The sequence below is a fragment of the Drosophila virilis genome, chromosome 5 (genome assembly GCF_030788295.1).
Source record: "Drosophila virilis strain 15010-1051.87 chromosome 5, Dvir_AGI_RSII-ME, whole genome shotgun sequence".
Classification (NCBI taxonomy): Eukaryota; Metazoa; Arthropoda; class Insecta; order Diptera; family Drosophilidae; genus Drosophila; species Drosophila virilis.
Window position 1 is genome coordinate 24135973 of NC_091547.1, and position 68750 is coordinate 24204722.

The following is a 68750-nucleotide window of genomic DNA, read 5'->3' on the forward strand; positions in this document are numbered from 1 at the left end:
TAAGACATTATAAGATATGTGCGTATCGTGAATACTTTAATACTTACATTTAGAGTATTAAAAGGAGTTTGAAATTTAACATACAAGATCTCTATAACATTAATTTTAACATTTTAAGTAAAATAAATCAAAATTAAATTTATAGTATTTTTTTTTTAGTAGTTCATTTATTTATTTATACATTTTAGCTTATATATTTATTTTAATTTAGGTTATGTATTTTTAACATAAACTTAACCTTATCAACTTTGCGCTACCAAGGCGCTCATATACCAAGTTGCGATCCACACACGATAAGCCACAGGCCACACAACTAAGAGCTGCCACTTGACACACACCACACACACACACTGGCAACTGCGATAAGCGATCTCCACAGCCCCACAACTTGCCACTTGAAAGTGATGATGGATTATTAGTACGTGTTGCAAGCCCATGTTCGAGGATGTGCAAGGGACAAAGAGTGAGGCGGGGCAGGCAACTGATTTACCTAAAACACACGAGACTCATTAATCCTGTGCGGCAAACGGAGGCAGGACCTTTAGCTGTTTTGCCACGACTCATTTGTGCTAAAAACTTTTGCGGCTTGATAAATTGCCCCAGCAACAAACACACACACACACAGTACCCACCTCGCTTACCGCCTCTATCTGCCACTTGCTGCGGGCAAAATAACAGCAAACCATGCCTAGACAAACATGTGAGGTGATTGTGAAGCCTGCTTTCGGCTGGAGTTTGCGTTTTGGTTTCGCTATTACATTTTTTGTATGCTCTTGGATATAGTATTGTGAAAATTTCATGAATCCAACAAAATAGAATCGATAGCATTTTTATTTATTTCGTATAGTCGTGCATCCAGGATCGAATCACTATATCTAACAGTAGACATATTAACAATTGAATAAATGTTGAGCACCAGGAACTACGAGCTTCTCCATGCCAACAGCTACTAGTTAAATCCTACCAAGATCAGGCTGCCATTCGATATGGCTTCTACAGAAATATGCTGCACATCGTCTACATTTCTGAAAGGGTATTCAATTCTCGTTACTTTGGAGACGGGTTATTTCATGTTTTTTATTTATGTCTCAACTTTTGCGATAGGTAAGCACTTAACACGTTTCTGCCAGTGATTTAAATGCTTCCCAGTCCTTCTGCACCCTCTTTCTACCACTTATTCTCTCTATTTGTCAGTCATTCAATCAACCGAGAGTTGCAGAGAGAGTTGGAAGGAAGCTGCGAGTCTGGCAAAGGTTTTGTTCCGCATTTTGATATGCAAATACTTTGCGTGGAGTTTTTAATGCCTTGTGCTTTGCACTGTGACGTCCTGTTTGTCGCACTGTCACGTTATTTTGAAATTTATTTCGTTTGTTTTGAGCGATTGTCACGTTTTTGTGATTTTGATTATTCAATGCGAGCTGGTGGGAAACAATGATAAAGCTTTAAATAGGGAAAGTTGTCGATATGCTGATCTTAAATAAATTTGGAATTAGAATTAAATAAGAACAAATTTAATATGTTCTCGAGTAAATAATATAATCCAACCAGACATGCTAACATGGTTCAACTAAAACAAAATGCAATTTAATTAGTCGGATTCAGAATCAGTACCAGTGCTGTACTCCCCCTGCTCATGCTGAGATTCCTGTTCTTCATCCTCGCTCTCATCGGTTTCGTAAGTATCCGAATCGGCCGAGTACATTGAACCATTGTGTGAGGATGGAGCCGAGGACTCAGCCGATGAGCCTGCAGAGTGCTCATCCTCCCCATCATCCCCATCCTCCTCATTCTCCATCCCATCGCTGTCATGTTCGTAGCATAACTTCGCCTCATCGCTGTCTGTTTCGATTTGCTCGCCATACTCATCCTGACTATTCATTGAGCTATTAGACTCATCCTCCTCAGCACTCTGATAGGTATTCATCTAAATAAATCATTTTTAGGGTGAATGTCAGACTCACCAGTGCACACATTTGATCTCTGTTCTTGAGATCGTAGATTTCCTTGATCAGCGCATTGCGCTCCATCGCGTGATATTCGCGCTGTAGATTGCACTCATTTTGGAGTTCCTGATTGCGTTTGCGGAGCTGCAACACTTCAGCTAACATCTTATGCTGCTTATTCATAATGGTAGTCATCAAATGCTCCAGATTCTGAATGGTCACCTCATGTTCCTCCAGCTTCTTCTTGAGCAGCCAGTTCTCGGAGCGAAAATCGGCTAGCTCCGAGACGCAGACAGCTATCTTGGTATCGTCTGAGACAGGCTCCATGGAGCTGAGGGATCTCATTCAGCTATTAGACCTGGCCGAGTATCTCTCTTAGACTTACGCATCGCAGGGTCCTTCTTGGCCTATTGCAGCCGCTGAATTGTCATTCGCGTTGGACAGTGGAAATGCAATGGGTTCGCCACCGCCATTTGTCGAGGATGAAGAACTAATTATGTACTGGCAAATGCACGACATTCTTAAAGATTTTTATTCCAGAGCTTATATCAAGTTGAAAGCACAACAACATTGCCTTACTGAGGTAACTTGACGCAGCTTGTAATCAAACTCAGTTAGATGTTTCGATTGTTTTCACAATGCCAACAAGATGCAACCGTAAGATGTAACTCCCTGGAAAGCAGCTCCATATCGTTGTAACTGCATTTTTGCCGGCCATCCGAGCTCGAGTCCCATTCCGAACCCATGCCGGCTCCAATGTGCCCCATGAACACTTTACGACTTGACATTTTCACACTTTGTTGGCAACGTTCTGCTGTGGCAGAGACGAGCCCTGCGGTGCTCTCGCCTGGCGCGACTTCGGGCCAAGTCAAGCGACCTCTCGGATTGTCCTTGTTGTTGGCCTCAATGCCAATGCAGAAGCCTCCTGCATGTCCCGCTCTGTCTAGCTCTCAGTTCTTGGGATGTGCAAATGGGTGTGTGTAGGACTGGAGGTTTTTTGTGTGCGTCAGTGGATTGAAGTGCAAAATTGGTTTAAGTGTTTGCTAAATTGGCAGCAAAATGGCTTTTTCAATTTTATACTTAACGTTTATATTCAAAGTGACGCCCCCCAAACAACCAGAATCCCAGACATGCAGCCCACAACTTGCACCATAAAAACTAACAATTTTTATACTCTTGCACAAATGGGGAAAATAAAAGGGTATATTGAAGTTGTGCAACGGATGCAATGGGCAAAGGCAACTTAGTCAGATACAAACACGTCTCGATATTATTTGTTTATTTTGTTTTCATGGTGAGGGAAATAGAAGTAACTACGAATGTAAGTTACGGCAACTCAAGTCGGGCATAGGGTATCTACTAGTCGGGCAGTTGCGACAAGAGCACTTTTACTTGTTTATTTAACTTTTTTGGCAACAAGTGGCGCCTGCAGCGCAATTGATATACATTCTCTGTACATGTTTTTATATTGCAACTTTACAGTTTGTTGACTTTGGCTCCGTCAATATTTTAGATCGTCTCCGAAAGCTTTTCCGCCTGCTACTTGTAATTACAAAACCATAAATAAATGCGATTCCAGCCTAGAACTTGACCGCTGGCCACGCCCATTGCGCATTTCACACGCTCATGTCGGACACTAAACGGGGCAACAAACAACGAAATGTGGCCTGAACTGGGCTCAGTTTCTCGACTTGGTTAGACCAGCTCACACATATCATTTATAGCCGCGATAATCATGGCTTACACCCATGCATCCGCTTTTAGACACACATATATTTTATGGCCCCCACTCTCGCATTGAGGTCTAAGCAAGGACTGGGGACTGAGTCTTGGCCGTGGCCAGGGCGAAAACTTTAATCGTGATGCCTAAACAACGCCAAATTACACACCAGAGGGCGCTACGCAGTGCATGTTAACATAAATTTGTTGCGCCTCTTCTGTGCGGACTGCCCCCAACAATACGAATGAAGAAGAAGAGAGTACCAGGAGGTTACAGGGACAGAGGGGGCACTGTGGTGGCATCGGGCAACCTATAAACGTTCAACTTTAAACTAGAGGCAACACATGCAAGCGCACATTTAAAAAGGCATAAGTCATACATGGCTAATAAATTGATTTACCAAAGTGGATTAGAGGTCATTGCTATGCCACAAACAGGGTGCTCCTCTGAGTGCTCTGTTCCCAAACCCGATCTATTTGCTGAGATTAAATTATAAAAGGGATTCGAATTTATTTTTTTAAGAAATACTATTAAATATAAGTATTCTAAGAAACTTCCCATAAACAGGGTGTTTAGCTTTCAAATCTTAAGTAAGATTTTAAGAATCTATCCTATATATAGGATTTTTAGCTTATATATCTTAAGTTCATACATGTATTGGTTGTTTTAGAAAACTTTACTATATGATGTACAGTTCGTAAAACTGGGTTAAATAGAACTTCTATGTATTATATGGAGGGTTCACTTTTTGTTCTAGTCGCGAACTTTGGAAAATTTGAAAGAAAAGGGTTGCCTGGATCTTCCCATATACACTTTGGACTTAGCTAATTTAACTTCAACCCCCTTACTATTCTACTTCTTAACACATACAAAAATAACATCCTGTATTATGCGATTGCTTGCCACAACTCAAACTCAACTATTTTTGGTATTACTATGTGTGCATTTGAAAGAAAAATTTTAGCACACGGAAACATGAGATACCTATAACCAAACCCCACCACAAACCCATATAGAAGGAGTGGGAGAGAAGTAGAGGGAGGGGTGAAGAGTGAGAGAGAGCGAATGAGTAGAAACGCTTAAAATGCCAGTTTGAAGTCTATTATTTGCTGGACACGAGCATATATTGATTGCATCGCCAATCGCAGAGGTAACAGCAGATGGGCCAGGAGGCAGCTGGGGAGGATCTGGTGGGGAGTAAAGCAAATTGCTTTAGCAAATACAACAAAATACTCGCAAAATGGGCAAAGCGGCACTTGGATGCGAGCTGGAACCGAGCAAATCACATGGTAATGGATGCACACTATGAAACAGAAACCGCAAGCGGCCAACTTGAAGTCGGGAGTTGGGAGTTTTATAGTTGGAATAACTGAAACTTGTTTCTTGACTGGGTTGGCGGCTTCGTGTAGCTCAGCATTTAGCGTCTTGATCGGTTTATCACCGATTAATTAGAGTTTGATAAATACGCGCACGCCGTGAGTAAATAAATCATGACAGCCAAGCAGCAGGCAGGCAGGCAGCCAGCCAGCCAGGGCGGCCGGCCGGCCGGCGGGCAGGCGAGAGACGTACAAGTTCCAGTTTCAGTTAGAGCCGGCGACCTCCACATACGAAGAAAGTGTGGCTGTCTGTCATTGGGGGGCAGTCCTTAGGATGCCGCTAACTCAACTCGTTCGCATATGCCACAAAAAAAAGAACAGAAGAGAAATCAAAAAATTCACAGTCAAAAATAAAGGTAAACAATTTTGCACTTTTGCGCGCTTTTGCATTTTATTTTTGATTGTTTTGGCTGTCGCTGCTTTTGACATTCGCACAAAAAGCATTTAGCAGGGAGAAAGGGCAGCCAGACCAGGGTTGGGCGCAATATCTTTGAACATTTACTCTGTGTGAGCATTAATTATGAACAAAAAAGTCCTTTGAGATGCGTCAGACGAAGCAAATGTTGATGAGACCCAAGCTACGAGATGAGGTTTAGCTGCGGATAGCTGTAGCTAATTTTGGCTGTGTTTTCAGCGGGTTTGGGGGTCAAAGGTGCTTTGAATTATGCGCCTGCTGCATATGAAAGCAAATGCAATTTTTGTTGTTCAATTTTGTACACTTGAGTTTTGTTCATTTTTATTTTTGGCTAAAATTTTGTAAAGAATTTGGGGTTTGCGTGGATTACAGAAAATCATTTGGGAATATTTATGTAGGGGAGTTGGAACAAGCTGTAAATTTAAGAAATTCGTTCTGGAACAAGTTGGAACAAGCTGTAAATTTAAGAAAATTTAAATTTAAAGCTCTATAGATAATTATCACTTTCAGGATCAGGATTTTCCGATTATATAAATTTTCTAAATCTTTCTCTGAGTTTGTTAGTTAGTGAAACTTTAACCTTAAGAGTTGTTTAACTATATGATCTCATAGTTTGATTTTCTTTAGCTTTCCACAAACATGCACTTTGTTATTTGAGCTATTGAAAAATATTTCATTTAATTTGATGCTGGGCTGCTCTTTTAATTTGCCTTTTTGCATAGCCGCATTTACGAGTTTACGAGCTCAAATGAAATGTCTTTGGTTTATTACCGCAAGAGCAGAAGCTGAGAAGCAGCTACAAAAGTTAGGAGGAGGTTATTATTACTTTTCACTGGTAGCTGCTAGTAGTTATAATAGTAGTATTTGTTGTCGTTGCTGATGTTGTTGTTGTTGCTATTGCTGGTGTTGTTGTCGACTCTATGGCACTATGATTGCTACCTTTGCTGCATTGCATTTGGCGTCTTTTATTCTTGCCCATAGCACTGGCAAAAATGTTGACCACTTTCTGCTTGGCAGCGTTCTACCTAACCACCCCAACCCAGCCCAGCTACCCCACCCCGGTCGCTGCGCTACACTCGGCTCCACTTTGGCTCAGTTGTTGACCATTTTGCCTGGTTCTTGGAATCCTGCGAGCACTGCTTGCTGCCCTTATTGTGTCGCACTAAAATTGTGCTCAAGATATCTTCGCCTTCGGTTTGAATGAAACTGCTGCTTGGGCGTTGCTGGGGTCCAAAGTATTTGCGGTTTTTCACATCCTTTTGCACAATTATCCAGATTTCAATATTACTGCGTCATAAACAAAAACCCGAGTGCGACGTTGCTTGAGGTTCCATTGAAGGGATGGGCACTAGGCATGCCTGCACTATGAGTATTGTGCACAATGCTTTTATTATTTCTATTATTGTTGACTAAGGAATTTTAAGTTAGAGCCTCCACTTCAGGGGTTGTGGGCTGCTGGCTTGACGGGTTCTATGCATGCCTGCAACTGGGGTTCGTTTTCAACTGCATAAATGAGCAGCTCGTTATATAGCTAGCCACAGGCACAGTAAATCAAGTAAAAGGAAATTATATTTCGTTTCTATTTGGTTTTGAAAAACAAAGAATTACTCTAGCTCATTTTGCTTATGTGTCTAATAATTCACTTGGCCCGATTTAATCAAGCCCATTAAACACATGCCCGAATCATGCACTTAAGTACTCAACCAGCTAACCCACCCACGCTTAGCTTAATTTTCCCGCATGCAAATTTTTTCCAAATTGGCTTAATTTGCGACAAGAGCCGCCCTCAAGTCATATGGAAAAGCCGCTCGGGCACTTTCTTTCACTCTAGCTGGCAGTTTTCCAAGTAATCAAATCATTACGACTGTCACACACCCATCCACAACCAAACACTTACACCCCACCCCATCCACAACTCCTACTCACACTTCTTTCATGCCACACGCGTTGACATTTATCAAAAATTTCAACTGTCATTTATTGCATTCACCGTCTGGCTGTTTAAATTCTTGTACTTGGCCACAAAACAACACGCAATTGAACATTCATAAGCCTCAACTCCAACACCCGCCAGAAGGTACAAATACAAAGGAAAAACCTAATAACCCAAAATTCGCAAAATTGGCAACGTTGCGAGGGGGCGGGGTCTGGTTTCCCAACCCTCGACAGACAAATGCCACTTGCCACTTGCCATTTGCCAATTTTCCGATGCGCAAGTGAAAATCTTTGATATGCTCTGCCAACAATTTTCCAGGCTGAAAACAACAACGCGCAAAAGGGCGGCGACGACACGTGACAATTGTTCTGTTTTTTACACACCAACTAAACCCACCCCCACGCTCACAAGCATTGCGAAAAGTTTGCAATTTCCCATTTTCCACAATGCCCGATTTGGCGTACGTTGCGCGCCGCAGTCAAGTGCGGAATTTGCGGTTGGGTTTGAAGAGGGTTGGTGGGGGGTGTGAGCCGACGGCTTTTCCATAGATTACTTAATATTGTCAGGTGCGGAATAAGGTATGGGCATGTGTGTAAACAGCAATTCGATTAGGAAATTAAGAGATGCACAGTAAGATAATTTTTTTACATAATTAACTCGAGAAAGTTAAGGGGAAATCGTATTAAATAAAACACCCTAATGTGTAAGCTATTATTGACACAAACTGAACATATGAATTTATATTTTTAAATGTCTTACAGGCAAAATTATAAACTAGATTTAAGCCGCACCAAACCTTTTAAAATGTTTCAAAGAGCTGAACAAACAGTGCGGATCTTCTGCGAAATTAAAAACTCATTTCCAAGCAACTAAATATATTTATTTATATCTGTGGTTGGGGGCGTTAGACATTTCAATTTATTGCACAATTAAAAAGTATTTCTCATATCCTGTGAGTGCAGCTCATAAATTCTTCACCTACGTTAAAACTCTCACCACCTGACGGAAATTACTATGCGCCTAGCGCGCCTCTAAGACAAATCTGGCCCCAAAAAATCAGAGGAAAAAAAGGAGAGCCCCAAAAAGTCTAGAAGGCAAAAAGAGAAGACGACATTCGCTCAGCCGCATTCGCAGGCAGTTGGCATTCAAATTATGAAATAAGTAAAAGCGCACTCCATGCATTAAAAACCTTTTAATTTGCTAAATCGCCTTGCCAGACGACGCCAGAGCCAGAGCACCTCATGGATACGGATACGGCGCACAGCTTGCGGCTTACGGCTGTCGGCTTACGACCCGTGTGTAGCCACGGCGCAACGGAAGCGGATGAAGCGGAGTCTGTGTGCATTTTTGAGATTTGCAGACGCCTAAAGGAGCGCCGCCTACGCCCGATTTCCCCCTCTCGCTCAAATTGTACTTGGACCTAGGCAAAAGTTGTGCACAGGCAATGCAAACACTTCAAATCCAACGACCCTCAGCCGAGAGTGTACCCATTCTGCAGTCCGTCTCTCTATTCTATGTACGTGTGGGGCGATAATTTCCAGTTTGTGCTGCGGCTGCTGCTACTGACTACAAATTCCTATGGGCATGCTGAGCAAAATCAAGAAAAAGCAGCTCAGACACAGCGTCTAACCTCGTACTCCTTTCAGGCGAAAAATATCTGTGTTTTTACCAAAATTCGGCATTCCTTACAAAATAGAGAAAAGAAAATAAGAAAACTGACTGAAAGTCTTTGAAAGGACGCAGTGAAGCACTCGAAATAATTTCACAAAAATCATAATGCATTTTAATTTGATGTGTGTCACAGTAAACGGGTACAGCGACTATGTTGTAAAGCTTGCGACTTACGTTTTTTTAAGTCGAATCTTTGCAATTGGCCGTTTAGTCGAAGCAATATTAAGAAATAATGCAACCAAGGCTTTGTATATTTTTATTTAAATCTATAGAAACTAGTCAAATAAGGCACTTACCATTGTCTACAGTCCAATTCGGATAGCAAAAGTTCTGAAAAAATACAAATTATTAAATCCATCTATTAATATTAATTAATATATTAAAACATAAAGTGCTCTGATTAATTTAGGGTAGTCAGACTTCTTTGCAATAGAATATTCTCTCACATAAATTCATTCATGTTCGTATTTGTGTGTCCCATTTATGATGATGACATTTAAATAGATTTTCGTCTATGGCACATTATCAGTAGAACGTTCTATAAATGTTTAAAGATTCAATAGCCAAGAACTTAAAGAGACGCCTTAAAGCATGCTATACACGGGGATAAACAAATTAGTGAAACGCACAAAAACACGCTGCATGTAAGAAAATAATTAAAGTTGATTTCCAACGCAAATGCAATGCCGATTTGATGAGCCTGAGAAGCACGCATTTCTCTCCCAGCTCCTGGCGTGTCCATGGCAATAAAGTATTGTCATTGCATGACTCCACACAAATCGAGGGTGGTTGGGGGCGGGGTAGGGCTGGGGTAGGACACGCAATCGAAATTAAGAAAAGTCTCGCATTTAATTTAATTGACAGCTCGCGGACGCTGCCACAGACAACACCGACCGTGCCCCCCCCCCCCCCTCCCTTCCCGCGCGGGCATACTCACACCTGCCCGAAAAGCTCATTAAAAGCGTATTATATAGAGAGGAAAATGTCTGCGCTTATCTATCGATGTCTGTCTTGTTGTTGTTCTTGTTGTTGTTGCTGTTGCCAATGATTTTTGTAAATTCATTACAATTTATTTGCATTGGGAAAATTGGAGATTGTATTTGCAAATAAAATTGCAAACTCATTTACCGCGCGAAAATCAAAAAGTTTTCGAGGGCTTTATTTAAATGCGAAATCTGTAAATTCAGTCAGGCAAAAGCATTCGAAGCGTTTTTATCCAAATGCAGCTAAAGTTTGTTTTAACCATTTTTATAGACAATTTTTTTTTGTCCCAGACGCGCCTAGACATCGTCTGTGGTTAGTCCTGTTCTGTGTTCTGTGTCCTGTACTCAATTTAAATTGTCTCCATGGAGATTTGTGCGGCCTGTGATGATTTTGCTATTCATTCGAGTCCTTTGGGTTGTTGTCTGACTGAAATTTTATGGCAACTTAAATCGATAGTAATCAATATATTATTAAGCACAATTTACGGTTTATTGAGTTACGGTCTATTGTCAGTTTAAGCGTGATTAAATTTAAGCTCGGGCAGAATCCCTGCTTGATTTGTGCTTTAAATACTTTTTCATGCACTGCAATTAAATGTAGATATTTCATTATTCTGAAAATGCACTCAAACAGAAAAAGGGACCGAATTGAAGCTAATTTCGGCAGCAAATGCTCTTAATAAATGGCCAAAAATGAGCTGAAAAAATACAACACGAGCAATTCAATTACCCAAAGAGGAATCGCAAGAAGCAGGCGACACGCGACCGCATAAAAATAAAAACGCGACCGAAACGCGCAACGCACTTCAGGCACATAAATTATGAACAACAAACACAGCATTTTGGCCCAAAAATGCAAAGCAACAGCAACATGTGAATTAAATGTTTAACACGACTTTTCACTCATTAACGAGAGACGCGCAAAAAAACCGCAAGACCCAGCAGAGGGTTGACTGTGTTTTTGGCATAATTTATGCAAGTGTGTGGCAGAGGGGTGTGTATGTGTGTGCGCGCTCGTAGGTGTGCATCTAGCCAAGTGTTAATTTCGTGGCATAAAAAACATTATAAACAGCAAAAATTATAAACATAATACCAAAAGCAGCAAAGCGCACTGTTTGGTGAAGCGTTTCGTGTGCGTTTTAAAACGCGGCTGTACGAATTTAAAGGCTACATTAGCCACGCTCTGTGTTTGGCAGGTTGGGTATAGTCTATATGGTTTTAGAACGCATTATACGCAGTAAACAATATTAAGATTAAAAAAAATGTGAAAAAAGCAACCAAACAGCTCGGCTCACTCACGCGTTTTGAGCTCGCTTTTGAACGCTCGCGTGAACTTACTTTAAAGGCAGCTTTTCCCATGGTCCACTAACCGACAATCGGCAAATGGCAAACGCAAACGCAATCGCAGTGGCAATCGCAAATCCCAATCGATGGGCAAAGCCAAAGTGCAGACCCAAGGAATGTGCCTCGACAGCACAAACTAAAACTAAAGCTAAAACTAAAACTGGGACCATAATTCATATGCGCCACAAAGTCTGCGGCAATCAAAATGCCAAAAACCGCAGCGACTTTTGGACGACTTCACGTTGCAAGTTGCAAGTTTCGTAGCTGTAGCTGTAGCTAAGGCTGAAGCGCTGTCAGCAACGTCGCAACGTCGCTACGTTGCCCCATGTTGCAGAACCGAACGACATAATTGTAGCCTGTCTGCGGTGCCTAATGCAAACAAACATGGGATTATGAGAGAGGCAGCCAGCGAATTGATGATGCCACTCGGTCCCTGCCCCTCCCCCCACCACCATCCCTCTACTGTCTGACCCGTAACAAGTAGCTGGCGAAATGCTTTAAAAATTGGGCTCTACGTGTTGCGAGCCCCGCCACGCACAGAGTCGCCGCAACCAGCCCCGTGCCCCGCACACGGATGGAGAGTTCGCTGAGATCGTGCGATTGCTTTTCATTAGCTGCGCCACAAATTTTTGTTTGTGGCCTGAACCCGGGAACTGAACTTGTTGCCCAGTTAATAGCCCAACAATGGCAGAAACATCTTAAAACTAGTGCACAGCCATGTGGCATGTGCATTGCGTTTGGCGAATCGATTGGCAACGCCCGCGTGCCAGCTCCTCAGTTGGGCTAGTTGTTGCAACATGTGACTTGCCCCTGCTATTCGATTTCGATAGTTTTGTGCCACAGACAGTTGCACGAAATTATAATTTCACCTACAACAATTTGGCTCCCGTTTCCCTGGCAATCGCCCGCTTACCCTCTCGCTACCTCTCTCTATCTCTCTCAATATATATAAATTTTTCATGGGAATTACATACGTGATAGATTGTTTTAGCCTCAACTCCAGATGAGCAGCTGGCTGATTGGTTTTCCTGGCTGCTTCTGGTGCTGCTGCTGCGATTGCCATCGTTTCATATGCGACGTGACTGACGCTCAGATTGGGAATCGATTGATTTTCAAATATGGCTAAGAATATGCAACAACATGCATACGACTATGCATGGAAATTATTTAAGATTAAATTATGGAACTATCTCTGACTCAAATCGTTTTTTATGTAGATAGTTCTTTACTGTGATCTGATATAGATCCCAACACTAGAACATATTAGCCAATCAATTGGATACTCATTTTTATTTTTATAGTTTTATTTTGTAGTTTTGTCTTGACTCTTGACTTGATTATTCATATAATTCAAATTTAAACATGTAAGAGGTTCTAGTCAGGAGCTCGCGACTTGGGGATACTCTGAACCCTCTTCTTCCAACATCAAATGCATATATATATTCTATTTTAGAAGCTATGTGTCAACTTTGGTGACTCTAGCTCTTATTATTTACCAAAATTGCCCAAAAAACAGGATATCTATATCGATTTTTATCGATTGCTTGGAAACGAAGTAAGTTATCGATTATCGAAATAAACTCGATCTGCGCGGGAACTAGGAGCACCTATATCTAAAATTTCAAGTCTCTAGCTCTTATAGGTTCTGAGATCCTTGCGTTCATACATACGGACGGACGGACGGACGGACGGACATGGCTAGATCGACTCGGCTATTGATGCTGATCAAGAATATATATACTTTATGGGGTCGGAGATGCGTCCTTCTGCCTGTTACATACATTTGGATTTCGCACAAATACAATATACCCTTATACCCATTTTAAATGGGTTCAGGGTATAAAAAATATATGTTAACTTCTGTCTTCAAAGACGTGTTCAAAAGTTAGCCGCTGACATAAAACAACATTAAATAACTAAAGCAGATGAACGAGCCGGGCAGATAATCAAGGAACTCCATTAGTATCTTGGCAAATTATTATATAAATAATATATTTTTCAGTATTTTCCCAATTGACTAGCAACCCGTTCAATTTTTATCATTTCTGTTGATGTTTTACAAGTATATGTATACTGAAATTTGGCACCCAGAAGAATTCCAAATTTCTCCACCAACGTTTTTTCTGAAATGGATAAATTCAAGTATCTGAAGCCCGCCTGGTGGACTGCATCGTTGATACTTTTAATGCTGTTGTCCATGACGAAGGGTGCCTCAAAATATATCAACTTTGCAGCTTTTCCGAAAATTATTGATAATGTGTTGGGCACAATATCCACAACCATAACAATTAGACCGGATTAAGTGTTGCCAACAACAAATGCAAAACAGGGCGAGCAAGCAACAACAAGAGCAGCAACAAGACAGCAATTCGAAGCAAAAAGTCTGAAAACTGGTATCAGGTAATACTTGGCAAAGAAAAATGTATTCATATTAAGCGGCAATCATTGAGGCGCAGCAGCAACAAGGCGCCCAGTGTGGACATGACCCCGGCCATGCGGCGCAACAGGTGGTGCCAGGGCAGCTACACAAACAATCTCAGATCGTGTGGGCTGGTCCACATGTAGGCAATAATCTGAACATGTCAGCTGCTGATATTGGTACAAGTTGCCGGGCTCAAAGAGTCGGCGCCACAAAGATTGAAAATAAAAGAAAATAGTGCAAAAAAAACGTTGGCAAATGATTTTGCAATGCGCCGGACACTCGTCAATGTCGCGACAAGGTTCAATAATTGACCAATGGAGCGGGGCAAGGGACAGGCTCTCGCTCTCTCTCTCTCCCCTTCTCTTTCTCTCTCGGTAGATCAGGGCCAGGAGCAGGGTGCACTCTGTTAATAGAGTCGTGATCAACGGCCACGAAGCAACCTGCGCATATGCGCAAGGCATTGGGGCAACGACCACCTACAACTGTGTATTTGTTTTGGCCATCCTTTGCGACCCTCCCCCCCTCCGAAATCCCCCGCACTACCTCTTCGATTGCTGTTCTTGTTGTTGTTGTTGTTGTTGTTCAATTAAACTTTATGCCAATAAATTGTAAGCAGTAAGTCGTTTAATCTAAATTAAGCGCCAGCTAGACGCAAGGAGTCGAAGCTGGCAACGTTTGAACGGCAATTTCCATCAGCTGCATCATGTGTCATAAACAAGTTGCAAGGCGCCGACAATGCCACAATACGCGCTACATGGCCCCAAACGCGCACATTTCCATAAACGACACCAGAGCCCATGGGGCAAGTGCGCTTCCTGGTCGAAGTCGAAGTCGGAATCGGAATCGAAGTCGTTGTCTCGCTTTGACTCTGGCTCTGGTTCTTGTCTAGGCATTTGCCTATGAAGCGTAAGCAATTTTTATGCTCATGTTGCACGTAATCACCGCGAGCCGCAGGTGGTAAAAGGCGCTTTTGGTCGGCGGGCTGCCGAGTCGGGGACTGAGGACTCGCGCGTGTTGCGTCTCAGCTCATCTGCCCCCAAGAGCAGCGCTGATTGAATTGCACTAATTGCGTATTAAAGCTCAGCATTTCGAGGCAACAAATTGCATGCGGCCAAATTGAATTAGACGAGCAGCAGCCAAACGCCCGCTGCCTACCTTCCTCTCTCTTACTTTAGCTCAGCCCCACCCCTCCTGCTGATGCTGCTGCTAATGAAGCAATGCTTTGGTAGCTAACGTTGTTGCCTTTTATTTTGCTTAATTAATTGGCAGCGGCATAAAAAAAGGCCATAACAGTTGCCAGGCTGCCCCTGATCCCACCTAACCCCATCCCAACCTCCACCCAAAACCCCTTCGAAAAGTGCAACAAGAAAGCTGTCAACACAGTCAAAAAGAGGGCCAGCTCAAGACCCGCATAACTCGCCCTTGTTCCGCCTTTCCACCACGCTCGCCATGCTCCAAAAGCAAGGCGCACTGAAAGTCAAGTGTCCTTGGAGAATATGTGGCATGTTGCATGTTGCAATTCTTTCATTTGTTTTTCGGCAAAGCCCAAAAAAGAAAATAGAAGAAACTAATTGTTCCTGAAGCTATATATTTTTGGGGTTTATGCATTGAAGTGGCCGGCTTTTTGGGTTGGATGCACTCTTGAGGCATGTTGCTGTTGCATGAAGGGTTAATTATAACACACAAACGTTTGATACTGAGAGCTTTTGAAGGCAGCTGTGTTGGGCAGAGTAAGATATATGCAGGATAGAATCCAGGAAAGATAATTCTCTAGGATCGTTACAAAAAGTCGCTTAAGAACTAATTAAGAAATTTTATAAAATACTTAAATTAAAGTTCTTATAATCATATAACAATAAAAACATTCAACTAATTGCGATTAAAATATATTTTAAATTTGGTAGCTCTGTCTGTTAACATAACATCAAGTCTGGTACATTGATATTCAGGCATGGGAACTACGCAAAATAATATGCCAACAAAACTCGACTCGTTTATAGTATATCCCAGTGGAGAGGCTCTCTCTTCAGTTCCTACGTTTGTAATAACAACATTTTTGCTTAATTAACACAACAAAGCAATGCCACAAAAAAAAAATTTAGGAAAACATGCTCCATAAAAAGCAACCAAAAATTATCCTCTATGCACTGAAATTCCCCGAACACGGGACAGGGCAGCTGGCATCTTGCATTACCACCTGCACAAGAGCGAGGGGGAGGGGGGGGGGGGATTGCCGTACGTGAGGTGTGTGGAAAAATATCATGAAGAAAAAAACTAAAGAAAAAGCCACTCACAATGCTGGCAGCCACCCCCTCTTAACGCCAGCCGCCTCTGAAAATGTTGGCAGACAAAAAGATTTATGTTTTCTTTTCATTTTGTATTTTATATTTCACATTTTACATTTGGCATTTCATTTGAGGCGGGCTACGTAAAACAAATGAACAACAAAATTGTATAAAAATTTTCTATAGTCTACTCGTTGCATACTTAAAGGCACATAAAAAGGCAAGGTAAAAGAAAATCCTCAAGCACGGAAAAAGGCAAAGACAACGCGATGCCAAGTGCATGAAAATAGAATAAAACACAAAATGCATTTCCCCAAAAGTAAAGAACTGTTTGCCGGCAAGAAAAAAGGGTGCTTTGAATTAATACTTTTTCGATTTGTTTTGTTTCGGTCTAGCTGAAAGCTGAGTGCACGCCAGGAGCTGTGGGGAGTGGAGCAGTGGTAGAGAAGGAGTCTTTAGCTGGCACCTAGAAAATCAAGAGCGTTATTTAGGATGGTGCAGTGAAATTTAAAGCCTTCAAATGAATTTAATGAGCAACTCAAAGGAGAATAATAAAAAATTTAACAGTTGCTTAACATAACATCGGAGTGTTAGAATTCATAGAAAACTTATGTTATTCAATTAATATGTTTACTTGAATATTCTTATGTTCTAATCATCATCAACTGGGGAACAGCAAGAGAAAACATACATATTAGTAACATCAATCTTTAAATAAATGCTGTAAACAAAATGCCTCACAGGAAAATAAATGTTAATGTTGTTACTTTTTCCTAACAGCTGTTTAACATTCCATTAACATTACTACTCTGTTCAAATATAAATAAACAAATATTCAAATTTAAATGTATAGCATAAAATTGCGCTACGCTCTTTTGTTATGTGGCATATTATAAACTCAAGACAATGTACAGCTGTTGCTAGCCCAGCTAATCCTGAGTAATTGCCAAACTTTCTAAGCGTACGATCATTGATCTGTCTCACATGCATAATAATTATAGAAAATTTGAAACACTCAGACAACTGGCGCCATGAAAAGGCCACAAATCATGTTCGAATCCCAAATCCCAGGCGCGCGCGCATACCCACACACACACATGCTGATTATTTTTGGAGCATGCATGCAACAATAACTCCATCTAAGCTGACCAGCAGCAGCAACTGCAACAGCAACAACTTGCTTAAACAATTTTCCAATTTTCACATGCGAATTATGGTCAGCAGCCTCCACACAACGAGGAGTTTGAGGCTCGAACCCACCGCAGATACAAATTTCGGAGTGATTGATAGCATGTTATGAGTTAACATGCTATTATTAGACCGCAAGATGCTACCAACAACTGACAACAACAACACGGCTGAGAGCCTGTCGAGGATCGGTCTAACCAAATGTTTACTCACGACTTTTCACTCTGGTCCCTGGTCTCTGGTCTCTGGGCTTTGGTTTTTCGTCATATTTGCCAAAAGTGGAAAATTGTGCAAGAGAAATTGATTTCACATGATTTACGTGCAAGTTTTTCGCAACAACAAGCAACAACCAGCAGCAGCCCCAAAATAATTTCTAATGTCATGTTCGAAGCTGATGTTGAGCGCTTAGAAAGAGAGAGATAGATAGAGAAACAGGGTGGGGGGGTCAGTTGGTCAGCAGTTTGGCATCACAAATCAATCGAAGCTTAGGAAAAAAAACAACAACAGCAACAAATGGATAATCATATGCCACAGCAACAACAACAACAGCAACAACAGCTCGTTAAGCGGCCAATAGATGGCGCTTGCCACACAATCGTGTGGCGCAGGCGGAGTTCGAGCCTCATACTTCAATTTGGTCAGTTGGTCGTCTGATCCGTTTACTGGCAATCGGGTTTATTTAGTTATCTATTGGATACATTCCAATTTCTGCACTTTATATATATATACATATATATATATAGATGCGTTTCCGCTTGTGGCAAATGTCAAAGACAAATAAATAAATAAAAGCATTTAATATTCTGTTGGCAAACGCCACACAAAGTCAATGTCAACAAATCGATAAATCAATGCAAAATAAAAACAGAAATATAAAACTATAGAAACCCATAAAATATTGCATAATTAAAAACATTTAGCTACTCCATATATACACTAATAATTTATGCATAACTGTCGTATACAGTTATTCCGAGTTGGGTCAATATTAATACGACTAGAGGTCACAGCGCTGCAGATAAATAGAATACATTTATATTTATCGGTCTCTTAACTATATAATTTCGATTTAAAGATATTACTAAAGTTATCTCAACTATTTATATGCATGGGAATTACAAAAGAATTGATTATTAATTTTTGATAAATAATAAATAGAAAATTCTGAAAGTCAACTACATTAAATTTTTTAGAAATTCTTTAATGAAAGCTACATTAAGTCGCACATGTCGAATATGTTTAATCTTGATTCATATGATATGATATGAATATTTATACAAATTCTATATTCCCTAACATAATCTGATCATGTATATTCTTTTTTTTTTATTGGGTATCTCAGTTGCTAGCACAACCGACATCCTGGTTAATGTTATGTTTTGTGTATTGATGGGCTTGTTGACATATAAACAAGATACTGCGATCTTTGTTGCCAAAGAGAACAAACTTAATGCTTCGCATTTGGCGAATCATTCACAAAACCTGTTTTGAATAAGCAAATGAATCCAATCAGTATTTACACACTCAGTCAATGACTGGACAGTTTTAATGAATGTAGAACAGAGAACAAATCAGGTTCCCAAAAGCACCTGAGGCATAGAAATTGCTCTCATTGCTGCAAAAGTTGTAATATTTTAAACTTAATAATTATTTCAAAGAATTATATTCAATAATTTGAGAAACTCTTCAGCTTAATTATAATAGATTTTTATCTTCTTTATATATATTAAAAGTTGCTTCTGGATTTGCACCAACCAACCTGCAGCTCATTTAGCCTACGCTTGTGCGTCGATCTTGAGTCAGTCAGTAGGTCAGGACAAAAAGTTTTATGTACAGAGATCTCCCAATTCGCACTCTGGGGCCTTTGCTTGAGTAAAGACACAAACAACAAAATCTCACTTGAATTTCACCGGCATCTAAAACAACTTTCAACGCACAGAGCTCAGCAATTTATAGAGCCGTAGAACCAGTTGAAATTAATGCAAAATTACCAACAACAACAACAATATTAAAACTACAAATAGAATTCCAAAGCAAATAAACAAACTGTTTAACTGTAAAACGGAAAAAAATCGAAACGGTATAAGCTGCCATATAAACAAAAGCACAATTGATGCGACTCATGATGAATGAATGGAGAGGCCCAGGAGGGTAGGGGCTACTACTCTGAAGATGCCGCAAGGTGCAAAACCATTTAAGGTGACAAGTTAATTAAAAATATTTTATAAAACTTCAACAAACGGAGTGAAAAGTGAGAGTCCAACGTGCCGACGAAGACCCGCGAGAGAAATTATAACAGAGATCAAGACCCAAAACGAGGGACGCTCAACTTAAAAGATATCCCAAAACAAAAAACAAAAACAAAAAAAATACTGGTTTTGAGAGCGCGCGCTTAAGAAAAAAAAAAGAAGAAAAAACAGCTAAAACCAATTCAGACGTACATAAAACTGTCAATCCAAAGAGGCAGCCCCCCTCGATACCCGCGGGGGTCTGTCGTTGACTTTGACTGTGGCTTTGGTCCGCTGCTGGCACTTAGCATGCGCATGCGCTACCGTTTTCTTGGCCAGTTGTATTTTAGCCATTAGCACGTACGGAGCTGGAGCTGAAGCCGCCTCAAGTGTGAACCCAAGTCGAGTTAGACGCAACTGAAGCATGTGCGAGAGTTTTCAGCTATATAGAAACTAAAAGTGAATTAAACTCAGCTACACGCACCGAGAGACTCTTTGGGGCTTGGCTTGGTGAATTTTGTACTGTGAAAGCGAAAGTTGCGTGCAAAAAGTGGAGTTTAATGTACACATCACATATAAATATATATGTATATGCCTAAAAACTGAACAAACAACTCGAAATACAAACAAAGCGTGCTTAATCAAGACAAAAACAACAACAATAACAACAACCGAAACAACCTTCAAGAGTTCCTCAACGAAAAGCTTGAATATGCCAGCGGCCAGTTCTCATTCGCGCCTGTTCTTCTACCTGTTGTGCGTCGCTTCTCTCTTGGCCGTCTCGAAATCGGATACCGGTAGTACAAAGAACTCCTATTTTATGTCGTATTTCTATTATCTGGTTGTTAACTTTATCAATCCATTTGCAATGCCCATTTTTTATCGCTTTGTTCATGTCTGGCTCACATAAAACTTACGGCCAGTTCAGACTACGAACCTAACGAATTTGTAAATATCATGTATATAGTTTATAAATGTGTATATATCGTAACTCTAGCTGTAAACAAGACTGCTATTCAAATGTGATCGGCTAATTGGGAATAGTATAGTTAGTTTTAATTTACACGTACCTGCTGGCGTACCTATGTGATAACTTATGTGAGGCACTCTGATATAATTGAGTAATAAAACATGTAAAATATACTTGATATGTGATGGTGTTTTATTTTACAGTAAACCTTATATTTTTAAGTATTTATGTGTATTTTGATGGAAAAGTTGGCGCTTCAAATGGAGTAGTCTCTTAAGTTAATCCTGCAGTTAAGTCTCTAAGTCCCAACTATGCAATTGCTTAGGTTTATTACGAAAACAGTTTTCTAACTAATCTAACCTTGTTATATTCACATTACCCTGACCAAAAAACATAAAACCGGCAATTCTATTATTTCAATTTTCATTAAATCCAATCTAAGATCGGAGCTTTGAATGCCAAACAGCATATAAAACCGCACGGCGCCAATTAAATATTATACAATATACAACCGAGTGGAACTCAAAGGGCCATAACAAGTTACAGTATGAGACGTGACGTCTAACCAATGCCAATAGACAAATAACTGCATTTACTGCTCGTAAGGCCCGATAAAAACAAAAGCGAATGCCGAACATTAACCATATAGGGGACGTTCACAGACCAATATTAATCGCCCGTCCACGTTCTCGACGTACTTGAAGGTTGTTATTTATATTTTGGTGGTTTCAACTAATTAGCACATTGCTCGCTTTAAAGGCACAATTTTCACATGATCTGTACAACATTCTTGAGTCGCAGCCCAATAAGTTAGTAACAAATATTGGGCAGAGCGCGGAAGCACCCGGGGAGCGTGCTCATAAGCAATACCAGTTTTGTTTTTTTTTTGTAACAGTCTCTCTCGCAGTCGCTCCGACTCGCTTGTCCATGATCTTGACCACGAAGACAGCGCTTCGTTTCGATACGCTCCACTGTGACTGTGGCCGCTGGCTGGCTCTCATTGACATCAAAAATAGTCGCAAATAGTCTCATCGGATCCGCTCAGCTGCCAGTCAAGGTTAATAGTTGAAACTGTTAGACGCCGAATATTGTTTGGACTAACGAGTGCCGGCTACGTCAGTGGCTTTGAAGCGGAACTGTTTAAGATGCGGAAGTTCGCCCAAGATGATTAAGCCAAAAATATATTTACATTTATTTTTCGTGTTTATTTTTGAAAATGTTGTTTCTGCGCAGCATCTTGTCTGTTGTTGCAGACAACTTGAGCTACTTTTAGTTAAATATCTTTTAGAAGTTTGCTAAATTGGGAACAAGGGCTCGGCGAACAGATGATATTTAATGATTTCCGAGTTGCCTCTATTGTAAATTGTACATTGGTTGCCAATTATGTATATAAGAGTGTTGGCCGGGTGAAGCCGCGTAATAGATGCTAGCTGTACATAGTTGTATATTTATATTTCTCATCATCTAAATTGATATCCTTGTACATATATGCTCATGGCTCATCACATTTACGCCTTCATTCATCCTCTCATAATCCTTGAATGCCATTGACAATACACTCACAGTGCCGCTGCAGCCACCTGCTGAGGACTTGGCATACGATGCCGCCTTGCAGTTGGGCATACTGACGCATCGCCTCAACCAGCTGGCCCACGAGGAGGAGTCTAGACAATTGGGTCTCACAAACTTAACTCTCAATTCTCTGGTTAGCCGCATACCCTGTAATTGCGACACGGGACTGTGCAAATGCTGTGCAGGTATGTTCTCGCTTTGAGATCGACTTTCTATATGGTCAATTGCCTAATAATGTTTCTTTGTAGGCTTTCTCGCCGTGGTTGGCATGAACAGCTGCACAGAGGTCGCCTATCGGCCTGATGAGTTCTCCTTTGAGCTGCGCATGCGCGTCAACAACAACATTTGGTTCCGCCGCAAGGTATCCGGCCAGAATCCGCCACCCTTCTGCTTCAGGCCGCCGCGCTTCAATTTTGCTCGCGCCTGCATTCGATTCCATGATATATGGTTTGTTGGCCGTAATATGCACGTCTGCATGTACATGTCCGGCGAATTCCAGGGCTTTGAGCTCTTCGAACGGTAGGCCACCACAAGAAAAAACCTAATTCTTCATTCAATTACATTTGCATTACATTATTCTCATCTTAGCAACTTTGACTGCCTGTTGTTTGGTGACCATGGCGTTAAGATCGTTCCGCCCGAGCAGGGTTATCCGGTGAGGCCGAATGATGTGGACATAGATGATGCAGACGACGAGATCGAGGACTATGACGAGAATGTTGTGCGCGGCTTTGCCGAAAAGTTATTTGGTTGATCTGGCATAAGAACACAAAATCTCTATTCCCTATTAACTTATACCCATCCGATGACATACTATCTACTTCCTATTCGCAACTTCTTTCTTCAACTAATAATCACACAGTCCTTCCTGCGCCTAATCCCCAGTTCCTATCATTATCACAAACGCAACCTTATCCTCATCCTTCATCCTGCATCCCATATCGTGCATCCTATCCTATCCCTATCCTACCCCATACACCCTGCTATTTATTATCATAAAGCCCGCATTGTTTATTTATTAAAGCATCTGAAACGCTTTGTGGCTTGTCCTTTTATCCTGCGGCACTTGGCCGCCTAATCACTCGAAAGCAAAGCCCCCAAACCAAGTGGCCACCTGATGCGCCGCTGCCAAGTGTGAAAACTGCAAAAGGTGCGACGTGTGATGTTCAAAGGCAAACGAGTCTTCCGCACGCCTCCTCCTGCCTACCCGGGAGCCTTGGCAAATGCAGCCAGCGCATCCACATCCTGTTGCGTCTACCCCTGCACCTGGCTCTGCCGTGGCGCGCATTCAAGTGCAAAATAAAACACAAAGCGCATTCAAATTCTAAAGGATAATGCAACCGGGTTGCACCGCATGTGCAACTGCAGTCATATAGAGAAGGGGAGCTTGTCCTTTTTTGCCATATGCAGAATCACGTCGAGCTGCGGCTGCTGCACTTCGCTTGACTCGCAGTTGACTGTAATAAAGGACTATTTAGGGCGCCCGGCGAGGATGCAATCCACACAGCAGCAAGCACAGGACGAGAGCCCACGAGCCGCTGGCAAAGTATTATTTCGCACTTGAGGCCTCAATTTGAGACTGCATTCAAGTGCAAGTGCTGTGTTCGTTGGCCAGGGGCATGGGCAGGTGTCATGCAAATGTAAAAGGATATGGAAACGGGATTGTGCATGTGCAATGCATGTTTAACTCTTGTGGGCCACATCATTTGAATGCGGTGTGAAAGATGTTTAAGCAGCTTGGGAAAATATTAGAAATGGGAATGCGATACTAAGTAGCTTTATAATTAGCTGAAGTTTCAAGTTAAGTGGCATAGTTTTTAGCCTGAAGTCAAGTTTTTAACATGAGGTTTTTTCTAGAGTATAAACTTTAAATTTGCAATCAATCTTAAATACCTTATGATCCTTTTGCCTTGTTTAATGTATACCCAATTAGTGTTTCTAATTTCGGATAATTAAAAAACCATAAATCCCATTCACAATAACATCCTATATCTTTTATTACCCCATCTCTATTCTAACTTCCCCATCGAATTGCCGCATATCGCACAAAGGCGTCAATTATGTTGTTAAGCCTCGCATTGGTCATTGGCCATTAAGCTATTTAAAGGCCACTTAAGTTGCCATTAAACACATTGACCCCTTCGGACATGAAGACCAGCTATGTGTATACGGCAAGAGGTGTGAACAAAGCTGACCAAACATACCCCGACGGGCGACTAATTTAAAATTCAAATTTCGAGTGCGCTCAAATAAAATGCATTTAGCGTCCGTAATTGATTTGTTTACACACACACAACACACGCGACTCGAGTCGACCAACTGACCCAACTGACCAACCGAAGGGACAGATAGACAGGCAAACAAACACAAACAAGGGAGTTAAGTACAGGAAAGGGGAGGGTAGGGGCTGCTACTGACCAGCGGCTAGCTCCGACCCGACCCTCGTTGTCAGCGTTGCCCAGCGCAACAGATGCAGATACAAATCACTTAAGGTCCGCTCTGCTCCGGTCACTTGATGCGATATGCAATGATACCTTTTTTTCTGTTCCCTGAGGTCAATTATGTTATTTCCGGTTTCGTGTGGTCAGTCAACAAAAAAATTCAATAGTGGACGAATAGATATTGACCGACTAGAAAACACCCTCCACCTGGCAACATATATATACATATACATATACATATATATGCTTGTTGCTATACGCTTAAGCCAAGGCTGCGCTTGTTCTGTATTACACTCTATGAAAAACTAAATCTTAAGTTAATTCTGGATGCACTGTCCGATTACTATGAAGCTTTTATTGACTAATGGTCCATGTTCTAGAGCTTATATAAATCTACCAAAAAAAATATGTAAGCCTAAATAAAATGCATTTTCTGGGCTTCTTATGCTGGGTATCAATGCACTGATGCACATCTATTCTCAAATACTGTTTATTATTATATTTAAAGTGTACAGGGTATTAGAAAAAATGAAATTGAAGTGTCATGGTCAAGTGGTTAGATCCGTGCCAAAGTGAGCCCCAGGGCATACACAACCCACGCACATACACACACACAAACTCAGTCACGCACACAGACACACATAAGCAGGATTTTGTTATTATATCTTTCTCGATTACACAACCCAAATAGATGGCAAAGTTGTAATTGAATAAGACCTAGCGAAGCCTCGGGAAAGTCAGGGTGTGGTCAATGGGTCAAAGGTGTGTCGGCATATGGAATTATATAGCAAACATATGATGAAGAAAAAAAATGTGCATACAAACGAATTCAAGTGGATTTCATTGCTTAAAGTTCAGTAAGTTGAGCTTTCTTTTTCTTTTGGGCCATGTCTGGCAAGCGAAAGAAATTTGGAAACTACCCCCAAAAGTAATTAAAAACATGGTCGTCGCTGGAGACGCCGACGCCGGCGACGAATGTTAATCAAAACGGAATATAGAAAAATACAAGAAAATTTCTCCGAGCAGCAGCCGGAGCAGGAGCAAAACAGCAGCAGTCAGTGCAGAGTGCAGAGAATAGACAGAGACATTGTCCTTGGGGTATAATTTCTTTTAAATTTCTACATTACGCTTAGGGGAACTATGGGACTGGGCAATCGGTAGTCCGAATTCCAGACGTGGGTGAACAAAAGAAAAATTCTTGTTAATTACTGGGTGAGAGTTTGTAGACTATGAATCTATATTTAAGAAATTAGGCATGGGTTCTACTAGTTAGATATCTGAGAAGATTTGAGAAATTTCGCGAATATAATAAAAAACAGCTCATAAATAATTTTTAAAATTATTTGAACAGATTTAATGTATATTGTACATTTCTTCTGTTTCAAATATTTTATATGGCAAATACTTTTGGAAAGACCCTTTTTTATAGACAACAGCACAACAGCTACTTAATTAGGAATCATTATATTCCACATTCCTCTTTGCTATTCTAGACTATTTATAAAAATTTTCAACAAATTTATTGATATCATTAGCGCATATTATTAACATAGACCCAAATGTTGAGCATAACAAATAACTGAGGCATTAATTAAACTTATCGAACAGGCCAGGAATTTCGGGTCCTGCATATGGATGAGTGTTTCGTTCGCGCCAGATGACGCGCAATTTGTTTGTTCGAAACAAAAAATTTTAACAATTTTTCATAAGATATCTTTGACGAGAAATCTTAAGAGACAAACAACTGAAGGAAACGCGGCAAAAAGCGAAAGGATACGCACAAGCACACACACACACACACACTGTAATGGTGGGGAGGTTCGGGTTCAGTTTTTGCCTTTCGTTTGGCCATCTACCAAAAATAAAAACAAACGGCCGTGGCTGTTGCCTAACCGGGTGCATAGGGATTGGAGGTTCGCACTTCTTGCTAATACTCGGACAATAGCTCGTCGGACTGGTCGGGGTTTTTTCCTTTCCCTTTTGCACTTACCATAAACACATAGTTTAAGTGCGATCAAAAAAAATAAAAAAAAAAACTTATTGATTTAAGTAAATCCATTGAAACAAAAAAAAAAACCGGATTCTAGTATGGGTACCATTAATGTGTTCCGACCGAACACCCAAATTCAAACTATTCAATTTCGCGTAAGTGAGAGAACTAAGGTGTTGATCGTCTCTCTTTCTCTTTACCCTCCCTACCTTGACAAGCAAAAAAAAAAAAATGGAATGTGGATGCTTGTCCCTATTTCAGGTTCTTAAACCATCACTATAAATTGCAAGCGGCTAACATGGGTACTTGACAGATAAAACAATTAATTATGGAATTAGGATATCATATCATATAAGCTAATATAATTCGTTTATTCACGCATTGTTCAATTTTGTTGCCAATTAATAGCAAGGTGAGTATAACTCTATTTACAAGAAAAAATATACAGTTTCCAAACAAAATTTGAATCCAAAGTTAATATGATGAATGAGCAATAACTAGTTTAAATCCCATAAAGAAATTAAGGGGAAGGAGAAATTCACCAACATTATCTTGAGACTTGACGGATAGTAATTAATTTACCGTCTTGCTAAATTAACTGCATTTAAATGTTCATGTGTGTATATAATTACATATATCTATAGGCATTGGTTTAAACTCTTACTCACGCGATATCCTTCGAAGCAGACGTTGGGCCCAATGTATACGACGATTATGATCGCTGTTGCTAAATATTACAAAAGAAATTTATAAGTATATAAACACATGTATATATATATATATATATATATATATATATGAGCAACGGTCAAGGTCGGTGGTGTAGGAATTTCCTCTCGCTTTAACTTATTTAGGCATATTCATTGCACATTTTGTTTTAAAGAAATTAGTAAAAGAAAAAAAAAATTAAAGGAAATAAAAATTAAAACTAAGGATCTATTAGCCGTCCATCTTGGCAACGTTAAACAATTAATGGAATTATATGGCAATGCTGCTAAGCAAGCGAAAGGGGTACACCAAAAGTAATACAGACTCGGCTCCTTTGTTACTCTCTGCAGGTTACACTATATGCTTAGTGCATGCGGTCCCGATGGTGCTGCATAAATAGTAAGCGTTTCACCCGCTTGACGCCGTTTTCCGAGGCTATGCCAGATGTTGTTCTTCGCAAGACAGCGGCTGATAAGTAAAATAGCAACAAAATTGGTTCTGCTGGGTTGCTAAGTGCGACACGTGCTCTTGGTGTTGCCCTTGTCTGGTCCGATCTCCCCCTCTGGTAGTGCCGACTAGTACGTCTAAATCTAGTCAACTGAGCAGGCACGGAAACTGTGGAAGCCTTAATTAGTTCCAAGTCTCAACACTAGCACATATAAATACCTTTTCTTTAAGGGTCACCCCGAATCACAATTAGGTTAGTGGGTCGAGTTGTTATGAAGGTTTTTGGTTTCTATTAGCGTACCAAAAGAACACTTCCAAACTGTACCACAATTGCAGCCTTGGTCGTTGATGTCTTTGCAAAAATTATTTGCAAAGAAAGAAAAAATGTTATGAACTTAACTCGCACGCGCTTCAAATATATCTGACATGCTGAGCTGTACTTTTAACCTTTACTACTTCCCAACGACAAAAAAAATAAGGAAGCTTTCAAAAGCTCTACATCACGCGATTATATTTTAAAACGGTACTATGGCCTGATCTTATCACCTTTTTCCTCTCTATTCGCCCTATTCGGTTGCGCATGCCCTCAGCTGTGCAATAAACGAAGAATTGGCTTCCAGCGCGGTCGGTAAAGCAGTAACTAAACTAGAGCAGCTGATCAACAAGCAGATTCGTTTGGGGAGTGCAAAGCAGCCACTACAACACACACACGTATACATAAATAGATACGTATATATAAAAGCACACGCAAATGGAATGAGAACTTATGTACAGGACGTAAACGCGACTTTCATGCGTGATGTGCGTGAAAATTTCCCCTCTGTGTAAGTGTGTGCGTGTGTATATACAGAAGGTAAATAAGGAACAGCGAAGTCTTTCCATTTGGGGTAGCGTTTCGGCCAAAAGGGTTAAAAATCTGTGCCTACGCGAGCAGCGCTCAACATGCGTGAGCCGTATGAATGTGTGTGTGTGTGTCTGATAACAGCGTTGCCAGCTTGTCAGCAGAATTATCTTTTAGAGCGGCAATACTTGGCAAAGAGGACAACAATGGAAAACAAACAAAGTCATTTACATAACTAACGAAGTGGGTGAACAAAGCTGCTGGAAGAAGCCAGAAAGAGAAAGTGTGAGTAAAGAGTGTGGGTGTGGGGTGGGGAGCTGCAGGACGAAAGGATGTGCATGAGGATGGCGCGTGTTGGCGGTTTGTGGCTAAGTAAAATGGCGACCGGCAGGCAACTTAAATTTTATGTGTCAATTTTTACATTTTGTGTCATCTTATCAGGAGCAGCAACAGCAGCAGCAGCGGGTACGGGTAGTCGGAGAGGAAACGTGGGATATGGAGTTGGAAAAGGGGCTCTAACCATCATTAGGTATTCAAGCTGGCAAGTAAAGCCTTTCTCTCAGCTAAGACGCATTGTTGTTGGCCATTCACAGTGCTCATAATGAATATGATGGGTTTTATCAATGCGGTTCAGCATGGCGAAATTCAGCGGGTTGTCCGAGTTGGTCAATGGGGAGCAATTTTGTTGGCTAACATTGCAAAAATTCTTAGAGCCTAGCCCGCTGCCCATTTGACACAACTGACGCCATAATCTGCCCAATTTCTGTGGCATTTAGAAACTTAGTACTTTGCATAAACCATACCATTAAAATGTTAAGAAATTTTCTTTGTCAGAGCTTGAGATGCATTTAGTATATCCTTTCTTCAAATGATATTATGCCCGACAAGAGAATAAGGCGAATTTCTAACTGCATTGACTAATATTTATATTTGAAAATCATGAATAGACCGAAACTGGACATAGTATATATAGACTGTAACCAAACCGATCCATTTTGTTGACCTCAACACCAGTTGGTTGGCCAAGAAGGCAACATGCCGGAGACATAGTTGATCCCGCCTAGGCTCCTACCCACAAAGGATCGGTGCACGGATAGGGATAACCCTGGCAATTGGTAATGGGCGCAGGGCTCGGGTTCTGTGGAGTAAGTCCGAACAGCTTCAACCAGAATTGATGATTGCCGTGAGCAGTGCCCATGAGCAGAACCAGCGACAGGATAAGGACCTGTCGGTAATCATATATTATAGAAATCAGCCTGTTTACTGTACTAACAATTCACTTACCAATAGACGAATCATTTTTAAAAGTTTCTTTAACAACTGAAGCTTGTAGACAGAACAAGTGCCGTTTGCAACTGATGCTTTTGGATAGAAAAACGGCTCTATTTAAAGCACCCGATTTTGTGTTCACAGTGTTCTCAAATTAGAATTCTGAATGGAAATACGCAAATATTATTTAAATATCACAATTCGTCATGGGGCTAGACCTTACAGTCTGGCATCGCTCGTGTGCGAGCTATGACACCGCAGCTAATGAGATCTGCGAATATGTGGAAAATGTATATACACTATCCAAATCTTCTATATCGCATTTCTTGGTAAGTACATAGGTTTCTTTTTGAATGCCTCATAACTATTAGTATTATGGATACAATATACACAGTTCGTTAACTTGGACATTCTACAAACCGTACAGTAAATTACGGGATTCTTTTTTCAGTTGATTTAATTACTTGCTCAACCTTCAAGTATCAGGCTTCTGAAGCATTTCCCAAATTATAGACCAGATTTAGTTAGCCCATGAAAGAAATATATATCTGTGTTGGTTCCTTGTTTTCCTTATTTCTTTGTTCTTCTTATTTTATAGCGGAGCCATAAGTTATAAGAAATAATTTGAATTCCAGAAACTTGTATTATTGAATGCATAGAATTCACCGCAGAACATAGTAGTTCTTACATTTCAATAATAAATATCTCAAATCCCAAATTCAGAAACTAAAATATAATTGTTGTCTTAAAAGTTTATTGTTTCAAAAGCACAGTATATAATATTTCATATCTTTTAAAGAATATAATTCAAACATCTTAATTAATTGTTTTGAAATCATATAATAATTCATATCTTTTAAGGAATACAATTCGACATTTATCAGCATTTCACATTTTCAAACAAATTAGCGTCTGTTCCTCTGCAGTCCATCCATCTTTCTGTCAATCAAGGCGCTAACCCATCGGCCACCCAACCTGAGGTCTATTCAACCCATTAGCCAATCCGCCTGTGAATCCGTTATCCAAACCGCCAACTGAACCACCAGTTTGTTGTTCATTGCTTTCACCATTTAAGCCGCCGCCATTCGGATTGCCTTGTAGTCCATCAGGTACTCCGACTCCGTTGTTAGTTCTCTCCGGAGAGATACCGCCTGGTATTTGTGCTTGCTTCACTCCAGAAGGCGGCTTGTCTCTGTTGTCCGGGCCAAATCCTCCGCGTGCTTGTGGCCTTTGATTGTGAAAAAAGACTAGCGAATCCTCGCCAACATATGCCGGATAGGGTCTTCGGACATGTGAAACGCCCAGAGGCGATTGGGGACTCTTTATAATCGTAATCAGATCGCTGCCATCTCCCACCTCAGCGGTGACTCGTTTACCAGATACATGTGGGGGATCTTTCTTATCGGACGACGTGCCCAGAATTGAATTAATTAATTTTATGGGTATCGCCGCAAATGATCGAAAAGTATGCAAAGATTTTTCGGCCTCATCCAGGAATTCGCTCAGATCTGCCTCAGAGCTGCCACACAACAAAGCCAGGGACAGAAAAAGTATCTGTTAAATGTGAAAAGGCTCAGAGATTCGTATCGGACGACTTAAAAGATTCGACTTACAACCAAACGTGACATGACAAAGTCTATACCTTAAACTTAGAAAATACCTGGAAAACTGTCACGCCATTGCGACAACTGCAGTTTATATAGCAAAACTAAGTCTATAATTAAATATAATAATAATGCAAATGCAAAGCTAAAAGTTCAGCATAAGGTGAAAACGATTCTCAACTGGCTTCAACTTCTATTAATACTTGTAACTTTTGGTATCTTGTGTGTTGCACGAGCATTTAAGATAAATGGAACTTTATTTTATGTTTTTTGAACCGAACCTTTGCATTCTGGGGATCGTTATGAAGAACACAGTACATACCTAGAAGCATTTAAGAAATTTCATGTGGATCCTTAGAAAACAAATCCCTATAGTTTCAGCCAGAATATATTTGAGTTTAACAAGATCTTGAATATTTCTTTCTTTATATAAACTCCTTTAACATATTATAAAAAATCCTTATATATTATATGCTTCTATAGTTATTTAAGCGTATATATTATCATTAAATTTCATATCTAAGAGAAAAATAAGTTTAAATTTGTATGAATGCGAATTAGCTATTTATTTTTTAAAATTTATATACAGTCCGAGCTATTGATCACAATTATTTCCCGAAGGTATTGTCATTTTTCAATGCTCATTAATGACCTCCAAGTCAAGTTTAAGTTGGAAGTCAAATTTATCGCCGATTAGCTCAGCATCTAATTAATATTATAGCGGCGGGTTCTAGTCTTCGGCTCATCGGCATGTCCATTGTTACCGTCATAAGCACTCGAACTTATGTTAAATCTATCGACCAAAATTCCAATGTTATCGTCGACCAGATTCCGCACAGATTCTGCAAATTCTGTATTTGACAGTGCAATCGCTTCACGTTCCAGGCTTAATAAAAGGCTAATCGCACCGCCCAATTGCTTGACAGCAAAATTGACACGCTTCATTAATTCTGCATTCAGGACCTCCTTGTTAAGCGAACCTTCTGTACTTGACGACAATTGTTCAGTGAATTTAACATGGTTCGTAGGCACCGATTCGGAACTCTGTTGAGCTTCCTGTGCCGATGTAGGGACCTGACCTATAGCATTTGCCAAAGCCATATCCATATAAGCTGAACTGAGCAGCATGCCTATGAGAATGATGGGCAAAAGCATGTCTTTACGGAAAATGGTTAAAGAACTGCTGAAACCTGCAGCCAACAACATGGGCAGCACCTGCAAAAAGCTTAGCGATTAAGGGAATCGCTCTGTTAGAGCTCTTTATCAGGCGACTAACAATCAAGCTATAATAATGCCACTACGAAGCTCTGACAACTGTCACTCCAAACGGGCAACTGCAATTTTTATAGCAGAGCGAACAGCTGATTTTATGACGAATCGTATGTAAAGATCGCAGGTTCAGGGGTTCGGCATGGTGTTAAAACTTTACATATTTAACTGCGTCATTTTGCTGAAAATGTTACTTGGGAAAAACAGATGATCGTGACAGAATATATGAGTATTATTTGTTTCTAATCGAATCATTGTTCATTGTTCATGTAAAAAAAATGTATAAACATAAATATATTTGATGGCTGGAGTTAATTAAAACTCTTTCAGTATTAAACTTCAAAGTTCGAATCCAATTAAAGAGAGTTCAGGACTTTTATATACTTTCTATATTTACATCTTTATGCAATTTCAACACAATGTCATAATTTATTTGCAAAATTTTTAGCAGATCTTTCTCTTTAGCGCCTGTTCGAAAACATCGTTGAGTTATTGGCTTAAAATCCGTAATAATTCTTAATTTTCAATACTTTTGGCATGTTATGCAAAAACAAGAAAAATTGCGCATTATTAATGGAGAATACTTGTAAAGCGGAAGCGGAAATAAACAGGATTTCAGCAAGGCAAAGATAAAATATATATAGCGATTGTCCTGGAGCAGGGTTACCCCAGATGCTAGATTTGATTTATAAATACTCGACATGAAATTTATGGAACGTGAATGAAAATGGCGCACACGACATCCAAAAATTGAACACATTACGCATTTTCAGATGCGAATACAGAAATGCCAGTCAACCCTTGGTGCAAATGCTGTCAGAGTTTTGTAGCAAATTTTTTGTGTATTGGGGATATATGCATATGAGTTTTTTTCGTGCCACCAGAAGTTGCCCTTGCCAGAGGGTGGCCGATGCATGTGAGGCTGGAAGGGTTGGCTGCAGGGGGGAAGTTTCGATTGTTAAAAAAGAAAAAAGACGCCATCTTCAACACTTTGCCAAATATTTTATTATTTGTTCACAAATGGGCAATTTCGAACACTTTATGCCTTTTGCTGTTCATATTTTATGCGCTGTCCCCTGTGAGAGAGTAGGCGAATATATAGCTGTTGCGCCTTATTTGATTGCTCAGAAATTTATATGCCATTTTAAAAATTAACGACCTTTGACTGATTCGCGCTGATACACAGACAGCATTTGCTTTGGTTAACAGGGCGTGGGTGGAGGGTTACCCGTATTATTGCCAGCAATTTGTACAGCGCAGCCATTAAACAAGAAAATTTAGCCTTTTTTTAATATTTTTAAATATGCATTTCGCGTTTACTCCATGCAATATCCCGTTAAGTGCGTCATCTTTAAAGACTCGTGTGGCAACGCGTATAAAAAACTCGGCTATAAACTCCAATGTTGTGTCGTTAGCTAGACGCTGCTGTAAATGAGTAAGCGCTGACTCATGATTCAATTTTAAAGAGCTGTAAAAATATGTTTTCGAAGCCCAAAAGGTTATTAAATATGTTGCAAGCGCGTTAAATACAATCTAGCATACTATCAAAATAGGTAACAACTTGGCAGATCAATTTAGAGTTTTTGATTCTACTGTGAAAAAAAACATTGAGCAGAAAGCTTGCTTATTTTTTGAACATATTCGACAGATATTCCGTATATTTAAATTCCTTCTTACTAGTTCCCTAGTTTAAGGTAGCGTTAGATCTTAAAGTTTATCCAAAAAGTAGCAAAAACTTCTTTAAATTCAATATATGCCAGTCTTTGGCGTTGTCAGCATTGAAAGTTTGCGCTGGGAAAATATTTACAATCAGCACAGCGGCACTTTAAAGGATGCTTCACAGCGCAGGACAACCGAAAAAATAACTCAAATACAGATCGAACTGAACGCGAGTAAATACTCTGAGGCGGGCAGTTGATAGGTTTGGGTGAGTTTGTTTTGCTTTTTTACGGTTTTACAATTTCGAATAAAGTCCAAAAGCGTTGGAGGGTTGACAAACTGCAAGCAAGATGCGATTCACCGCGGCCCAAAGTCAAATTCAAAGTTCAAAGCGTAGACAAACCAACGGAGCGGGGAATACTACCAAGCTGGCGGCGAGGGTGGCGGGGGATTACAACAAAGTTTTGACTTGAAGTGCGCGAGGTTTTCACTTGAAAAGTGTTGCTTGAGATGCTGCCAAAGTGGACACTTCCCCCCTTCGACCGGCACATGCCTTGCATTTGCCTTTGATAAACATGAACACCTTCTCAATAGGTTGTCACTGAACAGGCAGGGAGAGGGGCAGCGGGGAACAGGGAACGGAGCGGTTGTCATTCAAATGTGTTTTTATTGATGCGCGCTTGCGGCGCCGGATGTGTTGTCCTTTGGGTTTTCCATTCTAATATCCGCCGGTGATAAGCTGAATTATTGACTGCAAATGTCCAGAGCTCCAGAGCTCCAGAGCGCCAGAGCTCCCTCCTTTGCCTCGGTACTTGGTCAGTGTCCTTCCTCGTTAATGTGGGCCGCCAGCGTCCGTGCTTTTTATTTTCCGTTCCTTTTGGCTGTTGATTTGATTTGGGCTTCTCTTCTGCCCACATTAAAGCGCCCACACAAATGCGTTGATGCCATTTTGGGCCAAAGAAATTATCTGATAATATTATTTCATACCTCAGTGCGACTTTTATTGACTTGGGGGGTCAAGTTGTTCGGAGCTGTTTAATATACTTTATATGAAACTCTTATCTATGTTAATTTTCAATGTATTTACTGCTAGCAGAAATTACCCTGCGTCGCCTGGGTTAAATGAATAAAATAATATTATACAAGAATGAATTTCAGCAGGCGACCTCCCACTCTGGTTTATGAAGTCCGAAACTAGGAGAAAGCTTTTTTACGTTTAAGATTTTATGATTAATACTTGGCCCAAACTAAGGCTCACAATACTTGCTAGTTCAATAACTGAATTAAAGTGCCATTAGCTCCATTAGTAACATGAGTATTAGCTAGTCGGACTGCTAATTGAAAGTCGCTTATCATAGCGGGGAGGGGGCACACGCATATATCATAAAGTCCAGACCAGTTTGTGGTATCCTTTTGCGGATGCGACCAAAGTGCGAGAATGCGTGTCGTATGTAAATTAATACAAATAAAGACAAACAAACGCAAAAAGCAGAAGCAAGAGTATGGGTAATTTTCCAATGGCCCAAACATGCAAAGGACACCGAAAGGACACATAGCACAAGGACACAAGACACGCACACTCACAGAGCTCTGCTGAAAAGCGAACCAAGTCTCTCTCAAGTGCTAATAAACTACATGCACATCGGGAAAGCGCGTTAATAATTTATGTGGACTAATAGACGCCACTGGATAAACATCATATGCAGGACATAAGGCCACTATATATGGTCGGCAGGGGAAGGGAATCCTCGCCTGTCAACGTCAACCCTTTTACTTTTCTCGACCCAAAATAGTGCACAAAATTTATGGGCAATTTCGGTAGCTGTTGTTGGACTCAGCTCAAATTTACCTTGACACTATCTGAACCGATATATCTATATGGGCGAGCGTTACTTTCCCTATTAGCTGGGCAAACAGTTTCATTCTCAATTTTGTTAGCTTGTTTGCATATCATGAGCGACATACACACACACACACAGAGACACACACATATACAGCCAGGGTACGTGGACGTAATGTCCTTTCATTGTTTGAAATTTAATTAACAAAAGGGTCAATTGTCGCGTGTGGGCGGAGAGTTCAACTCACGCCTGACCCCGCCAACACGACCCCCTGCTGGACAGTTGGTAAACAATATTTTTGATTAATTTATGAATATTCGTGTGAAATTTCATTTTTTATTTGTGTGTATTTTATTCATTTGTTCTTTTCTTTTATTATTTATGCCTGCATGCAGTCCAGTTTGCGTGCTGGTCAAGAGCCGAGCTGCTGCTCATAAAAGTTCAAGTTTAACGAGCGAAATTTAGTAATTATTCGAATTATACTTTTATTGTGCCTAATTGTTCTGCATTAAATAACAATATACTCATTGGTCTTTAATGTGAAGAGTGTGATATATGAGCTGCACTTAGTCGAGGGTGTGATTGAAGGGCTGTTTTTTACACAGTTTATCGTAAATTTAGGCAAGAAAAATACACAAATCCAAATTCAAGAACTGTCTAGTTTCAGTCTTAAACTCCTAAATAGATTATCACAGCATAAAATCACAAGTCATATCACATTCAGCATCCCTTGGGTGCCGCCACTCCCAGCCCAAGCCAAGCGACACCTCTTGACCGTCAAGTCGAGCCAAAACTATTTTCAAAATCAAATTAAAAGTGGAAAACTAATTCCCACACATGTTCTGAATGTCATGCCTTCGGGGCCGAACTTCCTGTTGTTCTGTTTTGTTGCGCCCAACCATTTGAAATAGTTGACAAAGTTTCGCACAAAATAATAAAATCAATAAATTGCCTCGTGAACTTTGTTGACTTTAAAGCAGTGTTAGGCAAGGTTTGCGAAATTGAAATTTGATTTATGTTTTGTCTGACTTTTGGACTTTGTGTCTTACATAATTTGAATGGGCTTCATTTCAAATAATTGTTTGCACTTAAAAATAATATATTTTGCAACCCTTTTAAAAAATACAAAGCGAAGTTAAGTTAGTCTTAATAAAAGCTGACATAATGGGAATGTTTGTAAGTATTTTGATTTGGCACTTATTTAATATTAATAATAATAATTATTATTGGACACATCAACCTTAATCGCCTGCCATGTAGCATTTCGCATGTTATAGCCAAGCGACTCGAATGCTATTATTATTACCTGTGCTGTCTGTGTTTGTTCTTTCAGTTAAGCACCTCGCTGCGGTGGCTGGCATGAATTTTTTATGACATTTTTGCTAGTGAAACACTTCAAAGGATGCACTACCCAGTGAAGCATAAGGATAACTGACTGCCCAGGGACAGGAGAGTAGCGAGGAGGCGAGCAGAGGCATAAAGTGTCGACAAATATTGCAGTCAAGTCAAGGATGCTGCAGATAGTTGTGTATACTGCCAGGGCTGGGAGCATGAATATTAAATGCGCAGGTAACAGCAGCTAGCAACACGTAAGAGTACGAACTGTCCAGGCAATTGTGGAATATGTGCTAAACTGTCAGTAATTGAAGACATGCAGAGAGCACTTAAGCACAGACCCCACAGAGCCGCACGCCCGCACAACCCGCACCGCTCTTAGCTGCCCAAAATGGGACACAGAAGAAGAAACCCAACTCGACGTGCGCTTTCGCCACGGCAATTAACTTTACAAATCGCATGTGAGCCTGTGATTAATTATTCCAAAACCGGACACTCCAGCGGCGGACAGTTAACCCATTTTGGCCTGAAAAAGGGTTGCACTAACAGCTGCACAGCCCTATGTGGCCGGGGCTGGGCGTTTGGCAGTGTGGGAGTCTGGAGGGGGGAGGGGGTGTGTATATTTTTGACATTTCACATTTCGGACCGTCCCAAAAACGTAACGTGATGAATGTTTGCTCATAAGGCGTAAATTGAAACTATTCTTGACCAAGGACTCGCAAGTCTGAGTACGATTTCGAGACCCATTTTGACCACATGCCACTTAGCACATGTTGGCCGCCCCGCCCCCTTCGCCCGCTTGGTATTGCTTTTCTACACATGCTGCCAAGTTGGGGCGAGACTTTGGTCAGTTTTCTTATCGCCTGGGCACGATGTTTGGCATTAATTTTGATTTGGTCAACACTTCATTAATCACGCCCCAATGCAAAGTGTTACCAAGGGGTTTCTTAGACCTACACACACACACGCGCACACACATACTAATCTCCTGTGGTCAAAGACATGTGTGTGTGTGCGTGTGTGTGTGTCGAATGTTTTATTGCAGCCTTATCGCTTTATCAAACATACCGAAATGAGAACCTTTTTCCAAGGGGTTTTCCTCTCCAATTCAATTTCTATTTCAAGACACGCACACAGCATCCGGTCGTGTTTTAGGGACTCTTTGGCATTTGCATATGCTGGCTGCAGCTCTGCTTATCCTGCTGGAGGATCGCGTTGCTTTCACAGTCATCAAATATTTAAATTTTCATGCTCACCGATCCTTTCAATTCGGCTCACAACATTATCCTTGGCGCAAACACATATGCCAGCTGTTTGCCCATAAACCCAAAAAAGGGTTAAAGGGGTTGCTTTTGTTCTGAGGAGCATCTCTGGTAGAGTGACAGAGGCTGAGCCGAGTAGCTTATGATTTACGACTAGACGAATATTTCTCATAGGGACTGAGGGTTTAAGAAAAATTAGTAGCATGTATTTCGGTTAGATAGACGATAAATAGTTTAATCAATTACCAAAAAATACCATGCCAATTAGTTCACAGTTGATCAAGTTACAAGAACTTGGACTGTGGGACGTGGTCTTTTTATGCTTCCACTAAGATTTCCTTGACTGGAGAGACTTAACTCACACTGACTTGCGATTAAGCGACCCGTTGTCTATCCCATTCTAGTATTTCGAGAACCCCAAAAAATTGCAAGCAAATAAAGAAAATAAGAACTCAAAACGCGGAAAAACTTGTTTTGCCTCGAGCATTAAAAACAAGCACAAACTTAATATGAATGTGGTTGTGCGTGTGCTCGTATCCTTGCTTATCCTTTATAATTTTCACGGTTTGTTGTTGTTATTGTTGCTGCTGTTGACGGCTGATGAAGAGCCACAGCAGCTGCTGGGCAGAACAAAAAAAAAACAAAAAAAGGAAAGAAAAGGTTCCCCTTTAATATGCAAAGCAACTGCCTTAGGTGCCACGACTCGATTCGAGGAGGAGGCGGCGGCGCCTCGAGTTGAAGCCAGTCTTCGTAGTTTTGCTCAAGTTGAGTGGCAAAAAGTTAATGGATTGTTATCTTGCGGTTTCCTCCGGCTCAGCCGCTGCTGCAATGGACTTTCCTCTGCAATTAAAACGCGCACTTCACATTTTAGTGGCTGTGGCGGAGGGGCGGATGGGCAAGCCTCTTGTGCTTCGTTTGCAGTTAATGAAATTGTTATAAGTGCACTTGCAGCCATAAAATACTCAAATACATCCCGCATAATCCTGGGAGCAGCTGCTAGCCAAGTGGTCGCCTCATACGTAGCAGCAACATATTTCTGCAACATGTCTACAAAAGTTTTTGGCTGCCTCTTCAGTGGATTTTTTTCTATTTTTTCCTTGGGCATGGGAAAGTCGCCAAAGTTTTTGCCACATGAGCTGAGGACCGAAAATATACAAAAAAAAAAACTTTGCTTTTATTTGCCTCTGGCGCTTTTTGCAGTGTTTTTTGCGCAGCATATAAAATCAACAGCCTCATTATGAGCTGATTATTGTGGCATCTAGAGACTGCTAGATAATTGATTTAAATGAGTTTCGCAGTAGAAATATTATTTGCGCGCAGCAGCCAGCTGCGGGAAGTGCCCGCCGCAAATCACCCACTTATTAAACATAAATTTAAAACACAACCAAACAAAAATCGATAACCTACATTTTCAGCATCGAAAAAGGAACTTCAGCTGGCAAGAATAAAGCCCCAAAAATAAAAAAAAAAATCCACATAAAGAACAAAGGCAAGAACAACAACAATTAAGGTTGAAAATATACATTCGTATAACAACCCTCAATTACGACAGCGAATTTCTCTGTGCTTTCGAGCAGCATGTGTATTTTTTAATTAGAACAAAACGAAGCGCATAACAGGGACAAACAGGACGCAAAGGATATGCTGACGAGATGCGAGCATATCAAACTTGGCGCTGAAGAAAGTAAGGAAAAATGTACATTTACTTCGGCAGGTTTACGTTTTGTAAATCATGCATAAAAGTATATTTGAAGATGCGGAACATAGCTTTAGAAATGATAATCTATTCTTTATACTCTATATTCTATATATAACATACACATTCTCTATAATCTCAAGAGAGCGCTTTCTCGGAGCAACTTTAATTCTTCAGCTATTAAGCGACATAATTTATGGTCTTTTAAAACAAACCCAGTCACATAACTCATCCATTTGATGGCTGTTTGTATGAATGATGCGTGTATTTCTGCTTTTCTAGGTGTTTTCACCAGCCAAACAAAGTCACGTGTCCTTTGACAACATGTGAGCTTTTGCCCAAGACCCGTAGGATATTAAGCATTTGCCTTGGCAGAAAACTTGAATTGTGCCCCCATTGGCCCTGTCACTGGCTATTGTGCCGTGTTTCTTATATATCCTTGGTTTGGCTTGTTGTTAAAAGGGTCCTGTTGAATGTTGCCTGTTGTGTGTGTGTCCTGGTCATGTCAGACGCATATGCTAATTAGGCAATTAATATTTGTGGGCGAGACAACTTAATTTATAGACCAAGAAAGCATATTTCTGTTATGAAATGCGATACTTTCGTAGCATGTCCTTTTTAAGCATCGAGTCCTGCCTGGATGTGGTGTGAGTGTGTGCGTCATGCGGCAAGACAATAAACTTATCACATGCCGCCAACACTGGCAGCCCCAAAAACTTTTGCAACGAGTTTGATTTGCGGTCGTGCCCCCAGCTCAACCAACACACGCACACACGAACATACATGTCCTGGCTGACTGTCAGAAAACTGATATGCGGCTCAGTCCCAAATGCAAGGCCTGCGTATTATTTAAGCATTTCATCAGCTCCTCGCTCCTCGACGCACAGTCAGCAATAATATTTTCTTAGACAGTATTTTTGACTGCATGCCACGCATAGCTTGCCACAGGTTGGGGCCGGATGCAGGGTGGCAGGTGGTTGAGGGTCCTTGTGGTCACCCGCTTGCCTAGTGGAGCATGTGCAGCAAGATGTTGGCCAAGATGCATGCACGAATTCATGTCTAGTTTCTACAGGCGACATTTCTCAGACGACAGACAAGGATTGAGCTGGAGTCGACTTGAGTTCAGTTGAGTTGGGCTGCGGTTGCTCAACAGATTTGATTAAGTTTGTTTGCTTAAAGGCTGACAGCCAAGTGGGCAGCCGGGAAATATGATACGTTCCTCATAGAAAACTCACAAGAATAGCCAAACAAAAGCTGAAACTATGAATAAGATAATTTAATGTAAAAAATATACAAAAAGTATGCTTGGAGAATAAAACAAAAAGGCTGAAATAGGGAAGAAAGAAAAGTAGGAAACAACTAAAATCATTGACAAAGTTCACATGGAAGCTGATTACTTAATTATTAAATGAACAACATTAAAAATTATTTGAAAAACGTTTGTTATGCTTGAATATTCTCGTGTATTCAAAGCTTTGCTAGTTTTTGGGTTGGAAGATTTTCAAACAATTTTTTCAATATGTGCTGTAAAATAAAATGCGATCACAATCTAACGACACGAGTCGCGAAGTACAAAACGAATATGCTAAGACAATCTATTGAAGACTTTTTACGAGGAAGAAGACTTCGAGCAGAATATTCTGTAGTTATAAAAATAAATGCGGTTAAGGAGTATAGTTATGTGTTAGTCTAGTAGAGATAGAGACGTTTAATAAGCTAATCAACCCAAAAGAGTCGATAACGGCCGTGAATAAAATTTACACCAATCATGGTTTTACGATTCATTAATGAAGGAAGAAGTCGGGAGAAGTGTGATGGATGGATCACAACTAGACCAGATACATGAGGCATAATCTAGAATAGGTCTTACCAAAGATATACAAAGGGTCTTTGTCGTGCCTGGATCGTCAAACTCCATTGACCATCGCTCGCTAAGAGAATTAATACCTCGATACCAAAGAGCAAAGCTTACTTGCTAGCAGGCTTCTTAGATACCCTTGATTCCCATAAGTACTTCACTTCAGTTCTCACCCGAATTAAACCATCAATGAGTCTTTTTATAGCTGCCGGAAAAGCTGCTCAGTGCAATCGGCTGCTCAAAATTTGCACACGGAAGTAAGTTAATCGCAAGTAAAATAACTCTGAGCAATTTTGTGCAGCTTTCCCAAAAAAAAAAGTTGCCATAACGTAAGGTAAACACACGCCAAACTCTGAACGGTGAACGACGGTGCACGGTAAACTTTTCCGTTCAAGCAAAGTTCGTATTACGTACATGTAATGTGGCAATAAATGTTGCGCTCGATTAAAAAACCATTGCATACTTTTTGGCGCTGCGGCTTTACGAGCGCACAGATACAAGATACGAGCAGAAGGAAGAGCAGGCGAACAGGCGGAGGCTTTTTTTTTTCTTTTCGGTCTGAAATCTGTTGTGCCAACAAAATAAAAAGAAATTGTATAAACTCCAGACGGGCGGCAGCGTGTCAGCTGTGCGTGTGTGTGTGTGGGAGCCGTGTTGTTAACGCGTCAGCTACAAGACACATCTTGCAAATACAATACGAATACACGCCCCTCACTCCGCCGCCCATTTCTACTTCTCCCCCAGCATGTGAAAAGTTGGCTGCTTAAGTAAGTGCTTGCAATGTTGCCGCAAGACTTTGCAACCGACGATTAACTGAAGCCGAAAAACTGCCTTGAGATGGAAATTCATGTGGGCTAGATGTGGAAATCAGTCGAGTTAAGCCTTGAGATGTAGACGCAACTAAAGACATGGCAAGTAAACGCTTCTTTATGTACAACTTTTATTTAATATATTCTTTTAATCTGTGTTTTTCTTAGCTCTGATATAAATACATTAAATACATAGATACCGCATGATTAACTCGGTAAATTGAAAAGTCAAATTAACAGCTTCCTTAAAGTTCAATGCTTCAAAAGTTTAAACAGTCTCTTGAATAAAACTCCTATTTTAAATCTACTTTATAATTAATCATCTTTAAGTAGCACTCCTAAGCTTCTAGTTAATATTTTTGAAAAATGCCGCCAAGAATTTAATATAAATCTTAAATATTTTACTGCAATTTGCAGCCGCATTTGTCTCTCTTCAAAAATACAAATTGTATCTCAATCCACAAGCGCCTCACGCTGTTGCTCTTCCAAGTGCATTCAGTCAGCACCCTGAATAGAATTGAATGCCCTCGGGTCCTGCACACGCCAAGCGCTGCATTTACCCCTCCTGTGAGACCAACAAAGGGCAAGCAGAGCCACAAGCATACATATGTATGTACAAATGGAAGTGTATAAACATGAGCATGAAAAGTAAATGAAAATGTCATGCAACCAATTGGCAACACCGCTGACCCCTGTCCAGGGCAGGGGCAGGACAAATGGCAAATGGCCTGAGTGCAGGCGCGTGTCCTGCTTGGTGGTTGCATTCCGTGCAGGACTAAACGGCAATTGTACAGAGGAGCGAGCGAGGACACAAGCATATGTATGTTCCCTCTAGGGGAATGAAACCGGTTGGCCGTTCGGAAACCGAGGTTCTAGGCACACGCGTCGAACCGAGCCGGTTGGGCAAATGACCTAAGGTCAGTTTTAATGTTGCGTTAAATTGGATAAGGCTCATTTACAAATTGATCAACCTGGGCTAATGGGTTTACACTAATCAGGATGCAGGAGCAAGAATGAAGCTATTGAAGTGGTCATTTGATTGCCCAACACCGCGGTTGGTGGTCAGCAAACGGAAGTCGATTGTTCGCCGTGTTGTGACACATGTTTAGCGGCGGGTTAAGTGGACAATGGACAATGGGCAAGGGGCAACCGGTTTGCAATAATGTTGAAATCCACGAAGGGATCTTTTGGTCTGTCCCCCTCTACGCGCAGCGCTTAAAGTAGCTAAAGCCAACGAGCTGGCAAAAAAAAGTTGAAGCATAATTTCGGCAGACCTCATAGAGTAATCACTGAGACGCAAGCGTTACAGAAAACCTGGCGAACAGCTAGAAAAAAAAACCACAAAACAAACAAGCGAAAAGCAACAAAAAGTTTTTAAAATCAAGAGTGACAGACTAACGTATACCCTGTGCTGCCTTGACATGCTGGAAATTTAATTCTCAAAGAACTTTAATATATATGTTTTACAAAAACCATAGCTTAAGTAAATCCCACTAAAAATGCCTTCTTTTTGGGAGCAAGTAGAAGTGTTGTTCGACTAATTATATATTTTCTTATCAATAAACTATACTTACACATAAATGCCAAGCGAGAGTTATCTAACTTGCGATATATACATAAAAATCCAAGACTGCAAATCGATATTTGAAGCATTCGAGAGATCGTTTCGTTCATACAACCGGACATACTGTTCGGAATATCTAAAGCTTCTCCCATTTTTTTTTCGCCTGACTGAGAAGTGCAATATACCCCTTTTTACCCATTTTCAATGAGTTCTGGTTAACGCGAAAAAAAAGCGTAAATGCAAATGGGCGAAAAAAAAGTGCGCTGATACTTGAGAGCCAAACAAAAATCTCTGTTAAAATTATATTTTATTATAAGAATGAAAATAAAATTATAAAAGTTTTCTCCTTTTTTTTATAGCTTAGCTTTGTTTTCGGTCTCTCGCTAATTTTTTGTAGCATTTTTTCTTTCGTTTTGCGCGCTTTTTATTTCAGCGCACATTTTATTTGAGCGAGTTTTAGTTTTCACTCATTTATTTACACTTTTTCATGCTTGTTGCTAATTAAGAACACGTAAACTGCAAAATTTCTTTTTTCGGCTGCCTTTCGTAAAAAGTGCGCTTTAAAGATGGGATGTGTGCACAGCATGAGAAAGGTTAGTTTGAGAAGAGATTTAAAAAACAGAAATTTATTGAATTGAGGCTTAGGACATGGCTTTAATGGTGAGTTCTATGAATCTTGGCAGTCAGATCTAGAGAAAGCACCTTAAAGCTCAGTTTCGGTACTAAGAAAAATTACTTTGATCAAGCTGGAAGTCAGTGTAAAGAATTCCTAAAGTATATACTTTCCCTGTTCAAAGATTCCTGCCCCCGACCTTTTCCCAATGGTAAGCTCTTATAGCAAGTGCATGACCATAAAGACGTAGGGGTCGCTCTCAAAACATGTCACAGAGGTAACCAACATCGTAAAGAGCAAAGCCAAGTGTTTAAGCTGGCTTCTCAGCCCCAACAAAAAACACTCGCTCCAAAGGTCCTTATCTATAAGGTAGTCCTTGTTTCCTGTGTGGCGAAATGGGTTTACGGTATAAGTGCAAGAATGGTATATTCGCACACGCAACATCGCAAAGGATCTTAAGGATCTTAATGAAAGATACCACCCTGGAGTCCTACTCAGGAGGCGAATAAGAAGGAGGCTTAAAAAGGTAGGCCCCTTTAGAGCTAGTCGATCGACGTCTTTATTGTAGCATGCAGTCCCTTAACAAAATAGTCTGACCCAAACAAAATTAAACTATATTCTGTATTTGAAACATTTGGGATACATAAAGTACGGTTAAAGAAAACCAGGGAACAATTAATTTTAATGTGATATTAAAGGGTTTCATTTACCTATTTTACATATCTACCTTACAGTAGGATCAGATTCAGTTGAGACTCAGTCACACATGAATTCAAATAAAAAGTCATTAATTTATATTTTTACATCTGAAGGCAACTCAAACATGTTCGATTTTGTGCCCATTCAAGACCCTTTAAATGACGATGAAACACTGCGACGCGCGCGGCGTCACATATCCTTCCTCAGAACATGGAATAAGGTGAGTAGACAGCCGGAGCTAGGTATATGCATATATATATAATATGTCAGCCAAGATTTTGCTACAATATGGAATCAGATGGAATGTTTCTATCCGGAAGCTCTGCAGCCGAACAGCACCGAGATGTGTGAATTCGTTAGGAACAATCCGAGCTGCACCTATTTTGTCTACTATATTGACTACCTGAAGCTGCTGTTTTGCACCTTCAACCTGAATTGGGACAGTTGCTATGTCTTTATGGTGGCTTTGATCTTCGTGATGCTGTACTTCGTGCTCTACATGATTATCAAATACTTGTGAGTATTTCCAATTGAAGATTGACCGACTGATTGATACCCCCTTCCAGCTGTCTGCCCAACTTTATGGCAATGATGGAGATGCTGCCCATATCTTCGTACACATATAGTTTTGTCTACTTTGGCAGTTGCCTATTTGTGCCCGACTATCTGAACTTTTGGCTCAGCTGCCCCTATGAAACCGTCAATGTGGCCAGCCTGATGTTCACCAAGGCAGTTGGCGACATTCTACGTTTTTTTCTGCTCGGCATGATGATGCTCTGCATTAATGGATATCATGTGCGCAGCGTGCTCTGGTGGGGCAATATGTCGTTCATTTTAATAGGCTATGTCTATTTGTTTATGGTTGTGCGTCTCAAATACGATCTGTTTGGCGCCTTCGATTTGGCCTACGATAATGCGCATCTGATGACACTCAACGCGTGGGCATTTCTGTTTGTGTTTAACCTCGTTCTGCTTCTGTCTATTCTCCTGTCCTACCACAAACGGCGCCGCCAATTAAAGAAAACAATTAGCAAAGAGTCGAGCGATTCAAAAGACATCTCAAGTCCAGCCAGTGAAATGGAAGATGTTGGCAAGCCACCTTTGCGCGATGATCTCAACAAATTCCAGATCTGGTGGGGCACTGTTAACGGCTATGCGAATATGAAGGAGCACCACAAGATCATAGTTATATGCTTTGTGAGTCGAGCTCTCCAACCTGCTGTGCCTAATTAATCCCCAGAACTATTCAACTGTTCAACAGACGCCGCTATACTTTTTGCTGGCCAATATCGTACCCGTTATAAACAAGAAACGCCCGATGTATGGCTGGTGCAAGCCCGTGAATTGCGTCAGTTTTCTGGTATTTCCCATTATATTTATAAACTTGATGCCCGATCCGAAGGCCTGGTTCGGAGTGTTCGTGATAAGCTGGATAATGGCGTTTATGGTCTACATCTCAACCCATTCGCTGCGTGAGCCCAGCCGTGCGGCGCTGTGCGTCTATTCCATAGTGGGCATGGTCGTGTGCTCCGTATCCATGCAATGCCTGATCGGGGAGATTGACAACCTGGCCTGGCAATATTTTAGCATGCGCTTCCATGGCATGTCGGATCTGATCTGTCTGATGTTCTTCAGCAGCGGCGAAATGCTCTGCGCCACCGTATTTCTGCATCATCTCATCGCTCACAACTTGAACGATGCGGCCTACGGCGCGGTCATGAGCCTAATTACTCACACCGTGTACACAGCTCTGCCGCTGCTCGTCCTGCACAATTGCTACACGCCCAACACCTATGTGAGTTGAACCCTTGTTCCGCATTTGTGCAAGGGTATTCAAATGGGTTTCTGATTTGCTTTACAGATCATGGAAACCGCCAAATCGGAGACATGCTTTAACTTCTTTTTGGTCATCTTTTTTGGTACACTCTTTCACGTCTCGATGAGTGCCAACGAGTTTCGCATGTCGCTTTTCTACTATCTGCTCATCTTCTGCAGCTCCTTTATAGTGTTTCAGATGGCCGCCTACCGCGAATGGGTGCATCCTTTTGGTGCATTGCACACCATACAGCCGCCCAGGGAGACACGCAGGCACTGGGCTTAAATTGAAACCGATTTGTGCATTTATCAAAAATTTCAGGTGCAAGAGGTGTAAATAAAATCTTTGCCAACCGATTTCCATCTAGTACACATAGAAAATCCTCGCATCTGATTACAGGATAGCCCCCTATCACTAGCAGAATGCCAGCCAACTCTAGTCACGTTGAACAAAAGCACTTTTGTGCTTAAAACAGGACTCAAAAATAAAATCCGAAAGCAGCAATTGTTGCATTGCCTGCTTGGGGGGTTGTCAGCTCTGTATTTGGCTGGGCAAATGTGAAATTTTTGCGCCCGAAACGAAATTGATGAATTTTCGTTTGTGGCCATACATTTTTTTTTTTTTTGGCGTTCGCGTTTTAGGGTGTTAGGAGTAGGTAGTTGTGCTTGAAAGATTTTTAGATTATTAAAAAAATTGTTACAAGAGGCAAGCTAGACTCCTACAGGATGCCTTGCGCTGGCATATTTTGACATTTGCTAAATTAAAGTGAGTTGCGATTTTGTCCTATCTATCCTTTCCGTTTTGCCTTCGCTTCCCCAGCTCTTGTTGATGCTGTTATTGTCCCGGCACCTTTTACATTACATATTAATTCATGCATAAAGTGTGAGAAAAAAGGAATTGCGAAATCTGCGCCGACAGGACACGACACTTTTGTTGACAGGACATTAAGTCAACATGCGGCTGGGCCTCATTTGGATCCTTGCGATTCGCGGTTTGGCTTCTGGCTGCCACAATCCGTACCCCAGTCAGCCAACTCTCTGGACGCTGCCCTGGCAACGCGTTGCTGGAATATTGCTTTATTGTCTTCGACATAAACCTATTTAATAATGCAACACTCTGCCGTTCAGGTGCATAATTCCCCTAATTAACTAACAGACTGCATATCTAAAGCCAATTCAATTATTAAAAGCATACTTAAAACTAGTTATAGAAATTATAGGAGTTACATTATATATTTTTTTTAATCATTTTCCTAACATAATCCCATTATATAGAGCAATTGAAAAATGGGCTCTTGATTATGGGAAGAATTACCAGAAGCTGTGCAAGCTCTGTAAACTTTCACATAATTAAGTTAACAACGCAAGTAACAGCAAAGATTAAAGGCCACACATAGAGGGCACTTTATGCAAGCGCTCATGTTGCCAAATGGCTTTCAGTTAAACTGTAATACTATCACATCTAGCTGACGATACATACTTTCAAGTGTATAACAAATTAATATTGGGTTGATTAAACAACATAGATGCCGACACTTGCTTCTGTTAGCGCCACCTCTTATTCGATTTACACTAAATGGGCCACAGGTGGCACTGCACTGGTTCGATATTCAAAGTTTCAGGTATTTCCCAACACCAATAAATAGCAATAAACTATACGTGTGGAGTTACTTTATACGCTAGGTGGCGCCACTAACTTCCTTGGTCTACTCTCCTTGCTTCGAACCTTGCTACGCACAGCCAGATGAAAAAGATAGATAAAATGAAACTACTTTGCTAATTACAGTTAATGTGTAATCTCAAGTATGAGATTACAGAGGGCGCTACTAGTAACTCGATTTGTCGGTGTCCTGCGTAAAATTGAATCCCAATATAATAATGTTACAAATTTCGTAAGCGGAATCAACTGAGGCCGGAATAACATTTATAAATTATTCACACAGCAGGCGTACATATCTATTTGCAAGCGCATGCATGTAACTGCACATGCGCAAACGTACAAACATACGAATACAAGCAAGAGGAAGCGAAGCGAATGCACTTGCTTATTGCACTCACCCAAATAACTGTTTCCATTTTGCGTCTCCTCTTTGCTTTTTATTCGGTCTACTGATTTCGATCGGCTGCTCCAACGCCTAAAATGTACGTTTAATATTAACGTCACACACTCACACGCGTTATTAGCACAGCCCTTTGCTACACACTTGCACTTGAACATGATATTTATTATAAAACACAAAAAATAATAGAAAATGAAATTAATTAGATCCCACACACGAATTGTCACATTGACGCTTACGCAACAACTGAGCTTGGCAGCAGCGACAAAAAGGGAAATTTGTTTTAGGGCCAACGGTACTTCGTTGTTGATCTCCGCAGTGCCCGCTATTGTTTTTTAAGCGTACTACTTATAAGAACCCTAGGTTTAAGTTTCGAAAAGGAATTTCTTGGCAATATCCTAGAAAGGGTATTTTCACATGCTTAGCATGGACACTTAAAATCGCCCCAGGGATATCTTTGCAGCCTTGGTAGTTGTCTTTCTACTTCTCGTAAGTGAAAATATCCCTAACTCTATTGGTGGAAATTTCGTGGGGATCCATTGGCAGCCCCCTACCGGATATTTAAGGGGTAAATTCACCAATTGCTTAGCAGAGACACTCAAATGGCACAAAATATAAATTTAAATTTAACATAATTAATTATAGTAAAGTGCATAATTATTTGTTACTGCCTGCAGGCGTTCAAGCAGCTCGTGTTTCCTAGTTGCCTAGATATTTGTACTTGTTTAGATGCATCAACTTAAAATACTACAAAGAGCAGTCAATAAAAACAAGCCCGCCGCTAATTGGATAGAGAAAGCTCCATTGCAGCCAAGATTGTTTAAACTAATTAAGTATTGCGCCTCGTCCGGAGTCTGGCAGGCGGCCTGGTTACATGACACATCGCCAAAGCCCTGCGCCTGCACCGAGAAGAAGAGCGGTGGACAAGGCTCATAGTCATAGTCCACACAGGCATCCGTCAAATCGTAACTGTACGAGCCCAACGCCGTGGACTCACAACTTTCGTCCTGGCGCAGCGGGTGGCTCACGTTGCGAAAGGGCAACTCGATGCTGCGCGAGAAGCAGACCGTAAAAGTGATCTGACTGATGGCTGCAATCTTCAGATAGCGCATGCTCTGCCTGGCTGGCATATAGAGCGCGTCCAGGCGATAGAAATTGATGCTGCCCAGACGAGCGTACTGCTCCAGCGAGTTCAGGCCATACTCGCTGATAGCCCCATTGGAAGAGCAACGCGGATTCCAGATGCGACGCGGAACTGAATCAGACAATTAACTCAAAAGCCTTAAAAGATTCTCAGAAAGACTCACCCTGACGTATGCGCCTTATGACTGGATCTCCACATGCCTCCGGCGGCTTCTCAATGTTCAACAAAAGCAAATCCCTGCTGGGCTCCCGCACAAAGTCGTGAAACCGAACCAAGGCGCCGCCGCCATAGTAAATGAAGTTCAGGTGTGGCAGACTGTAACGCAGGCGCTCCATATAGCGCACACAGTAATCGTAGTCGTTCTCATCCACAAAGGACGTGGGACTCGGCACCAGCAGAGCCACCAGCGAGCGGCCACCCAGATTGTCAGTGGCTTGATCCGCCGCCAGCAGCTGCTCCACCCGCGTGCTGAGCGTGTTTAGTATAGCGGGTAGATTGAAGCCGGCTGGATCTACGCACATGCAATTAGATTAAGCTGTCGCACCAACTATGAATTGTTATGCTTACGCCAATAGTGCGATGTAAAGTTCCATTCCTGGTATACATTTACTATATAGTCGGTTGTATTCACTATGACTGAAGCATCCGAGGCTGCAAAAAGCGTTACAGTGCTCGCATACGGATGAATGTTCAAGTTCTGTAAGACATAGCTGCAGAGAAATCGAAGGATAGAGTCTGCCAAGTATTTTGCATTCCATTTTTATGTTACTTTTTCCCGTGAAGTGAATTTTCTGAGGTTCGTTTTAAGCACCAAAATCTAAATAAACTTTGACTCCCCATCTTCCAACCTTGTCCTTCGGTTTAGCGAGGAGTGTGAGTGTTAGTTTATAGAAAGAACTTTGACATGAATATAACACCAAAATGTACTACACAACCTTTTTCCACCACTTTTCCACCTAGGATGGTGGAATGCGTAAAATCCCGTAAGGAGTAAAAGTAAGCTCTATTTTAAAGAAAACTATGACTCTCGACTCGGCAAAAAACATCTGTGAGCATTCTTTGACATGAATGAAACACCAAAATGTTTTACACAACCTTTTTCCACCAGATTTCCACCTAGGTGGGTGGAAAGCATAAGCATAATAAGCCCCGTTAGGCGCAAAAATTATGCTCTATTCTAAACAATTCTTAAGCACTTTTGGTAGCTCTGGTAGCTCTGCATTGATCATTACCCAGTAATTCAGTCAGTCAGTCAATCAGTCGGTTGTTCAATCAGATGGATGAGTTACATATATTCACGTGCACTTACGCCACATAGTCGACGATCCAATCGTATGGCCAATTGGTGTCCACAAACACAAAGATGTTTGTCTTTATGGTGGTCATATTGGATATATCGGCCGATTGATCGCGCTGAAAGTAGTCCATGATGGCTGCAAAGGAGAGTAAGTGAGAGGAATGTATTTGAAAATGGAAATAAGATCGGATAGTTAGCCTACGAGGAACCACTTGGGAAGAGTCTAAGCACAAATAAAAACAGGCTGGTTAGTTCTAGTGGGGAGTTTATTTGCGACTTTTTCACTGGAACTTACAACTTAAATAAAAAAATTATAATAATAATTTAAGACGACAAATATTTGGAAGGAAGCTAGGGTGGGGCATACATACAGGATGTGATTAATTTGAACTCTTTTTTACTGGACTCCGTCTGCCGCACAACTGCACTACTGCAACGACTGCTGCAGCAGCAGCGCCAGCAAAATGGTGAACAGACTGGCCGCCAGGCCAGAGACGCCGCTGTAGCAGCCCATGTTGACGGACGAAACGATGTAGCGCCATTGATCGGGCGTCTGGCAGGCATCCTGTGTGCAGGATGTGGTGTTGATGCTGCCCGGCTGGACGGACAGGTAGAGCGGCGGGCACTGTGTGATGGTGTAGTAGCCATTGCAGGCATTGGACAGATCGTAGGAGTAGCTATTGCCACTGATCTGCACACAGCTCTGGTCCACAGTGGTGCCCGTGCTGGAGCTAGTGGAGTTCTGCTGCGGCCACTCGTAGCTGCGCGAGGAGCAGATGGTAAAGCTGCCGCCGTTCTGCGACTGAATGGTCACCACGCGATTGCTGCCGGCGCCAAAGAAGTAGTTGGACGCAACGCGATAGAAGTTGATCGTGCCCGGCCGCACATACTGGTACATCTGGTCGGTGCCCCAGCTGGTCGTGTACCAGGCCGAGCCGCAGCGCGGATTGATGATGCGTCGGGGTACTGCAAGAAGCGGATTGAGTGTCAAGGCGAGCGTGAGGCTAGAGCGTTGCACTTACTCTTCACAATGCGCCTGGCCACAGGTCCCGCCGATGTGGCCACGGTGCTGCCCGTCATCAGCGAGAACAGATCTCGCGAGGAGTCGCGCACAAAGCTCGCGAAGCGCTGAATGTTGCCGCCGCCATAGTAGACGAAGCGCAGATCGGGAATCTGCTCGTAGATATACTGCAGCTCCGTTGTGGCATAGTTGGAATCGCCATCATTCACCGTCGCCTGATTGGGCATAATCAAGGCCACCAGAGAGCGACCGCCGACGCTGGAATTGGTCTGCTCGCCGTTCAAAAGATTTTGGGTTATGTTCTGAATCGTGCGCAGAACAGCGGGCAGATTGAAGCCTTGGGGCACTGTGCAAAAAAGGTAAGGATTATCATTGAGTCAATGCTAAATTTTATCCTCACGATAAATTGTACAAAGAACTCACCATTCGCCTGTGTGGTCACGTTCCACTGCTGATAGACGTCGGTGACATAATTCGTGGTGTTCACAATAATCGAGCCATCCAAAGCGGAGAGCATCGTCACGGAACTGGCATACGGATGAATATTCAGCTGCTGCAGTACGTAGCTGTAGAGGGAGAAGAAGCATGAGCGGGGACTTAGCTGGCAGACACGACTCCAACTCACGCAACGTAGTCCACAATGGAGCTGTACTGCCAGGAAGTGTCCAAGAATATGTACAAATTGGTCATGGGTGTGATAATGTCCGACAGATCCTGATTATTGCTGGCCGTGCAGGAGACATCGTTCAAGGATTGCGCTGTAAAAGGAGTAAACCAGGAGATAGAAGAGAGTGCAGGTTGTGCGTGGGAGAGCGCGAGAATGTAGAGATGGGCGCGTGTCGGGCTTTGCTTAACACGACACCACACGAACAGGAGCACAGGCTACTCTGGGCTAGGACAGCCTAGGGTTCGAACCAGCAACTTTACTTTTGGGCTACACTTTTTCAAATTTATAAATAATTGTTCTCATTTATCGTGCGTGTTCGTGTCACAAAAGAAAACACGACACGCGGCAAAGTCTTGCTGAGAGCCTGTTATATATATGCAGACATGGGGGAGTAGATAGCATCGACACAGCCAAGCCTATGCCCAAGTGGTTCCATGATATAAATAAAAATGAGCTACTTACGCACATAGGTGACCAGCGAGAGGGAAGCAGTGTTGGCAAATTCCGCAATTGCCGCTGGCTGGAGCGTGACACGCAGTTGCATGCCTCTATCAAGGACCTGGGCGAATGCGCTGGTCTGTGCCTGCATCTCCGCCGAAGGCGCCACATTGGTGAACTGCTGCTGACGACTGCAGGCCTGAATGCCGGAGCCCAGCACACCCGTCGTGGAGTAGTACATGCGCAGCAGCTGGGACAGCTTCAGGCCGGAGGCCTGGGTGCGCCAGTTGGCCACGTTCTTGGCTATGATCAGACCGTCCAGACCGCCGCGAATTTCTGCATCGGTTGCCTCCAGATTGTTGCGCTGCGACAGGAAATACCAATGGGGCAGCACCGTGTCATTCCAGCCGCCGGTGGCGCCGACTGTGGCCGCATTGTTAGTGGAAACTGGCACCTGGACCAGCGTCACCTCGGCCAGGTCACCCGCCAGCGTGGCTGCCCAGCGATTGTCTATGGAGGACGCCGCCGTCTGGGACTGGGTGCGACCACGTCGCTGGGTAGCCAGTTGCAGCAGCGTGTTCACCGGCACAGTCTGCTGTTGCAGTCCCGTCGCAACGCCCGCAATCAAAGTGCCCGCCGAGATAGTGCCCCAGGGCGTGCGCACAACGCCATCTTCCACGGGACACTGGCTGGTGCCCTCGCTGCCGCCATACGCCCAGTCGGTGTCGTAGTCCAGCTCGCCCAGCTGCACATAGTTGGAGCCGGAACGTGCCCGCTTCGGCCTGCTGTCCAGCCACTCGGCATCCCCAATAAAGTTGCTGGCGTCGTCCTTCTTGAGCGCGCGGGGCAAGCGCTGGGCGCGATATTGAGAGAGCTGGCCACACACCGTGTTCTCGTCGCCACGCTGCCTGGTGTCAAAGGTGCTGGAGAGCATGAAGTGCAGGGAACAGCGCTCCGTGCTGGTCAGCGAGCTGTTCGGGAAATTGTTCGCATTGCCGGGCAACAGGCTGGAGAGCAGAATGCGCAGCTTGGGAAACTGAAAGCCCGTGGGACTGTACGGTATTACGCCATTCACGGCATTAACGCCCGGCGCACGCTTAATGCCATCCTGCCGGAAACGATGCAGCAAAGCAACCGACACAGTTCGGATGTCCACCTGGTAGCCGGTGGCCACATAGCTCTGCTCGACCTTCTCAATCAGCGAGATCAGTGTGTCCATGTTCGAGGGCAGGCGATTGTCCCGATTCATGAAATACGACGTGTTATAGCACTCGATCAGCGAGGGCGGTATCTGCAGTTGGGCATTCTCCTGTGCCTGCACTGGGCCAATCGTCAGGATCAGGCCCAGGCAAAGGCAGACAGCTGCTGCCTTCAATTGTGCAAGCTGCATGCCGTGGCTCCTTTTAAGTTCGTTTATTCTTCGGTTCGTTGAATGGAAGCTGAAAGTAGCGCACATAAGTCCGACAATTAGAGCACGTTTAGGCAGGTTAGTGTTGCCCACCTCCTGCCCAAATTAGTGTCCAACTTGGTTACAAAACAACTTATCGAACTGGCCCTGGCCCAAAATTAAAAAAGAAAAAACATGCCCCCACCGCTGTTGAGTCAGCGTCCGCATGGCCTACGCTTGCCCGGGCTCTAACGGCCCAATGATAAGACCTCGCCCATTGTATCCACTGCGTACAGGCTGCTCTTATCGGGGCTGGCGAACAATTACCCGTGTTTGATTTACGCTCATGTGTAAACTCTCTTATCCTTATCGCAATGCAAACATTTAGACAGTCAACAGGTTGGGCTTTCAGATGTCTAGGTAAGTGGAGATAGGCGCAAGAAGTATTGATCAAATCTGATCAATTTCCAACTAAGTAAATTCATTAACTTCATTTTTGATATGCCGCACTTTGTTGGGTCAGGTGGAAACAGCTGAGAGTAGAAGCGACAGCAGATAGGATCTGACGAAGATAACTGTCGAAAGGGTAAATCAAGAAAGAGTTCTTTCACATCTATAATTAGTTTCAATGTTCACCTCTTTGCTTGGAAACTGTACCCAAGAGTTTGAACTAGCTTAGAACCGACACTTTTCCTACTTAAGCAGGTCTTGGAGTTAGCTAAGACACTTTCGCCCCTCCTCCATCTCTCACTGATGTGTCACTTCCTGCCTGTCGCGTACTTTGCGACTCTTTGTCAACTCTCTGGCTTATTGAGAACCAACTTTCATATAGCACTAACACCCTCCCTCTTATGTACACGGAAGCTGATGTCATGTCGGCGTTGCACACTCATGAACTTATCAATTGGAAAATAAAATGAATATAATAAAAGACCAAGCAAATGTCGCTGTAAGCGCATGAGTCAAAACACCTTGATATGCCATATATATATATATATATATATCGGTTATCAATTTTTATCAGTTGGACAAAAGAATTCGTTTTTAATGCGGCCAAATTGGCACATGGAAGCAAGTCGCATTGAATACCGTTAGTTAGTTAACTATATGGCTAAACTATCGCCACGAATACCGTTACAAGAGCGTGAGTCAGCTGTTGGACAAGAACTTCGGGCCAGGTAATGCCGCCGCCGCCGTCTATTGCCCAAGTCCAGATAATGGTTGGAATTTATAAACACATATAGTTAGCTATGTATTTCTCTCACTACACTCAACTGCGATTTTACTGTGATAAGATAACATTTTTTAATTGTTTAAGCAACGTTGGCTTAAACTATTTTTAAAATTGGGGCGTTAAATGTTCACTGTAGACTTTTTTTGTAGACTTTCTTTGTAGCTCATTTAAGATATATATTATTTTTTAAAGTATTTTCATCATTTTGCACAATCTTTGAGACACTTAATGGCCATAGTCTATTTCTACATGATTGCCTATATAATATATTATTTTCACAACCGAAGATGTGCGTTTTCCGCTTTACCTTGTTCCACCTGCTAAACTATTCGTACTGATTGCTCGGCTTTTGGGCGCACAGGTGCCTCACCTGTTTGCCGAGCAGCAACATAGCAAACTGCTTATCAGTTCTCCCCCAATACCAATATCGCTGATAAGATATGAAACTCTTGGATTTGGGTGAATAATACACGACGCAGCGAACGTTGTGCAAATCGAAATCAACTTTTTGATATCTGCCGAACTCTACAATTTTACTACATACTATAAACATGGAGAGTTGTTAGAGAAATATTGTGGCATGCCAAGCATTTAGCTAATATTATTGGTTTTCTTTCTTATCAAATTGAAAAACATTCAAAATTAGAACAATATTTCGATTCGATAACCTAGAAACTACTGAAAATGCCTATCGTATCGATAGGCCGACAGCGGCCCTCTCTTGCGTGTAATTTCAAAATGTGCCGCGCACAATTACCAGGGCTGTATGCAGTTGCTGCAGATTTGAATGCAATATATCGATATTGTGTGTTATCGAAACACGACCAAATCAGATACCATTTGACAACACAAGAAAAAAATAATCAATATAACAGAATGTAATAAAATGCATTTTATTACTTAAAAAGTCTAATAAAGTGTATTTCAATTGCAGGGGCAAGCACAGGACAGCACAACAGGATGCCATTTTCGTGGCATTTATGGAAAGACATCCCATAATAGCGAAAAACTACTATAAAGGCGATAAACTGGCCAGCGAGGCTGCCTGGCAGAGATTAAGCAAGGAGCTGAACAGTGTGGGACCGCCAGTTAAAGAAGCTGGCGAATGGAAGCGAGTAGGCTAGATGACAGTTCAATCTGCCCAGTCGAATCTCATAAATAATAACAATTGTAGGTATGGAAAGATTGGAAGAGCTGCATACGCAAGAAGATAGCCAGCAATCGGCTGGAGCCGAACGGCACGGGAAAGAGTTCCTTGTACCAGGACACGCTCACGCCCCTGGAAGATGCCGTGGCGACAATCACCGACCTGTACGAGATGGCAGACATCATAGTCGAATCGCAGCCAAAGTCTAAAGCTCGTCAAGAAACGAGCGCAAACATGCGCCTGCAGGACATCAAAACAGACCAGGTCGAGCAGGTGTCCGACAATGGTATGTCCCTGTGCTTGACCAAACAAACAAATAGTTCAATTTGTACGCTTTAGAAGAAGAGCTGGAGCCGGAGGAGGACGAGCAGGATGCGTCTGGCGGCGAGTCTAACAGCGTGCACGACCTCGGAGTCAAAGTGGAGCAGCCAATGCATCAACAGTCCACAGCCAAGAAACGAAAACTGGAACACGATAATCCCAACAGGTCCGGGTCCATGAATGGCAGCACGGTGCTCCTGGACATTGCCAAAGAGCTGCGCGAACTGAACAGGCAGACGAGATTAAATGCCCAGCGCACAGAAGCCAATACCGAGGCCTTGCTGGCAATGGGCACCCAAATATCTGACCTAATGCAACAGCAGCTGAAGGAGCGCAAGCGTCTCAATGCCATAATGGAGAAGTTTGTGCTCAAGATGGAGACTACCGACTAAAATAGTTGGCAATCTGTTTGAACTAAAGAAGCTAGTTATTAAGTCATTTCTTGGTGTAAATAGTTGTTTAAATTGAATCAAAGCTTGCTTTGTTAATTGTAAATCAAATGTAAAACGCTTAAAACCAAATATAAATATGTGAAGCCAAAGAACAAGTTTTCTTATTAGTAAGCCAACCTGCAGGCTGCCTATGAATCTAATCTAATACTGAATGCTGATAAGAATTGTTTAGCGCAATCTTATTGGACGCAGTTACACGAAATGGTATCGATTAATTTCCCTTGCTGTTCGATAGCCAAATTGCTGCCAGGTTTCATCACTAGCTGGCAAAACTTCCATCGCTAGCTGCAAAACAGCGCCAAATGTGGCGCAGCAATTTTTTTATTTAAATTAAAATCAAATTTTACGCTAATTCTATAAACTATTACAACTCAACAAGCAGCATGAGCGCCGCATTGGACGTACGTGTATGTAAACTGGGTGAGAGAAACCAAATAGATGAGCTGCGAGAACTGATACGGAAAACTAGCATCAAGGATGTAAGTTGGCGTCTTTTATTTTGAACTCAGTTCTAATTGCTGTTAATACACAGCTGACGGCAACTATCGGAGCCAAGCTGACCCGCAAGGATTTTATTAATTTCTGGAACTACCTGTTGCTCGCCTGCGATGGCAACCGCCTGGAGACGCAGGAGAAGCGTTTCGCCTGTGTGCGTTGCTTTCTGGACGGACTGCGCAAAGTGGAGATGGGCTACAAGCTGACCATCGATTTGATAACGCGCATCTGCCAGGACTTGGGCAGCTACACGGCCGACCACCTGAATTGGATAGTTGAGCACTGCATGGATGACATGCGTGCGGGCGATGCCAAGTGCGTGGCCTGGAAGGATTTGCTGCCGGAGACGTTGCTTGTGCTGGCGGTCCAGCCGCGTCTCATTATCAACGGCATCGCCATGACAGGCCCCGAGCTCAGGGACACAACTGTGCGTAACCTGAGCGCTATGCGCTGGCCCATTGCAATTTTGACGCCCATCGCGGACATGTTCAGGTGGGTTAGTCGACTGCGTCTGGAGTTAACTTTCTGTACCAAATCTCTTGTTTTTTAGCATGCTGAAGTTGAGCAATGGCGAGCGTTTCACAGTATTGAATAAGTTTGCCGGCGCTCTGCAGGATTTGTCGCCCATGGAGCTGCCGGCTCTGTGTTTCCAGCTCTTCTCCATGTGCACAAGCGCTGCACAGCTTATCATCCCACTGCTGGCGCTGGAAAAGTACTTCCATAGAAACTACTATAAGCGCCTGTTCTCGGACATGTGCAGCAACTCCACAGATCTCGATAGCATAGGTGCGCATATTGAACCTCTTCTCATCTGCCGTCATGCTAAGTCTTTGCTTCCTTTTAGATGCCTTTTCTGACAAGGAGCTGCGCGAGGCGGAGGAGACTGTGCTGCACCACTTGAACTATTGTACCATGTACCTGCTCAGCGAGCAGCATGTGGCTATTATGCTCAGGGTAAGCTTGAAGTCTTTGCATGTACTTTCAAGCTCTAATGAATACGCTGCTTGCAGAACTTTCTCCACATGCCGGATGTCATATTGACGCCCTTTATGCTCAGCGCCATCATCTCAATGACAGCTGTTAATCGCGATCCGGAATCTGCACGCCTCTCCAGCAGCATTCTATTGCCTTTCCTGCGCAGCGTCATCAAGAACAACGAGGAGGAACAAACGCTGGCTGAATACTCAGTCTGGTGTCGTGACACGCTGCAGCGCAAACATGTAGATTTGCTACAGGTCTTCACTGTGCTCATCGATCAGAATAAGGATGGCAAGGATGTGGTCACTCCCGGACTGGTTAATTTGGCCTTTACGCTGCTGAAAGCACATAATGCACCTAAGCTAAATACGCTGGCCATAACATTTCTAACCAAGTTCGTGCGCCGCCGCTTCATGTTTGGCCAGGGCATTATCAAGCGCATTGCCGAGTGGATGGTCGTGGATCAAGAGCAGAATCAGTTCTCGGGTATGTAGCTGGTCCCAATTATAACAAAGTCTTAAATTAACCATTGATCCGCGACAGAATGCCTAACCATGCTGAGCGTGGCGGATACGTACACCGTCTCGGAGTGCCTTGAGACTATTACGACTGTCATGGAAGATTTTCTATGGGCAAGTTAGGCTACTCATGTGTTCTTTGGCCAACTCCTAAGCTTTTCTTTTGACTGCAGCTGCCTGGCGAGCAATCCATGCGCATGATGAACTTTATTTTGCCGCTGCTTAAGCTTTCCAATCGCGTGCGCGACGCCCTCATTGATGTGCTGCGCAAAGCCATGACCAAGTGGGTGTTTTCGTATCCTTGTAAACTGTTTGTATTCATTGCATTCGCCTCCTTAGAGACTATCGCACACGGCGCATGGCCATCTTTGGTTATTGCATGATCCTCAAGCAGCTGAACAACAGCAATTCGGCGCGTCAATCGCAGAATGCGAACAGCTTCTGCACGCAGCACAGCATTTCTGGATACTCGATGATGACGCAGAGCTCTTTTTCCACACGCAGCAATCCACAGCGCAATTTTGATATGCTCACTCTGGAAATTATTGGCATATTGCGCAGCTGCTTTGAACAGCAACTGGGCATACGACGTACGCTGTACGAGAGTGAGTGAAAAAAGTTGTTAGTTTGGGACATTCAATTAAGCCAGATTCTGCTCTTTCACAGATCTTCAACGTGCAGTTGAACTGAACGCCAAGTTGGTGCCTCATGTGCTGCAGTTCGTTGACTTTCATTTTCGTGGTTTTTTTGATACGCCAGCGGCTGTGGATCAGGCTGCTGATGATTTGGACACAAATTTTACTATAAATTACGAACGTCTTGTTAGTGTTAGGGACGATCAGCTGGAGCTAAAGGATAATCTGGGCTGCTTGGTGCAGTTTGTTTCCCATTGTTTGGCTATTTTTGAACGTGCGCCTTATGGCTGCGATGTGCGTGAGCTGCAGCGACTGCTGACAGTCTGCACACAGCGTTTGGTGACCAATCGGCTGCCACTGGAAGACACCGTGAGTAGCTAAAATCCCAGCCTAAAACTTGTATTGACTTTCCCTGCTCACAAAATCCATTTAAGGCCCCGCCAGCTACACCTTTGAAGTGTGCACGCATTCAGCAGCAGCTAAATCTCATCGAGGGGCTCATCTCGCATTCGCTGCTCAGCTCGAAGCCCGGCAATGATGCCTTGCGACAGGTGCTGCCGCTGTTTAAACAGCATCAGAAACTGCTTAAGGATCTTGGTGCCTTGGCAGACACCTCGAAAAAAACACAGAAAACTTCAAAGCAGCCAACCACCAACGACAGCAACGCGACTGTTAATATCAGTGTGAACACGGTCAAAATAAAGAAAATGTGCACGCAGCCGGAGAATATTTGGGATCTGGCTATAATCGAAAGACTGCTCCACGCGCTACATGAGTGGGTGTCACAAATATATATGTTGAGCTGATCTACATAGATAATTTGTATTCTCTACTCAATTTAGCGACCATGTGCCCTTTGCCAGTGCGGCAAACACCTCACCTTTGCGCAGTCATGAGCCGCTGGTGCGTTATGTGCTGGAAATTGCGGCCCAGAAAGTGCAGGCCATACGCGAGGAGCCGGACTATAAGCAGCTCTCCTATAGCAAGCGTACCCTGAAACTGCTGACTGACATTACAAAGGTAATTTATGAGCGCTGCATACAACGTCTGCCCGAACTGTGGCAGGATTTTGATTTGGAGAGTGCCGTGCTGGCGGCCAAGTGTTTTATGCAGTGCACTCGCACGGCGCACGAGACATATGGCAGGCGATTCAAGGAGTTTGTAAAGGGTTTCGGTAAGCAGAAGATGCTTAAGATATTTTTCGTGATATAAAATAGACTTTTTCCAACTGTGCGCAGACATGGCCGTCATTAACAAAAGCAAGACAGTTACCTATGTCCTGCAGGAAGTGCTGGTGCAGTATATGAAAGAGGATGCCTGCAATGATGCCAACACGCAATCACTCAGTACGGACAAAAACGGCGCTAAGCTGCCCGTTTATTTACTGGAGGCGCTTGAACTATTCTACGATCACATTGACTATGGAGAGCGTGCGGCAATTGATTCATACACTTGGCTGCTCGACTTTTGTCAGACACACGAACTGCATAATCCAGAAATGGGCTTGTTGCATCGCATGCTATTCACACAGCGCCAGAAGACGCACTCCGGCCCGTTCTTTGATGCCGTGGCCAGGCAGCTAGGGAAAGTGCTCGGCTGGCAGAATGATGACAACGTCTCGGAGCAGTCGGACTTGGGCCTAAAGTCGCTTGATATGAGCACAACTGCCACCTGCCTGCAGTACTTGTATGCGGCTGTGCAGAAACAGCTGGAAGATGTGGAATACTTTGTCATCAAGGCAAACAATTTAAACTATAAATGCAACATTGTGCCCGAGTCCGATCGCGTCTATTGGCGTGGCAATTTGGACACTTTGGAGGGTTCCATTTGCGCTCAGTTAATACTCATAACACGCACACTGCTGGAAATTACAAATGTGTGTGTACCGCTGGGCAATCACATGGATGGGCTAATGAAGCTTCTAATACAACATTATACATGCCTCAAGAATCTGGCCAGACACTATTTGGGCAGCAGTTCCGTCAAGAGCAGCAAGTGAGTTGTGTTTATGCGGATGTTGTTTCCATTAACTAACTCCTATAAACTTCCTTTCCAGATTTGAGCAGCTGCTGCGCAATGTGGGCAAGCCGCTGCCCGCTAACATCTATCAGCTTATCTCATATGTGGAGTACAATATTCTGGACGAGCAGGCACAGAAGCCGGCCGTTAAGCGCAAGCCGCAGGCAGAACGCGCCAAGGTGCTGCGTGAGACTCGTCTCATACCCAAGGTCATATTGGCCATCGAGAATTTCAACAAGCATATTATATTGCTGTCCAAGAAGTTCAAAACTTACGATCGGCTGTCGGACTATCTGCACTTTGGCGCTGTGCGCGACTTTAATATACAATCAGGTGACCTGAGGGCTGTAATTGAGCGCACCTATTCGCACAGCAGCCAAATAGAGGTGTCCGATAGCAATTTGGAAGTGCCGGATGAAGATGAGGAGGAGCACGAGCAAGAGCAGGAGCCTGAGCAGCAACAGGAGACAGAGGAAGATGATAATGATGATGAGGAACAGGAGCCGGAACCGGAGCAGGAGCCGCCTAAAAAGAAACGGCAAATCGCTCAGAAAAACCAACGAAGTCGACGCGTTCCCACCAGCGATGCGGCGGCAGAGGAGTCACAGCCGAAACGTAGGCGTGGTCGCTCCAGCAAGAAATAAGAGCGTGCATTGAAGGATGCCTTTTCCATGGGGATGTGGGCAGCACGTGTGCCTCCTTCTGTGCCACATCATCAGCGACGACTCGCAAATATCCATTTAAGTTTTTAACTTGTGTTTTTATGTACTTTCGCGCAAATTTGATGCCCGCACGCAATAGAGGAACAGCACATCTACGGGTCGACGCATCATTTTATTGCACTTGAAAACTTAATTAGGCCAAAATGCGGTGTGAACGCCTATTTTTTACATTCTGTATATATATATATGTATATGTATCAACGTGTCTCTCTGCAGCTGTGCGAGATTTTTATTACATGCATCAAATGTAATTTGTTACCAAAATTTGATGTGTTTCTATCTTCTTCAAAACGGCATAAATAAAAGAAAACTTGCACTGCCGACGGATGGGGGTTTTGGGGGTTGCAACTGCTGTTCGTGATGGCCTGCCAACTGTTTTCCTTTTTTTCCGACTGCCCCCCTCTTTTTTCGGCCATCATTTAAATGCGTGGCAGGTTTTATGGTCAGGTAACTTTTGAGCTTGGCCTCGTATCAAACTCAAATCTAACATAGTATCTTAACGGATATATAAAAGGGCCTGTATTTGAACTACTTGTTGGATTAAGTTGTGGAAATTTGTTGTTGGAATTTTTCGTCGTGCCCCCTACCCTCTTGTGCTGTGGCCGCAGCTCGAGCATGCACTGGGTGTCAAGGGTCAGCGCGCTTCAAGAGGCGCGAGGGGTTTGGCATTGTGACTGTTTGTGGTTGCAGCAATTGTTTCTCCATTTTATATATGCACATGGTTAGCTTCCTGCAGGCCCTTTACTCATCCATTTGAGCAGAAATATGCTGCCTTTTGTCATCGAAAATAGTTGTGGAAATCAATTGACTTGCTTTGTTCCTTCGTTCGATTTGGGCATGAATGGATGCAACTCTTAACTTTATATGAATCAATTTGATATTTGAAAGTGGGCTAGTTTTCGAGTGCATTTCCATTCACTGGTTTGGGATAATAAAGAATTTTGCCATAGTTTTTTTAGTTCCCATTTTAAATAATTTAACATTGGTTTGAATATTTCAATAGATAGAACAGGAGGGGAATTAGACTCACTTTTATATGTGGGGCAAGCAACAATTTTTTAGGCGCTTTCTAGTAAAATATTTTCTGGACTATACTTGGGTATAGTTTGTTTTGGGATTTTTATAATGTCTCATATTTTCTCAACAACTTTTTTTCGTCCCCAAATGACGTCATTTGGCCCCTCAGCCGCTCCTGCTGCTGTGTTTGCTTCGTTAGCAAAAGTTGAAATTTACATTGGAAAAACATAAATATTTTGTGTTTCCTTGGCGCTGTGTAATATTCGTATTGTTCTCTCTCTAGTTTGGTGACATTTTCGTGAATTGTTAACAAGTTTAGCGACAGGCCGAGTGTTTGGTTTTCAATTGCCTTCACACTGTTCACCTCTCCACAATGTTTCGCCGCCTCCCCTCTGTCTAAGCTGGATGGGGGTGTCTAAATTTATTATTCAAATTTCCTCAGTTGATTTGCTTGCATTTATTATTAAACATTACAGGCGCGATTTGAGCATTGTTTTTAATTCACTTAAAACTACATAAATTTAACTTTACATGCAAGCCGCACTCACGTGCCCCAGGGCCAAGAGCCCGGGCCAGTGCGTTAAATTTCCAATAGATACAAAGATACAAATGTATCTATGCGTGCTTTCGGCTGTGTCGCGCCGAAACGCGCTATTCCAAGCGCTTAGTTCACGACGCTGCGTTTTAATTCAATCAAAAGACAAGCTCGCTACTTGACGAATCTTTAGTCGATCGCTCGAGCGCAACGGCAACGGTTCACTTTCGGTTTCACTGAATCCCAGATCGACTGGCTTCAGCTACAATCTATATATCTCGGTCCTTCAGCTTAATTCGCGCGAGTAGCTGGGTTGAATGCATCTCAAGATGTTTGCTGATCGCAGCTCCAAATTGTTGCTGCTACTGCTGCATATGTTTGCATTGTGCCACTGGGGCGACGCCAGGTTGCGTGAGTATATTGCATATTGGGAAAATACGTTAGCGAAAATCACACCAGCTGAAGGTCGAACGTCAGTGAGTTACTCAGTCAGTCATCAATCAATCAATCAGCTGTGACTAGGCTACACAGTTTGAATACTTAGATTGGACTATTGACGTAAGTACTTTGACTCCTCAATACAATTCTGGGCTAAGATTATTATTAGGAGGTATTGATTTTTAGGACTTTCTGACCTATGTTTGTGCCACCCAAGTATCTTACCACTTTGTATACTTTTGTATAATCTTCAAGTTTAGTCTCTTTTTAAAAGCATTGCACAAACTGAGTTCGTACACTCAGACACAAGTAAGAGGTTCTAGTTGGGAACTCCCGACTAGGGGATACCCTGAACCCTCTTCTTCCAACATCAAATGCATATATATATATTCTATTTTAGAAGCTATGTGTCAAGTTTGGTGACTCAAGCTCTTATTATTTAGCAAAATCGCCCAAAAAACAGGATATCGATATCGATTTTTATCGATTGATTGGTAACGGAGTGCGCTATCGATTATCGCAAACAAACTCGATCTGCGCGGGCACTAGGAGCACCTACATCTAAGTCTCTAGCTCTTTTAGGATCTGAGTTCATTGCATTCATACATACGGATGGACGGACGGACGGACGGACGGACGGACAGACAGACGGACATGGCTAGATCGAGTCGGTTATTGATGCTGATCAAGAATATATACACTTTATGTGGTCGGAGATGCTTCTTTCTGCCTGTTACATTTTAGATTTTTTTGCACAAATACAATATACCCTTATACCCATTTTTAATGGGTTCAGGGTATAATAACTGTCAAGTGTTTTACGACGTACCTTATCCTATAAGATTATGGCTCCTATATCACTTTTCTTTATATTTACGCAAGCAATTGCTGACTAAGCCAGACAGACTTCGTCTTATAGCTATACTATTAGACGTCGTCTTCCAGCAAAAGGGCCAATGAACTGAGCCAAATCAAAGCAAGTATTTCGACAATAATCGCATTAACAACAACACGTCGATTGCAGCTGTTGCGCATATTAATTATGCTCGTCGGAAACCGAAGGTCTGCACCAACAACAACTAATCCAAGCCACACATTTAAATGATATATAGATATATAGTACCGACCGCTACATAGAATTGCAAATGCAGCAAATGTTGTTTGCGAAGGTGGCACGTTCCATGATCAAGGTCGCGTAGCAATTGGACACATTTTGTACTTATTCTAAAAACAAGAAAGAACTTCCATATAATATGGAGATTGGTCTAGATAGTTTGAGAAACAATATATCACATAGACTGACCTATGTTTTAAAACTAAGAGACTTGGATTTTGATTCTATTCAAGATCACATATGGGGTCAAATCTTTCTCCTTTCATTATAATATCCTCCACAAGGCTTTAATGATCTGCCCATTTTAGCCTCTAGCATAACGCCCTGTGCTCGAGATGATCCTCAGCTGGAGCGCTGCATCATAAATGCCGTCTATAATTTGCGGCCCCTTCTGGTGCATGGCAATCTGGGCGATGGCTATTACACTCCTCCTCTGGAGCCGCTGCAGCTGGACAACATTGAGCTGGGACGCAGCAGTCAGTTTCAGGCCACATTTACGGATCTTGAGGCCACAGGTGGCAGCAACTTCATCATCGATCGTATTATGTGAGTGTCACTGAACCCCAAGTTTGACAAGCACTACTCTATAGAACGATTTCAGCGCCAAGCCCCAGGACATCTCGTATGATCTGTGGATAACGCTGCCACGCATTGATTTTAAAGGCAAGTACTTTATGCGCCTCAATCTGCTGCTGCTGGACATTCAGGGCAAGGGCAATATGCGTGGCTACTGCGGTATGTAATCCTCTAAATAACTTATATAAAACCCCAATTGAACTACGAAACCCAAATTTTCACAGATAATGCCAAGGCAGCGGTAAAGATGCGCGGCACACGCTATCTGAGAAACGGTCTCGAGTACGTCAAGTTCACCAAGATGACGATGAGAATACAGTTCAGGGATTTCAAGCTGCAGCTGGACAATCTCTTTAATGGTGATCGCATACTTGGCGAAGTGGGGAACACTCTAATCAATGACAACCAGGAGTTGTACCTAAACGAGATTGTGCCGGGCCTGGAGCGTGGTCTGTCCAAGAAGTTTCTGGATGTGGCCAATGAGATTTTGGCAACGGCCACCTTTGATGAAATGTTTCCGCCTGGACGCACCGTTATCAATCCCATACATTTTCCCAATGCGGGCGGGAGTACAGGCGCTGCGCCCGGTCCGTCCATATTTGAGACGTCTTTCTCCTCGCGTAATCCGACGGGCGGTATTTTGGATCATCTGCCGCCGAGGAGCAATAGTCGTAATCCCTGGCCTAAGCAGCCCTCAAACAATCCAGGCGGCGGCATTTTTGGCGAGCTATCGCCTGGCGGAGGCATCATTGATCCCAGATT

At 42.4% G+C, this 68750-nt stretch overlaps 8 protein-coding genes and 1 long non-coding RNA gene across 12 annotated transcripts in view; 5 read left to right on the top strand and 4 right to left on the bottom strand.

Moving 5' to 3' along the window:
* Positions 1 to 249: 249 nt before the first annotated feature.
* Positions 250 to 28336, bottom strand: LOC138911382 (uncharacterized). Of its 2 annotated transcripts, XR_011416944.1 has the most exons (4): positions 27518 to 28336; positions 27153 to 27211; positions 9358 to 9391; positions 250 to 1418 (listed from the first exon to the last, which is right to left on the bottom strand). It is a non-coding gene; the product is annotated as an uncharacterized lncRNA (long non-coding RNA). The 2 variants fall into 2 exon arrangements; XR_011416943.1 differs by lacking the exons at positions 250 to 1418; positions 9358 to 9391 and having other exon boundaries at positions 26837 to 27211.
* LOC6627110 (uncharacterized) lies at positions 1490 to 2687 on the bottom strand. Its single transcript, XM_002048930.4, has 3 exons — positions 2329 to 2687; positions 1962 to 2274; positions 1490 to 1909 (listed from the first exon to the last, which is right to left on the bottom strand). The coding sequence occupies exons 1-3, from the start codon at positions 2460 to 2462 to the stop codon at positions 1589 to 1591; spliced, it is 768 nt and encodes a 255-aa protein (XP_002048966.2). The 5' UTR covers positions 2463 to 2687; the 3' UTR covers positions 1490 to 1588.
* On the top strand, positions 19669 to 23091 carry LOC6627109 (uncharacterized). The gene is made up of 4 exons (XM_002048929.4): positions 19669 to 20308; positions 22047 to 22238; positions 22302 to 22572; positions 22642 to 23091. Exons 1-4 carry the CDS (start codon positions 20224 to 20226, stop codon positions 22805 to 22807), a joined length of 714 nt encoding a protein of 237 aa, XP_002048965.1. The 5' UTR covers positions 19669 to 20223; the 3' UTR covers positions 22808 to 23091.
* A 2233-nt stretch (positions 28337 to 30569) lies between the features above and the next one.
* On the bottom strand, positions 30570 to 31451 carry Ebp (Ejaculatory bulb protein). The gene is made up of 2 exons (XM_002048927.4): positions 31363 to 31451; positions 30570 to 31303 (listed from the first exon to the last, which is right to left on the bottom strand). The coding sequence occupies exons 1-2, from the start codon at positions 31375 to 31377 to the stop codon at positions 30704 to 30706; spliced, it is 615 nt and encodes a 204-aa protein (XP_002048963.1). The 5' UTR covers positions 31378 to 31451; the 3' UTR covers positions 30570 to 30703.
* Positions 31452 to 46011: 14560 nt separating this feature from the next.
* Positions 46012 to 48130, top strand: LOC6627118 (mitochondrial sodium/calcium exchanger protein). Of its 3 annotated transcripts, none has more exons than XM_032437420.2 (5): positions 46012 to 46178; positions 46229 to 46474; positions 46525 to 47155; positions 47220 to 47753; positions 47820 to 48130. In XM_032437420.2, the coding sequence occupies exons 1-5, from the start codon at positions 46117 to 46119 to the stop codon at positions 48057 to 48059; spliced, it is 1713 nt and encodes a 570-aa protein (XP_032293311.1). In that variant the 5' UTR covers positions 46012 to 46116; the 3' UTR covers positions 48060 to 48130. The 3 variants fall into 3 exon arrangements, with proteins under 3 accessions (XP_032293311.1, XP_032293312.1, XP_002048961.2); XM_032437421.2 differs by having other exon boundaries at positions 46018 to 46178; positions 46234 to 46474; XM_002048925.4 differs by having other exon boundaries at positions 46018 to 46178; positions 46257 to 46474.
* A 4392-nt stretch (positions 48131 to 52522) lies between these two features.
* On the bottom strand, positions 52523 to 57386 carry LOC6627116 (uncharacterized). The gene is made up of 6 exons (XM_015174166.3): positions 57329 to 57386; positions 54425 to 55839; positions 53921 to 54053; positions 53719 to 53861; positions 53297 to 53641; positions 52523 to 53240 (listed from the first exon to the last, which is right to left on the bottom strand). Exons 2-6 carry the CDS (start codon positions 55788 to 55790, stop codon positions 52702 to 52704), a joined length of 2526 nt encoding a protein of 841 aa, XP_015029652.1. The 5' UTR covers positions 55791 to 55839; positions 57329 to 57386; the 3' UTR covers positions 52523 to 52701.
* Positions 57387 to 57811: 425 nt separating this feature from the next.
* Positions 57812 to 59024, top strand: LOC6627146 (uncharacterized). The gene is made up of 4 exons (XM_002048922.4): positions 57812 to 57899; positions 57956 to 58136; positions 58196 to 58454; positions 58508 to 59024. Coding segments are annotated over exons 1-4 (816 nt in total). The 5' UTR covers positions 57812 to 57897; the 3' UTR covers positions 58882 to 59024.
* A 180-nt stretch (positions 59025 to 59204) lies between these two features.
* FANCI (Fanconi anemia complementation group I) lies at positions 59205 to 64572 on the top strand. The gene is made up of 13 exons (XM_002048921.3): positions 59205 to 59420; positions 59474 to 59928; positions 59987 to 60222; positions 60281 to 60390; positions 60447 to 60900; positions 60958 to 61046; positions 61106 to 61215; positions 61272 to 61537; positions 61599 to 61936; positions 62002 to 62342; positions 62410 to 62741; positions 62806 to 63562; positions 63624 to 64572. The coding sequence occupies exons 1-13, from the start codon at positions 59325 to 59327 to the stop codon at positions 64228 to 64230; spliced, it is 4191 nt and encodes a 1396-aa protein (XP_002048957.2). The 5' UTR covers positions 59205 to 59324; the 3' UTR covers positions 64231 to 64572.
* Positions 64573 to 66053: 1481 nt separating this feature from the next.
* Positions 66054 to 68750, top strand: part of Jhbp10 (Juvenile hormone binding protein 10) — a 2786-nt gene continuing 89 nt past the window's right edge. The window contains exons 1-4 of the mRNA XM_002048920.4: positions 66054 to 66271; positions 67721 to 67958; positions 68014 to 68147; positions 68213 to 68750. The exon at positions 68213 to 68750 is cut by the window's right edge and continues 89 nt beyond it. Coding sequence (XP_002048956.2) covers positions 66178 to 66271; positions 67721 to 67958; positions 68014 to 68147; positions 68213 to 68750 — 1004 coding nt within the window. The 5' untranslated portion in view covers positions 66054 to 66177. The remainder of the gene's footprint in view (positions 66272 to 67720; positions 67959 to 68013; positions 68148 to 68212) is intronic.

What these genes read in the sequence shown, in the direction of transcription:
- LOC6627110 (XM_002048930.4), bottom strand. Translation starts at nt 2,462, where the DNA reads ATGTCGTGCATTTGCCAGTACATAATTAGTTCTTCATCCTCGACAAAT. An exon ending in CAAGAAGGACCCTGCGATGC is followed by an intron (nt 2,275 to 2,328) that starts GTAAGTCTAAGA and finishes GAGATCCCTCAG; the next exon opens with CTCCATGGAGCCTGTCTCAG. An exon ending in GAGATCAAATGTGTGCACTG is followed by an intron (nt 1,910 to 1,961) that starts GTGAGTCTGACA and finishes AATACCTATCAG; the next exon opens with AGTGCTGAGGAGGATGAGTC.
- LOC6627109 (XM_002048929.4), top strand. Translation starts at nt 20,224, where the DNA reads ATGCCAGCGGCCAGTTCTCATTCGCGCCTGTTCTTCTACCTGTTGTGC. An exon ending in CGTCTCGAAATCGGATACCG is followed by an intron (nt 20,309 to 22,046) that starts GTAGTACAAAGA and finishes ATACACTCACAG; the next exon opens with TGCCGCTGCAGCCACCTGCT. An exon ending in ACTGTGCAAATGCTGTGCAG is followed by an intron (nt 22,239 to 22,301) that starts GTATGTTCTCGC and finishes GTTTCTTTGTAG; the next exon opens with GCTTTCTCGCCGTGGTTGGC.
- LOC6627118 (XM_002048925.4), top strand. Translation starts at nt 46,026, where the DNA reads ATGAATTCAAATAAAAAGTCATTAATTTATATTTTTACATCTGAAGGC. An exon ending in TCCTCAGAACATGGAATAAG is followed by an intron (nt 46,179 to 46,256) that starts GTGAGTAGACAG and finishes ATATGGAATCAG; the next exon opens with ATGGAATGTTTCTATCCGGA. An exon ending in GCTACACGCCCAACACCTAT is followed by an intron (nt 47,754 to 47,819) that starts GTGAGTTGAACC and finishes TTTGCTTTACAG; the next exon opens with ATCATGGAAACCGCCAAATC.
- LOC6627116 (XM_015174166.3), bottom strand. Translation starts at nt 55,790, where the DNA reads ATGCAGCTTGCACAATTGAAGGCAGCAGCTGTCTGCCTTTGCCTGGGC. An exon ending in CGTGACCACACAGGCGAATG is followed by an intron (nt 53,642 to 53,718) that starts GTGAGTTCTTTG and finishes TTTTTTGCACAG; the next exon opens with TGCCCCAAGGCTTCAATCTG. An exon ending in GGCCAGGCGCATTGTGAAGA is followed by an intron (nt 53,241 to 53,296) that starts GTAAGTGCAACG and finishes CGCTTCTTGCAG; the next exon opens with TACCCCGACGCATCATCAAT.
- LOC6627146 (XM_002048922.4), top strand. An exon ending in AAGCTGGCGAATGGAAGCGA is followed by an intron (nt 58,137 to 58,195) that starts GTAGGCTAGATG and finishes TAACAATTGTAG; the next exon opens with GTATGGAAAGATTGGAAGAG. An exon ending in CGAGCAGGTGTCCGACAATG is followed by an intron (nt 58,455 to 58,507) that starts GTATGTCCCTGT and finishes TGTACGCTTTAG; the next exon opens with AAGAAGAGCTGGAGCCGGAG.
- FANCI (XM_002048921.3), top strand. Translation starts at nt 59,325, where the DNA reads ATGAGCGCCGCATTGGACGTACGTGTATGTAAACTGGGTGAGAGAAAC. An exon ending in AGAGCAGAATCAGTTCTCGG is followed by an intron (nt 60,901 to 60,957) that starts GTATGTAGCTGG and finishes GATCCGCGACAG; the next exon opens with AATGCCTAACCATGCTGAGC. An exon ending in CTGCTCCACGCGCTACATGA is followed by an intron (nt 62,343 to 62,409) that starts GTGGGTGTCACA and finishes TACTCAATTTAG; the next exon opens with CGACCATGTGCCCTTTGCCA.